General features: G+C 42.8%; 1 protein-coding gene across 1 annotated transcript; it reads right to left on the reverse strand.

The window, feature by feature from the left end:
• Positions 1 to 326: 326 nt before the first annotated feature.
• On the reverse strand, positions 327 to 42149 carry CASR (calcium sensing receptor; the record flags this gene model as incomplete). The annotated part of the gene is made up of 6 exons (XM_082498407.1): positions 327 to 1777; positions 4676 to 4799; positions 8688 to 8918; positions 28929 to 29810; positions 33199 to 33505; positions 41965 to 42149. The coding sequence occupies 6 exons, from the start codon at positions 42147 to 42149 to the stop codon at positions 327 to 329; spliced, it is 3180 nt and encodes a 1059-aa protein (XP_082354533.1).
• Between the last annotated feature and the right edge of the window lie 29940 nt (positions 42150 to 72089).

Genomic DNA, 72089 nt, shown 5'->3' on the forward strand with positions numbered 1-72089 from the left:
TCCCATAGTCAGCTGAATTGCAGTCTGTCAGGAAAAGCTTATAGAGGCAAGGTGGCATGCAGACTTCTGCTTAAGCCCCACCAGAGGCGATCTTCACTTGTCATTCTGAGATGTCCTGGTTTCAATAAAGCTAACGCAAATTCAGTCCAAGGCTCCCCAGACACAGTCCTTCCTCTGGAGGCACGTGTGTTACCCTGCCAATGCTAACAGTAAGGTGTGGTGGGGCTGTGTCACAGGGGTGTGTCTTTGTTGTCTTTCCCATTCAGAAGTAAGAGGTGAGCAAGTTCCTCTTGGGGGGCTGGTGTGCTTTCCATGATCTTCTTTTGTTAGGAATGTACCGTGTTCTCTGTGACAGAGCCACCTCCAGTGCCTATAAAATTTCGGGAGTTAGCCGATGGCAGGGAAGGCTCTGCCTCAGGGCTTGGTATCTCTTCTTTGGTGTCTCCCACCACTGACTCCTGTGAACTGGTCTCCGGGCTGGACGCTGCCTGGAAGCTGGGCTCAATGCTGAGGGGCTCACTGTTCTGCAGGGGAAGCAGGGCCCGGTGCCGCATCAGGCTGTCATCGCTGTTCTGGGCTTCCAGGGAGTTCCTGCGCTTGGCGTTCCTGTTGGCCATAGCGTTCTTCTGCGGCTCCTCAAAGCTCAGCGACAGAGTGACCGTGCCACTCCCAAAGCTGACTTTTTGCTTGCACCCACGCTGCTGCTGGCGCTGCCGCTCTGCGGAGGCCGGTAGAGGAAAAGGGTCTTCATGATTGCTCTTGCTACTGATGGAGGACGAAGGGGTGGAGCCGGTGGAGCCCCCCAGGCTGTTGGAGCGCTTTCGTGACACGTTGCTCCGTCTCAGCGTGGCCCGGGCGGCCACCTTGAAAGCATGGGCAGCAGTGCTGCAGCGCACCTCCTCGATTGTGTTGCGGGAGGGCTTGAAGAGGATGATGTAGACTTTGTTGAAGAAGATGCAGGCCAGGAGCCCAAAGCTGGCAGCCAGTATCGCAATCACCTCCACGGCAGAGACGAACTTACCGTATGTGCTAGCATAAGCAGGGATGAAGGAGATCCAGACGATGAAGAAGATCAGCATGCTGAAGGTGATGAACTTGGCCTCGTTAAAGTTCTCAGGCAGCTTTCGAGACTTGAAGGCAAAGAAGAAGCAGATGGCTGCCAGGAGGCAGGTGTAGCCAATGAGGAATCCAAGGGCCATCAGGGAGCCTTCATGGCAGGTGATGAAGATAATCTCATCCTCCAGTTCATGGTTTCGGTAACTGGATGGTGGGGCTGTGTAAAGCCAAATCACACAGATGACAATCTGCACGAACGTACACAAGAAGACCAGGAGGAACTGGAGGTTGAGGCCCCACCACTTTCGGTGGAGGCTTGTGGGGATCTTTGCCTCGAAGACGAGCAGGACACGGTTGGTTTTCACCAGGATGCAGGAGATGCAGAGGACAAAGCTGATGCCAAAAGCTGGCTGCCGCAGACGGCAAGTCCAGTTCTGGGGCTCGCCAATGAAGAACAACGAGCTGGAGAAGCAACAGAGCAAGGAGAAGAGGAGGAGGTAGGACAGCTCCCGGTTTGTGGCCTTGACGATAGGTGTGTTGCGAAACTTGGTGAAGACTCCCAGGACAAAAGAAGTCAAGAAAATTCCCAGCACAGCAAAGAGAGTCAGAGCGATCCCAAAGGGCTCGGTCCAGGACAGAAACTCTATCTGCTTGGGGATGCAGGACGTGTGGTTCTCATTGGACCAGTAATCCTCAGGGCATTTGTCACAGGCACTTGCATCTGAAAAGGAAGTGACAAGGAGAGGGAAGGTTTGTCAGAATGAGAGGCTGAAATGTGGGATGACATATATGGCAGCTACGCACCGGCCTTCATCTTCTATACATGGGGTGTTCCCTTCAGGTGTCTGCGCGTTCCTAGAATCATATGTTGGTGTCTCAGAGTGTTTTACACTGAAACAACCAGCTTCCCATGGGCTATATAGCAAAACTCAAAGCATGCTGAGTTCCAGCTTAAAAAATGTCCTGCCCCTGCACTCGTATTTTTGGAATCCATTTATTGGCAAAACTTTGAAAACTTTGATTGCTATTGGCTGTTACACAGGCTCTGTTCCTCTCTCTTTCCTGTTCCTTCATTTTTATCATTTACTGTCTGTCTTCCTACCACTCACGCTTCTACCATCATTTGAAACATCCTGCCTGCTTCTATTACAGGGAAAATTAAAAACGTGCTTGCCTCCTTAAGTGCTTTGAGAGCCTATTTCATATTCCACGGAGGCGAGTCTTACAAGTGTTTAAATTGCTCTTCCCTGAAGGCAGGCAATGCCCTTGACTCCCATCACACTCTCATTTCATGTTGGAACATCAGGGGAAGATGTGTCTTAACGATATCACTATCCCCACACCCAGCAAGTCATCCCACTGATACTTGCAAAGGAAAAATTGATGCCTCCATCTCTTTCCTCTACATGAAACTAATTGTGCCTACTGGGATGGCGATGTATGTCTCCAATGGCTGCCAGGATCAAAAGGCAAGGACCTGCTGCTTCTGCTCCTCTTCTTCAACCCAAATGGGTCTTGTGCGCCAAGTGGGGAGGGTCATGACTCTCTTGATGGCAGTGAGTTGGAAGTCACAACCTACCTCAGCCTTTGGGATCCCAGGGGGGCAGCAATGGGCTGCAGTGGGTTCTGGGAACAAACATTCAGAAACCTCCTTTAGTAGCAGCCTCCCTCTGAGCTTTGCATCTGAGCATGGACAGAGACTCAAAGCATAGCTCCCAGAGCACAGCTTGATGCTAAAGAGAAAGACAGAAGTGCCCACTAACAAGGGCAGAGGATTTCAAGCTCTCTCATTCTGGAGGGGTTGTTGGAGGGAGCATCCGTGACCCAATATGATACTCCTTTCCTAATGACTGGTTGCCTCACCTAAGCTGTTCATGTGAAAAACTTGCACTCAATGCAAAAGCTGTCAGAAGCTCCCATCACCACATGTCATTTCGTTTACGTCCATTCACCTGATTAATTTTATTTTTCTTGTGCCTTTTACCTGGAAGCCTATTGCAAACTGCAGGCGAGGCAGAGCCAACTTCACGTAGCAAGGAACTAAACCACTTCTGCCAGAGACAGGGGCAGCTATTGAGCACTGCATCCTAAAGACACGCTTTCACTGTTGTCTTGAGCTGACTTAGAGACCCTGCTGCCACTGAAGGGAGTAAACCAGATCTCCCTCCTCCCCCATGGCTCCTCATTCCTGCCCCCTCCTTTGTGTTAGCGCTACAGGTCGTGCAGCCTCTCCTTCTAGCTGGAAATTCAACCTGCCAAGAGTTTGTTTTCAGGAAGACCAGAGACCTGATCCAACTCACTCTGGTTGCATGAGTACCAGCGCTGCTCCCAGACAAAGGGTAGGAGCAAAGAGCCAGGAGAGGACACAACAGATTGTCTCATTCTGTAGCATCGCTGTCTCAGCTGGATGAGACTGGTTGTAAAAGTACTCTCTATGCCTATAAAACTGGCAAGCATAGGAAATAAAGAGCATTACTGTCAGCTGAAATAGCAGCAGGAAACTGTGGAGTCAGAAGGCAGTTGCCCCCTCAGCCCCACAAATTTCACCAGCTCACCGGTGCTAGCTCCCAAAATAATGTGAAAAATGCCAAAAGATCCCTATTACACATGACCAGAATTGCTTCTATTTAATTTGAAGATGCTACTCCTAAGCATCCAAGCATGTAGTACTATATGTTCATGCTAAAAAATTATCATTCCTGTCTGATAGGACACAAATTAGATTCTCCCAAAGGAGAACACTTGTTCAGTTTTGCAAGCAGCTTACTGACATTTGCATCTCAGCCACGGTCTGCAGCGTGCACTGGGACCAGTGCTGCTGGAGAGGGTGTGAGGAGATCCCGAGCGCTCTGCAGTGTGGAGGGAACTGCTGTTCTGAAAGGATTTCCTTGCATTCATTACCCTGGGGATGCCCAACACTAATGGTGTTGGAAATTGAGAATTGTTCAACCAGTTCTAAAACTGAGGTTACCTTTTCCCTCCACTGCGGAACCTGAGTGGCCTGATCCATGCTCCCACTGAAATCAACAAAAAAGATGTCCATGGGTGTTGGATAGGACCCAGAGATTCTGGTCCCTTGCAGTGCCAGTGCTCAACATAAGCTGTGGTTGGTGACCCCATAAAGGGAGATACTCCTCTCTGCTTGTGAAATCAGGGATGGAATGGACTTTATTTCTTCGTAAAGCATGAGATAATACCCTGACAACATGAGGAAAAGATGGAGTAAGACAGACAGCTACAGAATTTAGGATTAGGGTAGGGAGTGTCTCCTTCCTTCAGGTTTTGGAGGAACAAAAGCTACAGCTACACTGCAATGGAGTTTGCTTGTGGCTGCCTGAGAGGCTTCCTATATGCAAGTCCTTTTTCAAGTTCTCTGCCTTAATTTTCCTAGCTCAGAGCAGAAGGGACAAGCAGGTTTAGCAGAAGACACCACCTGAGGACCACCGAACTCAACTCCTGTAAGCTTTTCAGAAGCCCCTCCAAACTTTCTGTGAAGCCCGCCGGCAAGGCAGCCTCCGGGTCAGCACTGCAGGGAAGCGACTTCAGCACAACTGCAGGTGATGCCCAGAGGGCTCACACAGCCGACTGCGAACCCCAAAAGCAGCTCTGTGGGTATTACCTGTTTCATCACTGTACTCCCCGTCGGGGCAGTCCACACACTCGAAGCAGCAGGTGGGCTCTCCCTCAATAATGCCCTTCCTGGTACCCGGGAGGCAGTCCCTGCTGCAGTTAGAGAAAGGCACCTGCAAGAAAAGAGCCCGAGAAGGGTTAATGGTGGCAATGTCCCACATACATACAGCCTTCCTACAGCACGACCTCAGGCATACGCCAAGGGTGTTATTGCTTGATTAGCGCGCTGGATGGAGAGCCTCAGAGGCTCACCTCTTTGTTCCACAGAACAGACACATTTTGCACAATAGTTGTTCCCCAACCCACTGCAGTGATAATTTGTTTGAAAGAACACATCAAGGGATGTTGGGAAGATCAGCAGATGTTTGTAAACCCTACTGTGTTGTGGGCACTGCAAACTGGTATGTGACCCATGATACACATAGCAGAAAATGGTTATTAGATGATTAAAAGAAAATACAATTAATCTCTCTTGTTCCAGTATTTAAAGGATGGCTACAAAGAAGATGGGGACTCCCTTTTTACAAGGAGTCACAGGGAAAAGACAAGGGGTAATGTGTACAAGTTACTCCTGTGGAGATTCCGATTGGACACAAGAGGAAAAATTTTCACATTGAGAACAATCAGCTATTGGAATAATCTCCTAGTGAAGTGGTGGATTGCCCAACATTGGACACTTTTAAGATTCAGCTGGACAGGGTGCTGGGCCATCTCGTCTAGACTGTGCTTTTGCCAAGAAAGGTTGAACCAGATGATCCTTGAGGTCTCTTCCAACCTAGCATTCTATGCTTCTATGATTCTAGTGGCAGGAATTTGAGTCAGCCTTGGAGATGATGGGGTCTGACTGCTGATCCCCTGCCCCATATATTGCATATTGACTGCTAATGATTTATGGGAATTAGAATAGTTTATTGAAACCTAGTTCTTCCTGTTCTCCTGAAGACCTTCTCCAACCCAGAAACAAAAAAGGTAAATTAACTAAACAAGAGGAGTTTTCATATGAAAGAAAGTCCCTGTTTTTAGAACACTGAGCATCTAAAGATGCAAATCAGCAGCTATATGCAGATCCAAAGGCTTCCAGACTTCTGCTGCTGCAAAAGATTGGCTGAGCATTTATGCTGGGCATAGTCATATCCTGGCAGTAAGTGCTCGCACGGACATGCTCACCGCATGCCTAACTCACACCGACAACAAGGAGTTCAGCATGAAAAGTGGAAGCCTGGGCTTTTTTTTTTACACAGAAGCACAACCTGAGGTTGAGCTTACCTTTTCCCAACTAAATTGGGGAAAGAGAGCTGACACAGAACATGGCTTTCTCAGTCTCAGGGGAGTTAAACCCACAATTTCCACTGCTGGCAAAGTACCATGATCTGCACATACTTAAGGGCTGCTCTGGCTGGAAGCCTCCAATTACCTCTTTGGAAGTTTGCTGCTAGTTTGCCCAGCTGCTGCTAACCTGCTGATGTCCAGGAAGCTCCTTTGTGGATGCACTTAGGCAGTGAGTCCAGGGTATGGTTTGGAAATTGCCTGTGTGCAGGCACTGACCTCAGCCACAGGGTGAGCAAGCCCTTGGTAGTGGCAACTCCAAGTGGAGATGCTCATTTTGTAACTCCGCTATTCATCTGCAGCTGAGAGCAGTCACCATTGCCTGTCACTCTGAAGTCTAGTTGCAGCGTAGTTTGGAAACACTGTTTCTAAACTGTTAATCAGGATTGCATAATTAATTGGACAGATACAGGGCAAATCCCTGCAGCTCCCCATTTGAAGCATTCTTTGCTGTTAATACCTATTGCTATTAATACAGTGTGCTGTTAGTACCTATTCCTTGGGACAGTCTTTCAGCAGGTTGTGCATCCACCAAGAGGACTTCATCAGTCTAGACGGTCTTTCCCTTGGCTGTCACTGATGATTTTGAACAGGGCTGAATCAAAGGCCCAACTGCTGAAGTCATGCACTGCTTCCCCATTACCTACTGAACTGATTGAGTTTCCAAGGAGGAAAATTAAATTGGTTTGGCATGATTTCCTCTTGACAAATCCATGTTGGCTTTTTCTTATCAGTTTATTATCCTCTAAGTGTTTATGAACTGTTTAATAATTTTATCAAGTCTTTTAGATTACTGAAGCTCAGCTCAATTGTGTGTAATTCCCTTGCCTCTCCTACATCTGCTTTTAAAAATAGGCATTACGATTATCCTCCTCTAGTCCTTTGAGTCATCACCTATCCTCTACATTTCTCGAAGATGAATTGCTAGTACTTTAGAGATTGCTTTGGCTGCCTTCTTAAGTTTTCTGTGGGGAATTTCATCAAGTTCTGCCAAAACAAATCTATCTATCTTACCTACTTTTTAACTTGTTCTTTTGCAAGTCTGGCCAATGCTGAAGTTCCTGTGTTAAAATTAACTACATTTAATCTTTTTTGAGGATGATGGAGGCATAGAAGGCTTCAATGAGTGAAGAACTCGCTACATCTTTGAGCAGAGCCTTTTCTCTGTAAGAAATTCAAACTCTATAAACTGGAAAAAAGCAGCAAGAGACAGAGAGATTACAAACCCCTTCCTTCACTGACACACAATTTACATGCCCTGCCATGACACTCAGTCATGAGTGTCAGTCACATTTTTAACAGTTTAGGCTAGAGAATGAAGGTGAATCTTGCACCGTTGAAGGAATTTAGACCAAAAGAACACAATTACTCAGCTTAAGTTAAAAAAATAATAAATCCTGCTTGTTGGAAGAGGTGTCAGTAGCATTTGCAATGATCAGGAGAAGGGCTTAGAATATCAGGGATTTTTAATTCCACTTGCAGTTTGGGCTCAGAGTCTCCAGCTGGGCTTAGAAAAGCTCGAGCTCAGTATTTCTGCTGCAGCGTGCTCTGCCTGACTCACACCTCCTTCAGAGAGTTCTGGATTTAAGCCATAAGTGAATCTGGGGTATCTGGAGTAATGGTAAGGTTTAACTCAGGGTGTCAGTGTATTAGGCAAGTGTAGCTACTGCAGAAGCAGTTACCTGATCTTGTCAGCCAACGTGAATAATCACCTGGAAGTGAATTGCCTTGTTCATTAATCAGGTGCTGATTTAACACGTCTAAACATCGCAGCAGGGCCTGGCAACGACATTTCTAAGCTAATGCTCCTTGTGTTACCTCCCAAGCCACAAGCCAGACGCCCCCTCAGTATCCCCTCTGGGAGCTGAGGTTTCTGTCTAGGCTGGAGTGGGCTCACCTGGCTCTTGTCCGGAGATCTCTGCACCGCATCCCTGTCACACGGGGGAGACACAGCCCTGGCTGCTAGTGGCAGTACAATTATGCTGAAAAGATCTAACACCTGCAAGAAACTGGAGAAGGACTTAGGCCTGACTAAAGTCAATGGCTACATCACGTACTTTTGAGACTGCACAGGCACCTTCTGGTAGATGAAAAAAAGGTAGCAGGTACTGGCATCTCCCACTATTTGGGCACCATGTCCAAGTTAACCTGGGAAGATTGACAGGGCTTGTTCTGTTTGGTTTGCAAGGCCAAGGGTGTGTGGAAGGCTCTGGGACATGGAGAGCAAAGCCAGCAGAAACAGCAGCAAATTTAACTAGGAGCAGGAAGAACTTCTTGATACAGAGATACTGGGAGTGGAAGAGATGGCTGTTTTCAGCACTGAAAGTACTGCACTCAGAAAATCTTGACTTAGTCAACAATCAGACTTGGGCAATGAATTTCTCATCCTTGTGGAAATGGCATTACAAAGTTCCAAGCTAACTACTTGGGCAAGAAAAAAGCATTATTTAAAGCACTAATACCGAGGCTCATGAAATGTGTAGGAGGGGAGAAGCTCGATATTTCCAGAAGCATATAATGAAGGTGTGAAAGACTAGGGCAAAGGCCACGTATACAGTAAGATGAATGGGTCTTTTAATGAGGCATGGAGCCATAATACAGGAGTGTGCAGGGTTAGTTCAAATTTCAGCTTGTGGAAACTTGGGAAATGTTGCTGTGAGGATTTAAGCACTTACTTCCTTAGAGAATCCACTCCACAGGATCTTGTTTTCATTGATAAAGAGCCTCTCCCCTTTCTTGGCATAAACGTTGTAGTGCCCAACCTCCTCAAAAACGACTGAGCCATCCTCCGGAGAGAGATGCCAATTGATTATTGAGTAATTCCCTACCAGGTCCCCAAACTCATCAAAATCCACTTGCTCTCCCATGTTATTGGTGAAATTTAAGTGGCGCAGGTGCTTGAGAACCTAGAGTGAGAGAGAGAGAAAGACCATGAATGCCTGCATGTCAGAGCCCTACCGCAGCATACATCTGCCATGGGGACAAAACTGGAAATAATCACTTTACAACAGTCTTTAATCTTTTAAAAATCACTTAATCACAGCAGTAGCAGGCTTTCTTTCACAGACATTGCATGCACATGCAGAACCTATACAAACCTTGTGGGCAGCACATGGTATCATTGCCCTCAGGGTGGACAGCACCCATCTGTAACACTTTGCTTACCGGTTTCTACCCCATCAGCCTTTTTGCATTCCTTTTTAGTCCCTTCCAGCCACCTCTGCAAGCCCGCAGCTCTCCTTCAGGGGCAGAGAACTGGCAGCAGCCACTGAAGTGTTTTGGTCCCCCACACATCCCTCTTACCCTGCTCTTGCAACCACTCTGCATAAATGCTCTCAGATGGCATCACTCATCTCTGAATGACCAATCACTCAGAAACGGTAATGGTTGAGAAACAATTCAAAATTGACTTTTGATTGAAAAACCCCAAGCCCAATGCACTTCAGTGAAAAACAACAAATCAAGCTCGTTTACCACATGGCAGGGCTGGAGAATTCATACCACTTTTTTTTTTTTGGCTCCTGTGTCCTGGTTGCATAGTTTCAAGTAATCACATTCTGCCTGTCCCCATGTGTTAACTCCTGTAATTTTCACCTCATGCCTTAAACTGTCATGTGCTGCCGACAAGAGCAATTAATCTCAGGGACAACTGCAGTTGCAAAATTCATGATCGAGATAGCCTGACAGGTAGACAAAAGAAACTGCATCATGAAGGAAAGACGATACTGGCAACTGTGATACAATTCATCCACATCGTATTTTTCTTCAAAAGTTAGTTGCTGGTTTATGCACTTAGCAGATTTTTTTTTCTCCCTCATTTAATGGATGTTTTTAGTTTCTCTGTGGAGCTCATCTACAGAAAGCTGAGGTGACTCTGAGGGCACCTGGTTGTCAGCTGTCCCTAGACCACTGTTGTTGCTGCTGTGGTTCTAGTGCCTGTGACACAGCTTGTACTCCCAGTTCTCTCTCTCTCACCTGCGGGTGCCCAAACATACATCCTGGATGGCAAAATGTAACAAGAAGCAACATGAAATCAATTTGTCTGGGCAGGCAGAGCCCTCCTCACCCCATAGACATAGAACAGACAATATTGTTTTGATGAAGTCTTTTCACCTGGAAACATAGGTACAGGGGAACAGAATCATTTCATTAATTCCTGTCAGTTTTGCTAAATTGTCTCATTTTTCTCTGTTTCCTTTTGGGATCCTCCTATCTCAAGCTAAAATCCCCAGAGCTACAGAGATACCCTCCTCTCACTGCCTATACCAATGCCAGCCTGAAAGAGTCTGGAAGAATCATAGTACTACTACGCAGGACATGGCTGGCGATACCTTGTCAGCTTTGTGTGATGCTGATGGAAGTACATCAAAATATTGCCACAGTATTCAGTCTTTGAATAATGGGTGAGATGGCGGAAGCAGGATTTTTTTCTGTCTTTCTCATCCCTGCTGGCCCTCCTCTGCAGACCAGCTTCTCCACAAGGTGTGCAGCTGCGATGATCTCACTGACGAGCTAGCAGTTGTCCCTAGAAAACCTCACCTTCTGATGGACACGGCAAAGGAAGGTGCTCTGCTCTGGCACTTTGCTGTGGAGAGCTGGGGCATTACCTGCTGTGGGGAAGAAAAGAGGAGACTGCTCCCCTCTCCTTCCTCTCGTCCCTGAGGGGCACACAGGAAGATGCTACTTGGCCAGCTCCAGCAGGGAGCAAAGCGAGAAAAGGGCAGAGGCAGCTCTGAGGTCAAAACGGGTGACACAAGATCTGCAGATCCAGAGTAGTGTCTGTACTGCGTCAACTCACTCTGGCCTCATCTGCAGTGGGATCGCAATCCTGGATATGTTAGCAGGAACTTTGTCCACCAGCAGTGGTCCCAAGCAGGGAACCTCGTTCCTCTGCAGACTCTAGCACCTACCACAGGGTGACACCTGTAGCTTTGATGTCCAGATCAGATTTGAGTTGAATGTCGAATTGCTGAGTGGAATGTCATGTTTCTCCTCACTCAAACTCAGTATCGCGCTCTCGTGCAGTACTGCAGCACTCCGCTGAATAACACTAAGGTTATCCTGACTGGGTATCACTGCTGGGTTGACTGTTATCTCTATAGACAGGAGCTGTAGACCTTGCACTTCTTTTGATTACAGTTACTATGCACATGAGGAGACAATCTTGCAAAAGCCATATTGAGGATCCTTCAGTTCAAGCCCTGCCTCTCTTGGCCAGCTGCAGCAGCAGGAGGCTGGCTGGTCTTATGGTCAGCTAGGTGAATGGTGGAGAAATTTCTGGATTCCCAGGATGCATTTTTTGGGGGGGTTTAATTTCATAACATTCATCTCAGTTAGTCTATTCCTTTGCTTTAGCTCCTGACATTAGCCTTCTTAGAAAGTAATACATACCGCTGGCTACTGGTGGGTTTTTGTAGGATTAGTTTAGCAGCATGTTTCCCTTGGTCACATGCACACTACACCTGAGGATTCAGGTTATAAAGCATTTCATGTATGAGCTGATATCTCTATCTGGTGGGTAAATATTCATGTAAAAGCACTGATCTGCACTTAATGTTGTCTTTCCCCAGGCACAGAATAGCAGCTTCAGCTATGCAGCCATAGCTGCAGAGCAGGAAAGCCCCGGTGTATCAGTTCATGCTGGAAAGATATGTGCCCTATTTAAAATCTCAAATGGAGGGGCAACGGGAACAAGAGGGGTAGCAAACCCCATTTTCTCTTTCCAGCAAACACCAAAGTTTGCCTTCAAGTCTAAATTTCTGAGGGGCAGCTTGTGAAATGGTAACTGTAGGACATGTTCCTGTTTTAGATGGTAAGAAAATCCCAGGATATCTGTGTATCATACAAGTTGTGCTCTCTACAGGATGAAAATATGGTTTAAACAGCCAAGGAATATATAAGCACCAAACTTTAAAAGAGGAAGTTGTAGACTCTGAATAACTACAGCACTCTTTTATAAGCACCAGTCTATCAATGATTAGCTAAAGGCTTTACAGTTAAAAATGTGTCACTGTGTTTTGTAACTAAAGATAGAAACATAAATACCCAGGACTCAGTCCACAAAGACTTAAAAGACCCTGCTTCAGCGAGGGCACAGCACGTGTCAGGGGTGCGTGTATTGTATCCTGGAACCAAGAGTTTACGAAAGAAGTGTTGACCTCGTGGCTTGAATACTGTCAGCAGCTGGTGGAAGCCTGCGGGGGAGAGCATTGTGCAAGCTGCTCTCTTCAGATATTTCTTTCTGTAGTTTTTCCACCCCACCCCGTCACAGGCTCCACATTGAATTACAATGTCTTTTAATTAAAACACCTATTATCAGAAAGGACTTCACTCTCCCATTATTCCTGGTAAGGCCATTCCCAGCCACATAGCATCCCATGCTTTATCCAGGCTAGATATTCTGGGTAATGCTGTTTCCACTCTTGAGGAAAGATCATAAAACCATAACATAGAGTTGTACTAGGTCAGATCAGCAGCCCATCTCCCCAGGACCTGTTTCTGACTGTGGCCAGGAGAAAATACCTACACAAGAGTAGAAGGGGACGTGATACTTTCCCAGAATACTCTCACACATTTTGCAGCTCAGTGACTTCCTGGGCCAAAGGTCTTTGTACTTGATAACCTGCAGTGGATTTTTCTTCCGTGACGTTGTGCATTTGTGTTCTGCACCTGTGCAGACTTTTCACATACACAGCCTCCTAGAGCAAGGAGATCTACCTTTTATGAGAAAAGCACTTTTTCTTGCCTGTTGGGACAGAGGAGCTACTAACCTCTTTTGATGCCCTTTGTGCTTATGTTGGAAGAGGCAAAGAACTGTTATTTGCTAGTCACCTTTTCCATATGTTTCAGGATTTTAAAAATCTTTGTCAGATCTCTCTTCAGCCACCTCTTCCCCAGGCTGATGAGCCCTATCTGACTTTGCTGCTTCTTGTAAAGAAGCTGTTCCATTGACCTTCCCCAAACTTTCCCAGTCCCCTTCATCAATTCTGACACTAGCACATGACATTGAAGCAAGAAGCACCAAGGGTTGCACCACGGGTTAATGAAGTACGCCCAGGGCACTTCAGGGCACTCTGTTTACCTCTTTGTCCCTTTTTGCAGTGTGACTGTTCCTAACAGTGCATTTGCCTCTTTTACTACTACTCAGCCAGAGCTCAGGACTCCACCTAAGGACCTGTTCAAGCTTGAAGATTTCATTTGTGATTAGTCTGAACTGACCATTTATTTTTATCCTCTGTTGACTGTCTTTCAACCCACTGTTCACCCATGTGAGGACTGAATTTGGTGACAGACTACCACAAGCTTTTTAGCAGCCTGAACATACTCCATGAAGAGGAGCTCCCTTATCCACGTACATCCCAATGCCTTTAAAGAACTTCAGAGGGTTTGTGAGGTAGGGCCTCTCTTTACAAAAGTCATGGTGTCTCCTCCTCAGTATATTCTATTTTTCCTTCCTTTTTTTTCCTTGTGGTTTTTGTTTGTTCGTTTGTTTTGTTTTGTTTTCTGGTGTGTTTTTTTTTTGTTTTTTTTTTTTTTTTTACTACAGTTTCTGATACTGTCCTCAGTCAGGTTTTGTTAGTTCCTTGGATCTCCTCTAGAACCCTTTTAGAAACTTGATGTCACATCTGTCAACTTTCTAGGCCTCAGGGCCCAAGACTGTTCTAAGTGAGGGGTTGGTAACTGCAGCCAGCACCTCAGCTACTTCATCTGTGAGTTCTGTCAGAGCTCTTGGATGGACATCATTCACTAGCACCAAAGTATGAAGGTTCATTTTGCTCTTGTGTCCCATAGCTTCTTCTACAGTCACTTCAATATCAGACAGATCCTCTACAAGTCCCCCATAAATAAACAAACTCAAGAACCTTCTCAAGTTTGTCCATAAAGAGCACATTTTTCTTCTGCTATGGCCTTTTGAAGTGATAATCTATGGCTGAACAGACACTTCTACTGATGAAGTGTTTAAAAAAGGATTTACGAGGTTTTTCTCCATTTACAGACTGTTCCTCATTCTGGGTTCTGGCCTGCCTTATTTTATCTTTACATTTACCCTGCCAGAGATTAGATCCTTCCAGTTTTACTCACTGGACATAATTCAGCTGTTTGAAGGATGCTGTCTGACTTTTAATAAACACCACTTAATACCTTTGTTTTGCCTTGCCATCTTCCTTACCTTTTCTCCACCTTTTCTTGATCTGCAGTAGACACTTACTTTGTGTCACTAGTAGAGCCAGTGGCAGGCAAAAAACCCCACTTAAATTGTAAACACTGCCAGATAATTGTGTGCGTTCATTAATGTCCAAAACGGAACTTTTCTAGTCTGGAACACAAGCCTGCTACTTGCTTGCTGCAAGCAGTGTGTACTGCCTGTACATTTTAATAGCAGCAGGACTAAACAAAAGTGGGGAAAGTCAGTGAGATACTAGGCAGGGTAAGAGCTCTTGTCTTCTTAAGTCTTAAATAAACATTGGTATCCGTATCTCCTATGGGTTGTCCTTTACTCTCTCTCAACTGTGACAGGTCCTTAAATGGTTTCCTTGCTAGGCTTCATTTTGCAGTTTCTTTCTAACATGTTTCCTCACCAGGTCAAATGGTCCTGCAAGGGGCTGAGCCTGGGCACATTACAAGTGTCTGTCCCCACAAAAGACAAGTGGTTCTCACTCCTAACATGCAGCTGCAAGGAATCCTGTCTTGACAGTTAACATACATTTTCCCACACTGAGTTTTAATTTGTGTCGACCTAACTATATCCAGGCCTGTAAAACAGTTCTGGACTGATGGGTATCAACTGTTTTTTCCCTTTGCTTTGGTAAGGTGCCCAACCTGAGAGCAGCGAACAATTACGCTTCATGGCTCAATGTGAAGATGAAAAGCTGGCAACTGTACTGAAGATAGCAAGTGCTCCCTTTCATTCTGAATTGCTGAGGCTCCATTCTCCCCTCTTGTTTTGGCTTCCTTGTCAAGCACCTGGAGAAAATATTTTTATAATTCACTTGCTAGCAAAGCTCTGATTTTTACTGTCTATACCAATGTTTAATTCCTGCTGCATTCTCTACTTTGGATTATCTTGTTCTGCCTGTTTTTTATGTAAGGGCAACTTGTAGGCTTTCCCAAAGGCAGTGCTGTCATCACAGTATCCATCAGTTCTGACACAGAGGACCTAGCAGGCAGGGAGGCACTGACCATAGCCCCCTGGGTCAGTAATACCTGTTTCCAGAAGCTTGAGATGGGGGAAGATGAAATGCACCCAGCTCTTATGCCCAAAGCTTTCTTCTTGCCTTCAGGAGCTGAACTGTCCTTCCCCTCCTATAATCTCTTCTCCTCCCCTGCTGCTCATTGTGCACTGACGGGGACAAGATGTAGTGCTGATGTTTTTTTTAAAACCAAGATGCCAGGATATGCCAACACCGTTAATCTCGCCTTTTACTGAAGGCCATTCAGAAGATAACAGAGCTCTTCAGCCAGCGGAAGATATGATTCATTACCGTGCACCACTTGCAACATTCCACCTAAGCTGGCTGGTTTCTATTGGTTTTCTGCTCTGAAGAAGTGACTGCTAATACTGTTTATCCACCGTAACCCAGGTGGAGGAGTTGAAAAGGACCCAGGAACAGAGCTGGGATTCTCACTGTAAATGCCTCACAACAAAATGGGATGTCTTTTCGTTACACGTGTCCAGCCCCATGCACAAGAAGTGCCTGCTCTGTGGTTGGGATACTGGGCACTTCATGCCAAAGTAATGAAGACCACTCATCACCTACTGTACAAGGACTGTACTGTCCTCCAGGATTGAAACTGTCAGCTTGGTAACAGTGCAGATCAACGAAGGGAGATAAACTCTGGAAGAAGGGCTGATGTCAAAGAGTTGAAGAGAGAGAACACTGATAGTCAGCCAGAGATTCATTTTCAATACTGCAAAGGAATTCTGGCAGGATGGGGTCAACATCCCAGCTCTGGTGAAATGCTAGATCTGCCGGTGACTTGAAAAACAGGGTGAAAGAAAGAGTTCAGTTCAAGACTCAAGAATAGCTGTACAAAGGCTGAGAATAACTCGAGAATGTTCAAAGTTGTTATGCTTTGGTAAGAACTGGTTGACATCCTTGTAAAGCTAGGCAGGTCAATGGAGAGCACAACTGAAGGCTAAATGTGTATGACAAGTACAATGTGCCATCTGTTGTGACTAATAATTATGCTATTCATAATATTTATTGGAAACGAAATTAACTAAACACTCAAGACAAAGCCCAGTTCATTATTGTAGGCAGCTCAGTAAAACCACGGTGCACTATGCAGTTGAAAGAGCCAACAAAATATTAGAGTATGAAAGTAAGAAAGAAAATTACACTGAAAATATGATGCCAATATGGACAACAATAATACAGTTTCCCCTGGAAAATGCAGTTAGTTCTAGTCACTTGATCAGAAAAGAAGAATTAGATTAAAGTAAGATTAGAGAGGTCCAGAGGTGGTGATGATAGCTCTTAGACAGCTGGTCTGACTTCCATTTGAAAAGAAATGAAAGTGCAGGATTATTTATCTGTTTATGACACACACAGTGATTTGTGTGGAGAGTTGACATATTCTTACAGAGACCCCTGCAAAGCCAACTGACTTTATTCAGGTCTCTAGAGAAGTACAGGACATCAGGCTACCATGACAAGATGTGCTGATTGGCATATTTTAACTGATCATTGGTTTGGTTTCGTTCTGCTTCCATCATGAATATGATGACATCCTCAGGCAGTGGAGATATGGCTCTCTCCCCCTCTTATTGACCAGTGCCCTCTGCTCAAGGAGGGGCAGCAGCGGTGCTGACGTGGACACCCATGCATACATTTTGCTTTTTCTTTGTGAGAGAGAAGCAGGGCCTCCGACAGAAACTTGCAGAAATTGGGAGAGGGAAGAATTCAGATGGACTGTGTTGGGAATACCTCACTTGCTGCTAAGTGGAAGGTGCTTGGTGCTTCCTTTGGTGAGCGCTCAGTCTGCTTGGGAACCGATGAAGCCTAGAGTCTCCTACGACAAGGAGTGCTGGGACTGCCTGTAACTGGGCTAGATAGGTTAGCTTACGTAGTTTTCTAGCCAGCAACCAAGGGACACTGCTTTACTGATTCAAAATTGCAGCAGCTTTGACGCTTTCTTGACAGTGAAAGGTGACAGAAGTAACAAATTAATAGCTGCTACAACAGTAGGAGCAAGTCACTTACTTAAACCAAAAATGTCAAAGGCATGCATTTCAAAATGGGACTTGATATAAAACGGGACTAATCTGATTTAGAGTCAGATTTACTACAGTACTATATTTACAAGGATGTCCAGAAAGAACTCAAAACCACAAGCATAGTGTATTGCACAACAGAGGCTGCACAAGTCAGGTCTAACTGAGATACTTTAGAAAATCCCATTCGGTATTTACTGGTGTTTGCAGATGCCCGAATGCCATTACAGAACTGGGTCTAAAATGCTTCAGAAAGACCTGTCTGCTGAGTCACAGAGGTTCCTAAAGGAATCAAGAAATGATCTTACAGTATTTTGCCATTGCATGGCTGGTTTTCCAGACTGATTTAATTATCAATTAGGAGGTCACAGGACACAGTAAGGATGCAACCAGAATATTTTGTTTCCTGAAGGTCCTCCAGAGCTCATTCTGGCCGTGTGCACACCTGCTGTTCTAAGTGCACTTCTCTATAGAATGCAAGCGCTGAGCTTGTATTGCTTAATGCAAAGCCTGATAGCTAACACCACATCGCTTAAGCATGCTATGATAAAGGATAATGATATTGCTAAGTGTGGCATGAGTGAAAAACATAGCAAGAAAGTTTTCATGTGCTTGGTCTTGACTGGATCCACGTGATACATGAGGAAGTAAACAGAGTGGGAATATCCTCTGCATATATCTCAACTACAGGATTTTTTGAAACCAAAGACTTACATAGGAAAACATCATATGAAATCCAGTGAACTGAAATTCAGTGCAAATATGTTTCTTAAAGTCAAAGTAAAAAGCGTGACCTTCAAGTCACAGTTCCATTTTAATTGTAGTTACTTTTTAAATGGGAAAACGAAGAAACGCTTAATTTTGAGTCTGTCAAAATGCTTGTTTGGACAGTGTTGTTTCAATTAACTGCAATTAGTGAGTTTGACTAACTCCAGGGAGAAGAGAAGTGACAAAAGAGCTTTTTCCGCTAACGTTTTCTCCTTTCTCTGTTTTAAATTAAGATCCAGCTGTATGACGGTATGCCTATATATTTGTATGGCCCAATGCCTGATATTGTACTGTCAGTTCCTTAGACCTGAAAATCCTTCCTACAAGTAACTTCAGGAGATAAGGTGTCTGGAGTAGCCTTGGTCCCAGTTCAGTTCCATCCCAAAGAGACTTCATCTGATCTACTGACTGCAGTAGACTTCTTCTGGACAAAAATGGCTGGAGTGACAGCATCTGTCCCCTCCTTACAAATACTGTGAGCATTAATGCAGTTCCTAGACAAAAATCATGGTTGTGAAATGAAAAATAATGTCTGTGGAGAATCCCTAGATGTGGAATATAATGCTATACAAAATCAAGCACGCTTCTGACTAGTCTCGGCCCCAGTGACGTAGAAACGTAGGCCAGTGATGACAGAGTTCTCTGCACCCAGCAGAATGGAGAAAATCCATCAACAAGCTAGAGGAAAGGACTGAATGACTGTACCCCATGCATGATAAAGCCATTATCAGTTCAGAAATTTTGGCTGTGTTCATTAAAATAAAAGCTCGTTAATTAAGGGGTAATGATGTGTTGCTATCCTCATTATACAAGTAAAGGTCAAACAGCAATATTTATTATGGCGTGCTCTAAAAGCACTAATCCAACACAGACCATTCAAACAAGGCTTCAAAATACAAGTATTATAGTAACACAAGGTAGAACATAGAAAAACCTGGAGAACAAAGTGGAAAAAATCACCAGGCAACATATTAAGAAATTTCTTGAACATATTAAAATTGAAAGGTGTCGTGTATGCCAGATCATCATGACGTAAGGCTGTAAGAGACAGCTAAAGAGGATGGAAAGCTAAAGAGACAGGTAAGGAGGAGCAGGAAAGCTAAATGAATGGTATGTTATTGTCCTTGCTATCAGAAAAAAAACCCTGGACATTCTTATCCCAAGGGCACTTGTTTTGGAGCCATAATGTGACATTAATGGAGGTAGAAGGTCCTTAAAAAGAGATTAGAGAAGAGCCTGAGCAATTTAAAGTGGATCTAAAAGGCTGACAGAACCAGACAGTTCATCACAGCGCTCCACAAGCAATAAAAAGAGCGCTAATACAGTAGGTTTATGATATATGCATAAAAATGCCACTGGCTTTGAATGACAAAGTCAATATGCTGTCTAATATTATTCCACAGCAATCCCAATCCATCTTTCTCGTACACGTGCCCGTGTAACGCAGTCCCAACAGTGTGCCTGAAGTTTCCCCTCGTGTCAGTCCGTGCAGGGCATGAATCCGAGCTAACCCCTCTCTTCCAGAGGCTTGTATTTTTGCTCTGTGGGCTGCAACAGCTGCCGAGCAACAACCGTATCGTAAAAGGCAGAGGGATGTCCTCTGTAACCAAAGGCTGGTTAGCCTGACATCAATCCCAGGTAAAAGAACGGGAAAACAAGAGGCTTGGGTTGAGGATCAATTAATACAAAATTGTAGGACAGAAACATGATTGCTGCCAGTCAATAAGGCTTTCAGGAATAAGAGATCTTGTTAAATCCAAGTTCGGTTGGCAAACACACCCTTTTAGAAGTGAAATATCTGACCTCTACATTTAATGTAAAGCATCCATTGATGGATCAAGAATTGCCCAACTGATTTGTAAAAACAGGTATCTGTTAACAGAGACAGATCATCAGTTCATGGGGAATTCCTCCAGCCATGGTAAACAACTCACTGTTATCCAATCTGTTCATCAGTACTCTGGCAGCAAGTACAAAAGCGCTGTTGGGAAAATTTGCAGAAAATGCATGGATTAACATAATTGTAAATAATAATAAAGACAAAATATTTCCCCCGGATTGCTCTCAAACATCTGTGTTTAATACAGTGAAATTCAGACTTATGCATCAAGGCATAAGAAATTCAAGCCACGGGCACAGAAAGGGACCGCATCCTGCAAAGTACTACTGGCAACTTAATGCGACCTTTCCATTGCATGCTGTGGCAAGGAAGGCTAATGTGACTTGTGCGCGTATAAATGAGGAAGTAATAAGTGTATGTAAATGTGGGGGATTTTTTCACTGTCTAGCTGTGCTGAGGCTGTTAAAGCAATACTGAATATACGCCAAAAAGAAGGACAAGATACAAGATGAGGGATCTGGGGTTGTTTAGCCTGGAGAAGAGGAGGCTGAGGGGAGACCTTATCACCCTCTACAACTACCTGAAAGGAGGTTTTAGAGAGATGGGAGCTGACCTCTTCTCCCTGGTGACAAGTGATAGGACAAGAGGAAATGGGTTCAAGTTATGTCAGGGCAGGTTTAGATTAGATGTTAGGAAGCATTTTTTCACTGAAAGGGTTATTAAACATTGGAATAAGCTGCCCAGAGAGGTGGTGGATTCACCATCCCTGGAGGTGTTTAAGAAAAGGGTAGATGAGGTGCTTAGGGACATGGTTTAGGAGTGGTGGTGTTTTTATCAGGGTAGGTTAATGGTTGGACTTGATGATCTTAAAGGTCCCTTCCAACCTCACTGATTCTATGATTCTATGATACAGAAATAAAGCAGAAAACATAACTTATGACTAAAACCCCACTCTGTTTAAATTATCACGATAAGACTGAAGAATAATTTGATCAATGTGCATATATACCATATGGAGAAAAATTATGAGTACTTCATCTGGACTTTTAAATGTAATAGAGCAAGGCCAAGCAAGGACCAATGAAACTAAAGGTCAGTTAAATCCCAACTAGAAATAAGACACGGTCTGTGACAAGAGATGTGACCTGCCATGGATTATACTAATAAAAAAAGGTCTTCTAGTCAGCATGTCGTTGGAGAAAATAAATCTTGCTAAACCCAAGTTTGACTGGCAAACACAGCCCTTCAGAAGTGAAATTCCTAGACTTTACATCCAATGTGAAGCATCCCTTAGCTTCATCAAGATTACTTTCCCGAACGTGGCATAAATTTACATAGTTTATTACACAAAGGATTTCAAACTGTGGGATCATTTGGAAAGTGACTCCATTTGAACATTTTTTAGGTTCCTATTAAGGTTTTGTGGAGACAGATGGCCTCTGGACAGACAAAGGCAATGGTATAGGTACGGTGAGAGCTGTCAGTGCCATTAGATGGTATTTTGTATTGTACTTTGTATGCTGCTGTCTTTACCTACAGCTATGATATGAAAGAACCATCATGGCCACCTAGTCTAGACTTAATATCATAATTGCTTTGTTTTTCATTTGGAACAAGTATAACATGGAGAAATCCATTGGGTACAATGACCCAGGGTGCTGTGTGTACTAACGGTGAAGGATCCATTGGCAGAAATCCTGACTGAGTAAACAATATTTTAATGCTCTTGGGAGCTCATCGTACAGCACAATAACTGTTATGGTGAAGTATCTAAAAGTTTAAGATAGGTCTCTTTTTATTAATTTAAGTCTAAATTTAATATTAAATAATACATAATTAATTGTCCAATTAGAAAAGCTAATAATAGAGCCAATGGTTATCCTACAAGCTCAGTGTTTTCAAGTATCGTAATTCACATATAATGTCTTGCATAATCAAAATCCGACTGAAATGTCTTTTCTGGAAGGTGTTTAATGCCATCTCTACCCAGCTCTATAGAGAACGAATCCGTGTATGGGTCTCTCTGCACCCATTTGCTGTCACTTTTGTCTAAGAGCCCTTCATGGATCAGTCTCTTCAAATTCCCAAAAAGGTCTGAAACTGCATCCTGCACAGAACACTGCTGATATTGATTTGAAGAACTGTGCCTTTCTCTAGGCTGGGATGAAGTCATAGCTTTTGACTGTAAATTCTTTCCTATTTGGAACTATAGGATGAATTACTTCAATGCTTAGGTAAGCTGCCTCTCTCTGTTAGAATGAGAACCAGCTGATACTGCATACCTGGCATCGTTTCTTTTAACAAAACAATGGTCATTCATCAAACCTGAGTTCAAACAATCTATTTGAGAACTACTTTCCATTTAGGAAAGAGTCTTAAAGCTTCCTATAGTCATACTGAATTGACTGAACTCATGCAACCGTTTCAGACATTTAGAATGGGCATCTGTGGCAAGCACAGTCATAGGCCCCATCAACGGTCAACTAATGTCCCAGTGGATTCACTGTTACCCTGTTTGGGCACAGGCTCCACTTGGCTATTAGCTTAAAACTGTTTTTTCCATTTCCTTTATCAATGTAAGTCTTGGCCAACAAAGAAATGTCATATCAAGGCTTTGATTTCTACAGTTTCTAAATAACCCTCATGTAATTCCTCCTAGAGACACAAGTCCTTTCTGAGCAAAGTATTGCTTATGCTCCAGGGGGGAGATCAGTCTTTTAATTCTACAAGGCAAAAAGGTCCTTTATATGCCATAAAAGGTAATTTGTTCTCCTTTCTCCAAACTTCACCGACTGTATGGAGCAACACCAGTCCTTCATAGCGCATGAAAGTTCACTTTGGGGATAAGACTATGTGGCTGGTTAGTAAAGCGTCTGTGAAGATGGCTGACCACCCAGAAAGAAAAGGAAAAACAAACTGTGCTATGATTACCATGCCTTTGAAGTTAGCTTCAACCCTACCTTGGGATAAATGGAAATCAGCCAAGTCAGAGGAATGATTGTAACGTGAAACTGAATTTTTGATAAGTCCATTTGTTTCCTCACCTCACTTTCTGAGTGCCTTTAGGGGGCTCTAAAGGTGCCCTTTGTCACCAGCTCCATTTGTGAACAGCATCAGGAAAGGTCAGTCCTAGGTGAAATTTTACATCCTTTTGTGCAACAAAGACATACTGTGTCTTAGTAAAAGATACTGATGTCTTGGTAATTCAAGTGATAATTATTGTCTTAAGTTGCTACAGACAGAGATGTTATATGAGCATCTCATGGAGCCTTCCCTAAAATTCCCAGGTCCAATGTAGGCTGAAAAACTGACTTCTTTTCCCCAAGTGACAAAGGTACAAATAAGCTTCATAAATATTAGGAAACACTTCTTTTCAAATACAGCTTTTGTTGTAATGCAGCATATAAGTGACTACATTAAAAATTACTTTTATGAAAAATTCAACGTGTTTGGGGGGTGAGCAGGACTACTGCACTTTTTTTTCATCAGGCAGTGTGTACTACCCTGATTCAGAAGAATCTCAGCCATTTTCTACCAAGTAATTAATAACCACAACTCCTTACTTCACGACATAGAGGTTGTGTATTTGCTGCGTGCAGTTTGTTCACCCTTCTTCTAGCAACCCTGTTTGGGTGTTGGTTTTCTGGTGCATTTTCTACTGGTGACGTTACAGGCCTGACCCCCCCTTTAGTAAGGTTCAGTTAAGTATTTCGTCTTTTAGTTGCAGAGACATCTAAATAATACTCCATTTATTGTCTGATTAGTTGCGGACCTCACAAATGATGTTCTCAGCTGACAGCAAGTTGTTATCTCCAAACTAATGAATAAGTGATCATCTGTTATTGCCCTTGCAGCAAAATAGCTGTGTTTGCTCTATTGACCCACACATTTCTGTGTGTGGCTCAAATTGTCAGCCTCTCAATTTGGTCTCCCACAACAAAGGCTCACTGGTGAAATGCTTGCTTTCTGTTCATAATAAATACATCTCCGGTGCATTTGTGATGCAGACTAGGTGAGGTTTTGCAGTTGCCTGATATTCATCACCTTACCCTGTCTTCATTGCAGTTCTTCCCAAATGACTAATTTTCACACCAGCCTCAGTTAATACCTGTTCTGATACTGTTTCCTTCTCTATGCCACAAAGCAGCTGTTTTCCATACACCACTTTAATTGTTCAGACAAGCCTATATAGTTCAACAGACACAAATTTGATAAGATAAGCCCTTAGGCTCAAAGGTCGGAGAGACACATGTCATCTAAGGCATCATTCACTTCTTTAAAGCCTTGCAGAATCAATTTCCAGCCAGCCAGACATACCTAAATGTAAAGTTGGAGAAGGCACCAATCCATTTTTACCTCTTCATAATGCATATCACCAGCACAGAGGAAGGAACTGTTGGCTGGTAGGTGTGCAGGTGTAATAAAAGACTTTAGGTGTTGCTAGGTGAAACCAATTTGTATTTCCTTTTATTTTGTGGAACAGCATATGGCGGCTTTTCACTGAGTCTGAGGTCAATCAGATTTCTAGGCATAGAATAATTTACACAAGCCTGTCTTTAACCTGCTAATCATGAGGACAGCACATTTTTCTGCCTATGCAGCATGCTTTGCCTTGGTGCCTAGAAGAGCTATCTCAGTTTTCATTCATGAACCTGCCAAAGTTCACAGCATCCAGTGTAACCACAACCTGCAAATAGTCTGGGAGTCCACCTAAGGATGCTGTGCTCCATGACCCTGTGACTGCACATCTTTGCCTTCTCGAATCCACGGGAGATTATCTTCCCCATTGCCCCCAGCGCTGTCTCCTGCTGCTCCTGACTGGACCTTCCTTGTCTAGGGCTGTGACTGCAATCTGTCCCCATTACCACCTTGGCAGTGTTGATTGCCTGTGGGACTGCGTTGGGGTTGTGCTTGGCCCTGGGCCTGTCCCCTATGTTGGGCAGCCCCACTCCTGCTGCTTGCTGGACATGAGGTGAGGTATCTACAGTCCTGAGCTGTGCATGATGGAGCCTGGCCCCATGCCTCCTCCCCGGGTGAGGGCCATGGATTTTGCACCCCACTACTTCCCCAGTGACCCTGGAGCACTATTGCGTCCCTTTCCCCATTTAATCGCAAAGCTTTTATTGTGAGACAGCCCATCAGCTGCTTGTTGTCAATCATCAAGAAGCCAAATGAATGGGCAGAAACACGGAGTCAACTATGTCTGACGTAAAGACAGGTTTTTCCTTTTCTCACAGAGAAAGAATATGAAGTAATAAATATTTGCTCTGAAGGACAGATTAGGATCCCTTGCTGGTTTTCCTCTTATTTGCAGGACCACCCAGTGTTTGAAATGAGAGAGACACCAGCAAGGCTCCTGTAAATGCCCCAAAGGGTGATAAATCTTTGCCCAGAGGGGAATAGAAAAAAGGACAGATGGACTTGCTACTAGAAGTGACCATGGGAATAGCCACATGAGCAGAGACAAAGAAAATGAAAGAACTTGAGGGATGTGAAAAATCTTTATCAAGGAAGATACTAAGAAAAAAGGGCTTCACAAGCAGACTGTTTGAGCTCTTACGGAGAAACAGACCAAAGATGCAGGGAATTTTGACAAAGAGGCAGCATCAGTACAGGAGTCCTGAGCCCATGTCCCACCTCTTGCCATACCTTCCTACTGCTATTCTATAGCTTATGGGAGAGCCTGTACTTGGGGGACGCCAGCCCATGAGCCAGAGCAACACATAGAATTAGCCCTACCCGATACAGTCTTGTAAAAAAAAATCACAGCTCACCAGCAAAAGAAAACGGGCATCTGATAATCAGAGGTGATGGAACCCTTTAAGAGGTTTCTTTCTGTTGTACTATTTGCAGTCACACACTTTAATCCTTAGTGCTTTGTGTAAAATTTTGCCATTTCCAAATGCGACAGAAATTGCTTAGACATTTTGTTCTGGATTGCCCTGCACCTTTTTGTTACCTGAACAAAACTCTGCAAAAAGAGAAGTAATTACTCTGATCTTGACCAATATCGTGCAGGACACAACAATGGCACGTGCAGAGAGTACTCTCCACTCTTTGCAGGTGTCTTGCAAAGGTGTACGACTGGATTATCTTCTGCCTTTCAGCAGGGTAGGTTCTCAAAACGTGACAGCTGCAGGCATATACATTGCTCACAATAAGGGCAGCACAGACATCCTATCAAAGCGTGTAATTTTCTGTAGAGCACGGAAAAGCCAGTCTTCCCATTTTCAGACAGAGGACTCTGAAGCCCACAGGCAGCTCTGCACATGAAGTGAGTGGCACAGCTCCTGCCAGGAAGCTGCGTTGCCTGCTCACCAGCTCTGCCTGTGCCCGCAATCTCCGCCCCCGCTGCGGCAGCCTGAGAGCTTGGGCTGACCAGTCCCATCCCTGGTGGAAGTGCCCACGGCCAGCATCAGAGGTGCTGGGAAAACAAAAGGAAGCAAGACGGGGTTTATGGACAGGGTCTGTCGCAGACCACTGGCTCGAGTGGAGAAAATGAGTAAGCTGCTTCTTAAACAAGTAGCTAGAAATAAGCAGAGAAGAAAGTTGTTAGTATTTGACATTTCAGCTTGTGAGACACAGAAAAATCACATGCCCCCCATGCTGAAACATACTTAGAGCTTTCTTAAATAATAGATGGTAAATTCTTATAGAAGAATTGAACCCAATTTAACCAAGGTAGAGTAATTCTGTGCTAGGCTTCCTGCTGTCCAGTTCAAATTAACTGCTCACTGAGGTAAAAATGTTATTTTTATATACAGACCCACACAAGCACCCCCAGCAAAGGTTTATATTCTGAATACATAAAATTAACAATTAGCAGAGAACGAATAAATAATACGTGTTAATGGGTAACGCCATTGAAAGGCAACAAAATTACATGGTACACAATTAAATTGTGGAACACACTATTTATCCTCTGCAGCCACTAACCCCGCTGGCAAGGGCTGCTCTGGACAGGAGGTCAGGCTAATGGAGCCATGAGTTCACCGGGTTCATCTTATCTGTCCCGCACACCACCTGGTCAGTGATTGCAGACACTATTAGTGGCTGCTGCCTCCAGTCTCAGGCGTGGAGGCTTCCTAAGACCATCCTCACTCTCTTGGGTTGCTTCCTATCAAGAAATCCTTGAGCCAATTTTGAGAAGAGGGAGCAGGCACTGACCACTGGCAGAAACACCACTGCAAATGAGATTGACTTTAATAGAAAGGTTTTCTTCTGTCTGGTTGTCAGAAAACCGCTCTCTGGAGATGCTGGAGGATGCACGTTTGTGAGGTGAACCCATTATCCCCAGGGCAGAGGAAAACTTCCCGGGAGTAATGAGCCGCAATGCCTGATATGAAGTGGGTATGCACACATACTCGGCATTTACCTGCTATTCATGTGTTTGATTTTGAAATGAAGTGAAAAAATGCACAAATATCAAATACGCTTGACAGCCAACACCACATAATGGTGGTCAGTTCAAATACAGCCTGTTCCTTTGTAGCGCACCTGCTATTCCTACCCAGTCGTGTTAGCCCCCACATACTCTTTCTTGATGCTGATTCCCTCCTTTAAGGCAAGTAGGCATACCCCAAAGCCTAGATCAACAGATGCTTTACACTTTGATACAGCCACCCTTCAGCACCAAACAGAAATGAGAGGACATTCTTCCTGATTGTGGAATCCTCAGCAAACACCACATTACTTCAGTTAGCTCTGATATGAATATCCTGCTTTACTTTCCAAGTTGACAAGGCATAAGGAATTAAAAATATATTTATTCTGGATCATTTTTACCAACAGAGGGAAAGCTAAATCTGTTTGTGACTTGCCTGCTTCTGCCAGTATGCCCCTGAAAAGCAGACTAGCTTTGAAAGACAGAAACCACAGAGAGCACCAGCAATCACAGGATTCCCCCGAATCAGGGTCAAGGCCTACACTCATCAACCTCGAGTAAAGTGGTTTTGGTAAACCCAAGTCAGGTACCTAAAGCAATACAGGCTTCCCATAAATGCCGAGACAAAGCCTTTTACTTTGATCTGACTGATGTTTTTGAGTTGACTGAGACTAGACAGGAACCAAACTGCAGTTCCCACATGCAAATGCTGATCCAACATCTGCAATGTTTGTGGGACAGATAGCTTTCATCTTGGTTAGACTGTCCTGAATAGAGGAAATTACACATGCAAACAGGGATGTGCTCTTCCTTATATTCATCTGTGTTCTTCTGATTTCAGATATGTTTGGGTCCAAGTTCTCTGTGATGACCAGAATGGGGCAAACAGAATTTGATACATATTTGGTATATCTTCATTTGATAGCCTTACAAGCTAATTCTATTATTTAAGAATGCAGTAGATGATATTAAAAACACATACTGAATATCACATCGGATAGCACAATCAAACATATCGTAAGGTATAGAGTATTCATAAAGGATCAGAAGACAAAATGCCAGAATACCATCCATATGCCAGTGAACAGAATGCATCGAATGAATGGGTAAATGTGACTAAATCGCTAGTATCATTTTATCAGTTCACAATTATCACTGCCAAATCAAAGCAGCTGTCTGTTATTTGCCCAATAGCCACACGTTATTTTCCTTCATTACTCAACCTGCTTTAGTTTGATCCTATATAAGCTTAAAACTTTGGAATAAAAATACGGCCTGTATGGAAATTTGCTGTGGGATTGCAAAAGACATAGAGCTTGCCAAAGAAAATGAACTCTAAAAACTGTTTTCCTTGTTTATGTGCTCTCTCCAGGCCCTCTTGTTTATGTAAGGGTTCAATATATGATCAAGTTACCTTGCGTCAGCCAGGCTGTGGTAATTGTTTGTGTGTGCATTTTTGGCCCATAGTGAATGCAAGAAAATTTAACTCAGTTTAAGCCTCTTTCACTGCAGGCAAACCTAACACAACTTACGTTACATTCCCTGTGGGGTAGGAGCGTGCACCAAACTTGCACACTGTGATATGCTACGTCCCAGGAGCTTGACGCTGTGTCTGAGGCCCAGGGTTGTGAAAGGTACCCTAAGAGCTGCAGGACAGCTTGTCTTTCTTCTGCAAGTATATTGCACAGGCACACAAATGAAGGACTTACCTGCCATGCCTCAACCTTCTTAATGTCTGCACAGGATCCATTAGTGAAGAGTCCTTTCCCAGGGGTACAGGTATATATATCCTGCAAGGCATGGGCAATAGAATATACTGCCAAATACACATTATAGGATATCCGCAAGTGCGTGTAGTCCATGTATGGTGTCTCCACACTAGTGATGTTCTCATCCCCTGTGCATGGAGGTCGGAAGGCAGCCGTTCCATTTCCAGCTCCCAGTCCTTCTTCATGGCCCTTGTGGAAGGATGTTGAAGCTGGAGAATTTTTGGACCCATCGGGGAGATAGCAGTTGAACGTCTCCTCCCAAAACTCCTTGGCAAAGCCATTGTTGGTGGACTTCTTGGGATGCACCTTCTGCAGGAACTCACGAAAGCCTGGGATCTGTCCTGCCTTCAGTGCAAATCCAATGGTGCTGCCGATGACGCGGAAGAACTCTGGCATGGCTATCAGGGAAGAGCTGGCCCAGGCCTCACTCGCCAGCCAGATCTTGCCGGTGATGTTTCGCCTGACAATCTCTTTGATGAGGGGCTCCAGGTCTGGGCCGCTGGAGAAAACAACGATCACCCTTGCTGTGGAGTTCTGGATGACCTCCACCACCTGCTGGATCTCCTCTTCGTCCGAGTACTGGGAGATGAGCTCACTAAAATCAATGCAGATGTCTCTCTCCTCTGCCTCCTCCCGAAATTTTTCAATCCCTGGCCGGCCATAGTCATCGTCGGCTGCAATTGTTCCCACCCAGTTCCAGCGAAAGTACTCGATGATGTCTGCCATTGCCGTGGCCTGATGCTCGTCATTGGGGATTGTACGGAGGAAGGACTTGAACTGGTTTTTATTGCTCAAGAGACGACTGGATGAGGCATAGCTGACCTGTGAGAACACAGTGAACAAGCAAAACACACCGTGAAGCGAACTGCCTGGGAATAAATTGCCTACATTTATCTAGCATCACTGTCAACCTGTGTAACCTCGGATGGGATGAAGCTGAGCACCACACTGTCAGGCACAAACTCTCAGTTTGTGGCTGCACATGATCCTTTCTGAGAGTCTGTATGTTCTTGTAGCTGTGACTGTCTTACAGAGGCACACGTACAGGACCAGCTGCTTGGACCCAAGAGACTGGAGCAAGCTCATGTCCACCTGTAAGGTCAAGGATCTGAGGGAGAGAGATGCTGACACTAGCTTGGAGGAATGGCAAAGAGGTGAGCCTGCACGGGTGGCCTACATGCACCTCACTGCACTCCCTGCCAAATCCAGAAACAAGAAGAATGTGTCTTTTAGATAAATGAGGGCAATGCACGTAATTCAGACAAAATGCAGACTTCCTCTGTCCTGAACCAGCCATGAGAGAGCAGGCTGGTATTGCCATCCTGGACCTACTCTGAAGAGCAATGTCTGTCTCTCCTTGCCTCTCACCTCTGTCCCCATCCTTAGGCTCCATCAGGCACCATATGCGTGTTATATACAATCCTGCCAGCTGAAGTAAGAAGAATGTGATGTATATCAGTTGCCTTGACCTTGTGGAGTGTTAAGGCAATGCCGGTCAATACTACCTTAGCAGTATTTCCTCATTGCTGGCCAGAATCAGCAAAGAAGCCAGTAGACAGTCCACGCTCCATGAGCCACCATGTTTTACAGTTAAAATGGGATTTTATTTCCTTTTCTAAAACCATCAAGAAATATTTTTTTTTCTTAATCAGAACAAGTGCCATATGCTCTTAAGATATAATTTGGATTTTCTACAAGTAGGAAGAAAGCCATAAAACCTAGAAGAGAATACTTTAAAGATCTGGAGAAGTTTTAAAACTCACTTATCTTTGCATTCTGAGATTCGTATTTGAACTCTTTAGGAGTCACTCTCACTTTGAAAAAGTCTTCTATAAACAGTTCATTTTGTACAAAGTGGAAATTTACAGAAAACCTTATCTCATCCTTAAACTCTGGCATTTAATTTTTCTGCAAGAAGAAAGAAAAGGAGGTCTCCTAGTGCAGTTTCAGGGGCCACAGGAGCAAGTCCTCCTTTCACAGAGCTATACTTTCCCCTGGACAGGCTCCTGCCCAGTGCTACTTTCATCTCTTAAAACCTAGTGCGAGGGGGTACAGGCAAAGTACCCCACTCCTGCATGTGCTGTAAGGGTACACTGAGGTGAGATACTGAGAAACAGAACTGGAGTCATAACATTTTCAGTTCCTACGTCAACGGAATGAGTAATGAGCCTTAAATTAATTGTAAAATATACCTCCGACTTGTACTGAAAGGCAGGGTCTATTAAGCATGGATTTGGTAATGGCCTTGTTATAAATGGCAGTGATAATGCATATTCTAATACCGCCCAACAACTCCCAGTTTAAAAGCTTGTTTTCAGTGGTCATACTTCAGCCACCTGGCTGAGATTTCGTTCCAGAACTGAACCTTCTGACATCTACCCCTTTCAGTGACCTCTAGATAAGGCTACTGCCTCGTAGCAGAAACACCATTCCCTGTGCAAAGGGAAAGTCTGAGTACTGCAAACATCTCTTATGTTCAGTCCAACTCACCGACCATTCTCAGCTGCCCTTGTTCACCTGGTAATGCGATGTGTAAATTAACAGTAAAAAATGTTATATATCTATATATGCTTTATATATATATATATATAAACAATATAAAAAGCCATCATGGTGTTTATTACACACTACCTTCCAATGCTACTCTGGGCAATGCCTAAATAGGATGTATTGGTCTTAGCTTAAACCATTCTTGCCCTGCTCAGAGACCAAACGTCCATTTTTTTTAAGACTCCTGTGAGAGAGTTAGGCTGATGACAGTAAATGGGCAAGATATATTACTGTGCACCAGGCAGACAAGAATCCTTCCCTCTTCATTTGTGGTGCAGGTGGGAATTGGAACCCTGGCTGAAATAAAGATATATCCTCTCAGGGCAGACTGAGAGTGTGGTGTGACACAATCTTGTTACAGGGGCTGCTGTGAGCTCTGGCACCTGTATTCATTTTAGAGGAGGAATTTGAAACGTTAGGCTATATAAGGCAATACGTAAATGAATAAGACCAAGCGCTTTTTCCAAGGTTGTCTTCAGTGTGGAAATCTAAAATCAAGAGCAACAACATTAAGCTATAATATGCCAGCCTCATAGTCTGCTTAGGGTCTTTGCAGAGCAACAAGTTCATTAAACAAAAGGATGGGACCATGGATACTGGCACTGGCACCTGTAGAGTCAGCAGACAGCAAGAAGGATGCTGCGACACAGGAGCTGGCACAACTACACCACCACACAGATGACCCCAAGACAAGGAGGGGGCATATCCACACACTCTCACAAGCCCTGTTTTGGAGGCTTTAGGGCAAAAGAAAGGCCGGTCAGCCCAGAAGAAACCTGCACAGCACCTGATCAGCAGAAGCAACAACTTTACTGATCCCCTACATTAATGATCAGAGATACTGAGAGACCTAAGAGTAGCTGGCAATGACTGAGGTCCGCCTTAAGTGGGCTCTGTGGGAGTTGGGCATGACTAGACAGTGACCATGGTGAAGTAACATCACAACTAAACTGTCAAGGCTGGCAACTGCCAATGACTGACATAAATTACTCATGTTCACAGACTAAACCACTCTAGAGGACTCTAGTCCTCCTAGACTAAGTTGCTGTTGGCTGAATCTTGTTATTGGCTGCTTGGTAAGCTTTGTGTTTGGGGATTGCAAATTGCTAGCAAGACATATTTCTACCATCAGAAAACCTCTACGTTTTGTATTGTTTCTCTCCTTGCGGTTCTACTGGAAATGGCAAAGATTAAACAAGCCACGGAGACTGAGCTCCTCTTGAGATCTTCCCATGTGCAGTTAGGACACATTGGCAGAGAGTGGGACAGAGAAGCTGCCACAGCCACTGCACATACCTGTACTGGCCCAAATACATTTCTGGCAAATGTGATCCTGAAGACTTGTATCTCTGACTAAAAAAAATATTTGGTTTGATTTGACGTAATAAGTTTGGAGGGAAGTAGACTGCTTTCTTTCATCTAAACTGTTGTCCCACTTTAAAAGCCAGTGCTCCTCATCGTCCTGTTGCCCCTCAGCCTTCCAAGGATGTATTCGTACAGCTAAAGCCATTGCCTTTCTAAACCTTCCTTTATTTGAAACAGAGATGGAGCGCATAAGGCAGCAGTGCAGTTCCCTGTCCTAGTTCTACAACATACTTAAAGATCCCCTCCAAACAGCAATACCCCCAGCTGTACCTAAATAAGAGAAGTGAAAGCATACCTGAGGTATGTAAAAGAGTCCCAGCAGATTGGCCACAGCGGTAGAGATGCCAGAGCCGGTTGCTCCCACAACTGCAATGGTGGAAGGGATATGTTCTGAGCAGTTGCAGAATTCATCCAGGTTCAAGGAGTCGATCTTGTTCTGGGCCACAAAACTCAGTGTGGCCTCGAGGGCTTTAGAGACTGTATTGCACGTGTCAAATATCCTGTATCCTAGCGTCATGTTGGGAAGGAGTGTTGGGCTACTGTTTATTTCTTCTATGGCAAAGATCATAGCCTGGAGCCAGCGGAAGCCTCGGAAATTATACCTGGGGGAGCAAAAATAAAAGTAAAATAGAGTGAGAAGGAGGGAAACAGAGGAGAGGAGACCAGGACTGAGAGGAGAATTCCAGATACAAAAGACAAAAGCAACTTATGCAATTTCTTGCGTCCTACTAAATTTGGAAAGTTTTGCTTTTGTGTTCAGTGGTTACAGGAAAGGCATGTATATGCTACAAGATTTTATGCTGGTTTTCAGCTCTTCAGTGTGGGAGCTCACTTCAGAGGATATGAGGATGAGATGAACTTTTCTACGTCCTCTAAAGTCTGGGAAGGTGTTGGGTCTGGCCTGTGCCTTCTGCTCAGTACCCTAAACCTGGATCTTGTCATTCCTGAGCAAATGCTCTGACACAAAGCTACACCTACTCGGTTTCCTTCCCAGCTCCTCTGACATGTTTCTGAATGCAGATGGCAGTGTCTGCTAAGCCTCTGCTGAGCGCGATGCTGCCAGGGACTTGGGCTCAGGGATACTCAGTGTGTCAGCTCCTCCTGGCTTTAGATGTCTCGATGCAAACGTGCCTGGTAGCTCTGCTCAGGGAAATTTGGCCTCACATCACACACCTCACACTGTGAGAGAGGGCACAGTCAACCCGTTTATACCAAAGAACAGAGGCATGCTGTAATTGTAAATCCCTGCTTCCTAACTTGTTAATTAGATACTTCAGTGTTTTCATTAAAGGAATAACTTTTCTCTTTATTATAGTGCTGTCGTACATTTGCTTTAGACACAAGATCAGAAGATGCCGTGAGACCTGGCCGGTGAAATTGAAACAGCATTTTTTGAAGCCTCCTCTGTTCTCTAAAATGGAACAGCTGAGTTTTCTGACTCTCTCACAGTTGTGCATAGAGCTAACCCAGAGCTGGGGAGTGGTGGCAAGTGTGCGCTGCAGGACCTGGGAGTCCCTGTTTAGAGCATCGCCTGGGCTGGCAGTGAAAGAAGCTGGTGTGGGATGAGTGACTACTTATCCAAAAAAGAGAGAAGCCTTTTTTTTGTGGAAAGCAGCAGGAAGAAAGTTGCTTTGGTATGTTTTATTCTCAAGTTTTACCTAATGTGTTTTCTCCTATAAAGCTGCAAATGCAACCAGTTGTGTGCCTGAGAAGCTGCCATGTTTTAGAGTAATTCAGCTGGAATGACAGAATCTTTCATGAACTGAAACGTGCTTTTCCTTGTAATGCACTATACGGGTCAGGATAGCGGTTAGTTTGCAGTTTTGTGTTGAGTTGCGGCTAGAAATGGGAAAGTGTCAAAGCTGTTGTGCTCGAGATCCATTGAAAAAACTGACTGACCCCAGAACTGGAAGAGCCTGGGAAAATAGCCTGCCCAAGAACAGATTCTATATGAAATGGTAAGCTTTAGATTTCATGAGTGCCATTGTGAAACATTTTGAGAGATGTTTCCATTACAAAGGTGAAGATTTCGAAAGATAAGCTTCATGAAATCATGAGCTTCCAATCCCTGAGATATGTGACCTGAACATTTTTTAATTGCTGGATTAAATGAGCTGCTTCCAAAGTTGATGTTAGCTGTGTCTGACTTCTTTAAAGCTGAATGAACATAGCCACATTACTTCCGTTCCAGGAGTTTTATCTGATTTATCTGGGAACTATAGATACCACATCTAAGGTTTCTCTTTAAGTCTTAAAAACATCATTTATTCAACTTCGTTTCACCTGCTGCAGACATCTTTGGCCAATTTCCAAATAAGGTTCTGCTCTGAGGTTGTACCTCAAAGACCCGACAGCACGGTTTCATTACAAATGTCTTCAAGTCAAAAAGTTTGAGGCCAATAAAAATCCTTGGTTATCATTTACGACCAAAGGGACAGCTAGCTATTTTAAGATCACCCGTAAGAAAATGGACACCCTTTAGAACACATGACATGTGGGTTACAGTTAGAAGTAATTTGGTCATTTAGATTATTTTTTGCTCTAGTTCCAAACCATTAAAGAGTGAGATGAAACGGAAAAAATAAAAGGAGAAGTCTCAGAGTGAACACGGCAGTGAGTGTTGTGCACAGAAAAAGATGTGCTGGGCACACTGCACCGCTTCATGTGGTCAGTAATGCTCGCTGGGATGATTGGCAGCAAAGAGAGGTTTTGTGACACTTCTTTTTAAAAAGCTAAAGGTGTTTACAGATACTTTGAATTAAAATGAAAATAGGATTTGAAGCAAGAAACTATATTCAGGCTCCTCATGTAAAAGAGAAAAATCTGAAAGCATTTTCTATATTTAAAGCGATGACTGCTGAGAAGCTGGGAAGTTCAAAGGTACCACTATACCACTGTGAAAAGCTACACGCATTTGAGTATGTGTAAAAGTAAATTTAAGCCTGCTCACATTAAATTATGCAGGCGGAGTATGATGCGGAATTATTTTGCCTGCTTGACAGCAATTCAGTTTAATTTTTTTTTTTTTAAATGCAGCAAGGTGGTGTCTTCAAAAGCTGTGAGAACTGGGCTGTCTTCTCCTTGACTTCAGAAGACGTGTTTGCTGTTTAATTCGCTAAACGCAGACTAAGGCCCATGATGCACAATTTCTTTTATTTTTCTTTCTGACATATGTTCCTGATGAATGCTTATTTACAGCACAAGGACTGTATTTCAGGTACTTGAGTTTGGATTGGTTTTATTTTGGAGAGGAAAGGAGGGCAGGGGATGTTTTCTGGGAGCTAGACTCCAAAATGTCTTTGAAAGGCTTTTGATAATTTACCTCAAACTAGCCTGGACAGGAGACCTGCAGTTCTCTTCAGTTGTACCTCTGCTGATAGCAGCATCAGCAGATCGGAAGAAAAGGATCAGATGGGATGGAGACAAACACACCTCGCTCTGTCTTCTCTAATACCTGATAGAGCTTCAGACAAGGTCTCATTTTGTTAACTGATACAGTGTCGTATCAGTACAGTACCAGAGCTAACACGGTTAGATGGTTCTGGTCAGATGAAGGCAGTGCCACTAAACTGGACTAAATGAAGCAAGATTTCATGATTCCTTCCATCCCTGTGAATGGAAATGATGTGGATAAATTCTCTCCCGCTATACCGTAAGGCCCCAGCAAGGGGCTGCAGATAGGCTCCTCTTGGGTTGCTGTGTACATGAGTGATGGGTAAGAGCAGCCTTTGGATCCAGCTGACCTCCTGTGCAATGCTGCTGCTGTGGCTAATATGACTAGTCACTGGAATGCTCTGTCAACCATGCAGAAATTTGACCAGTAACTTCCATGAAGAAATTGCAAAGGATTTGCTAGCAGAAGAAACCTTCTCGTTAGATTTCCAGAAGCTTTAAACAGCCACTGGCATTTTCGTGGTGGGAAATAAGTAGCCCCCCAAAACTTGTTTTTTCTGCCATATTACTTAACAGGTACGTTGGCGTAGTCTTGTATTTTAACATTTCTGAGATGTGGGGCTATGAAAAGTGGTCATTAAGCTCTAAAAGAGAGTTTAATATAAACAATTCAGTGCCCAATCAGTGTAGATAGAAATTTTTATTTACACTCAGTTCTTTAAATGTTTCCCCTCTCATGCCCGTTCCCCCACCTGTCAGAGTATGCAACCCACTGAGTTTCTATTCCCAGGTAGGAGCACAAACAGGGAAAGAGAAATCAGAAATAATTCCTCCACAAATCCTCATCTTAATCTTCACATCTCCAGGGGACAGATTATCTTTGCAGTGGCCCCGTTTGCTAGACAGTAAACTCACAAGATCTCACTGATTCCTGTAGGTTTCTTTCTAGTTGATATAAAGGTGTCTATCCATGGGTGCTCAGGATGGCTTAAATGTCTCAGCCAATGTTACAAAGTAAGGGTATATAATTTAAGGGACATAAGCTCACTGCAAGGTTTGAGCTCCTGTAGCCCCATCCTCTGTCTCTGTTTCTTTGTCTGGTTTGGTTTGAACAGCTCACGCTGTCTGGATCCAGCAGGGAAGATAGTGCTGATTCTTTTTAGTCTCCATAAAGGACCGATTCACAGCCTCCTGTGAATTCATGACCTTCATTTATCAAAACTAAGCTAAAAGCAATAAAATATGAAAATGATATGAAAATATGAAGGAAAAGAAGTAATGCAAAAAAGAAGTGGAATGTAAAAAAGACGTACAGTAAAAGCTGTAAATACAGCTTTCACTTACCCTCCCATATCCGACAGGTACTTTTATTCAGGAATGGTGGCACAGCCTGCATATGCCTCTCAGCTCACCCCAGTACTCCTCTTTCTCTAGTGGTTGTATGCACATACTAATTTCTCTGTCCTCTCTAGATTTCCAGTACATTAATTACATGTTATTGCTGCTACTACCACTGCTATTACTAAGCTATGCAGAGGGGAGACCTTCAGTTGTTTGTTGGATTCCTGCAGTCAGTAGGTATAATGAGTTGCTTACCACTCTTACAAGCTAGAGCTATGGGTAAGGGTAATTGTGCAGACCAAAGAAAAGTAAAAATTAAAAAATTGAAATTAAGAAGGTGGGTGGAAGAGAAAGCAGAAAAGGAAATAATTTCATCTTAGGGAGGAGGTTCTAAATATCATGTTATGCATTCAGTTCTCCAGCAGGATTAGCAAATACATCCACAAGGAGCAGAATTAAAATTCTCTTTTCTCTCAGATGGACAGACAGACTGGGTGAGCTAGTGTCCCGGAGCCATGCTGTGTGAAGTCCTGCACTACGACATGGGGATGATGTCTCACCACAGTTTCACAGCCTGAAAGCTGTGCGTCACAATGTGGGACCTTGGCTAGATTGCTGATCAGAATATGGGGAATATGCATTAAAAATGATGGCCCTGTGACACCATATTGGCAGCACTGTATCTCAGCTCAGTAAAGATACATCCTCATTATAAAGAGTTTGTTACAGTAGGAGGAATCTATGGGTACCGCCCATCTGTGCAATATTGCTAACAATAATACTAATGATACTACCACCACCACTACTGCTAATCTACCTGAAATCAAGAAAGAACAGAAAAATCAGGTTATGAATAAGCCTCTGTGGGTGCTGACAGGGTATGGGGGTCAGGGACTGCTTGTGCTGTGCTCAGCCTCTGCCTCCACAGCACGTCAGATATGCATCAGCAAATGTTATAAGGAAAGTTGCTGTAACAGCACACACAAAGGTACACAAAGGAAGGTGTATTTATATCAAATGCGGGATACTTGATTGCTTAAACAACAAGCCATGTAAGTATTGCTGAAGCATTGGAAACAAAATTGCTGTCACTTTCCATACTCCTATCTGACATTTGGTGTGGCAAAATCATGAGTTAAGTTTTCACTTTGGTCTCTAGAACTCAGTGCCTAAAGTGTGAAGACGCATTTTCAAGAGAGTCAGTCCCAAAAGAATGGAGAACAGATCGTTACTGTTCCCTTTTCCTTTCACTGCTGAGTTATGTGTATAGTTTTCCAAATAATCATGTACAAGGTATGCACAGTAGGTTCAGGCCAGTACTTATGTTGAGCTGGGGAGAAAGGTTCCATGCCACAAGAGTATGAAGGGTGTGAAAACTGAAAGAGTGGAGAGAAAACTGTCCTACCTGTTTTGAGAAGCCCTGTTTGGGAGCATAGATATGGCACTGAACACAACCAAATGTGTGGGAAGACATCCAAACAGCACAGATCAGACTGAACAGTCCTCAAAAGAAAGGAAAGCCACGTTATCTTAAACTTTGATACTGAACTCCAGAAGAGACAGGGGCATACCACCTGCAGGGTTTCAGTGGAACCCTTAGGTCTTTTCTTTGTCCCAAAGCAAGGAGCTTGTCATATGGTGTGATGACTTGTTGCTGTTGCTGCCTAATGGAGGAGTATGAGGAAAGAGAGAGGATGCCCACATACTCATAGAGTGACCCGGGTCTAATTTTCTTATGTGACACGAGACACATCTTCCTATGTAATAAAGAGATTAAAAGCTGTACACAGCCATCTAAAAAGGGTATAAAGTTGATTTGCCTCAGCTTTGAAAAGATACAGCAGTGTTGGAGAAGACTCAGAGAAAGGCAACAAGGGCAGTCAATGGTACGGAACAGATTTAGCACCTTTGGTTTGACCAGGTACGGCCATTCTTATGGTGCTTTAGTGGATTTCCCACCCTATAAAAGTTTTTGACACTACAAGACTGGAGAGATTTTACTTTGGAAAGAAACTAGAGTCTATCCTTTTTTTTTTTTTCCTTCTCCCCAGAAAATATGAGTTCACTCGTTCCAGACTAGCCACCTGCACAGAACTGAGGAAACTCAAATGTGATATGAAAGACTATCTCAGGACTTGAAGAATGTATTGAGGTCTTAAGAGTCAGCATGCACAACCCTGCCCCAAGCTACTACCTAATGATGGAGTCCAAAGCAAAAAGGACCGCTATGATTGTGTTGAGAGATCTCTGTGCAAGTCCAGTCAGAGGAATTTTCTGACTTAAATTCTAATAGAATAATCGTTTCAGGAAAAATACCTGCTCTCAATTGAACATGTACCAATAACAACGAAAACATCATAGCACATAAGCTGTCCCTTGGATTAATTACCTTCATCAAGAAAATCTGATGACCAGTCTCAAAAAAAAGTCTTCCCAACCCAATCTCTTTTGAATTAAATCTTTCCTAGAAGTGGACGTTTTCTGGTAAAGACATGTGCAATGAAGGAACTTCCAGTCATCTCTGGTCCAATCAATGCCTTCTTCCTATTTAGTTGGTACCACCTTTGCAGATAGATCCCTGCCTGTCATTAAATATTCTCTCTGTTTGCATTATTCACAATTTATCCAGCTGCTTGAAGGAGCGTGGCAAAGTGGCGCAAATGCGTCTTCAGTGAACTCCTCTCTTTTGCACCTGCAACTTCTTGGTGCAGGGGTAAGAGGGACACAGATTCTACCCAGGCAAATTTCACGTGAAGGATGTCTTTTAGCAGACCAGGTGCCTTCTGCCACCCCAAAGGATCTCCCATTGTGCCCCTAAAATGGCTGGTCCAGCTTTTCAGGATTTGCCTGTTGTTGGCAGTGCTACCTCATTAACAAATCTTTTGGCAACCACACACTTGTAGTACTCCTGTGATCTGTTCCAATAATGTGACCATGTCCAGGGAGCCACCGAGGCTAACCCAGCACTGACAGAAATTAAAGCTATGTTCAGTTTGCAAGTATCTGTACTGTCCTGTCTGCCACCTGGAGCAGGTGAAGAACACAACAGAGATGAAAACATCCATCGCTTTTCAGAATTCCACTTTTAAAATGTTGCATCTGGGAGAGAAAGAAACGCTGAAAATCTGGCAGAGCTTATATGTCCATGAAGCAGACATTTCACATACTTTTATTTAGTTCATGACTTCCTTGTGCATGCACAGAAGAAGCCAAAAGAAACCCTGCTTAATTACACTTCTTTCTGCGTGCTCACTATGAGACCATCTGGGGATGATCTCATAACCTAGATGGATGTGTCCTGCTCAGTGTCTCAGCAGGAAACCACACCTGGAATCTGTAAGCACAGCAGGAAAGCTGTCAGCTATTCTTCATTACTGTCTGCAACAAAAGTGTGCTCGATCCCCAGTCTAGGATGAGCGATCCAAATAATTCCAGGTATACAATTTTTCACATATGATTACAGAAGAGGTCCCGTAACACTGAATTGTTTTCCCATGCATGGTCATGACAAAATTCCACATCAATTTTTTATATTTTGTTTATAGGACATTTCACATGCAATCAGTTTCTGTCACGCTTTATGTGTATTATGTGCAGGGTTGTAAGGTTAAAAATTCCTCATGTTTCATCATAAAAATGGCTAACTTTAATAAGAAGATACTTTGTTTTCATGTGCATTTCCCCCTCCAGTGTTAACTGCCAAAGACCTAAGACAGAACCTATATGCACTCTTTACACAGAAGAAAGGGACTTTGGATGACAAAAGCCTGGGTAAGGAGTTCAAGTCTGGGACTTGTCCTAAATAGACATCTATGTGTTCAGTGGGATTTTTCAAAAGCAGTGACCTATCTCACTTTCACCTCTTTACTTGTTTAGGCAACTAAACAGTTTGTAAAATCTTAGAAGATGAGAGGCAGAACTGGAAAAACAACCCCAAAATTTGATTTCTAACCTATTTTTCTCTGCATGACTGTAATCAAATGAACTTAAGGGCATTATGGATTATTTTCCATCCTTCTGCTAGGAAAGCAGATACTATTCAAATGTCCACTGTGAATGGCCAGATAGATTCATATTTTGGCAGCTTTGGGTAATACAAGGACTGCCCACTTTCATTGTCCAAATATTATTTATGTTACTATTTAATGTATGCACTTCCTGTATTTACATTCCTGTTTTATTCTATTATTTACACCATACTTTCCCATTGCCTCTACAAGCATCAGGTTACAGACGGTATTTACACAGTGTATAGCATGTCACCATAGCGAACAAAGGGCAAGACTCCCCCAACAAAACTTTTTATTTTTTTCTTTTTGCAGCTTACCTTATGCACTCCACTGATTCTGGTCTTGATTTTAGATCCTGGTCTTTAGCAGCCACTCCGAAATGAATAGGGAACAGTCCTCCAAGAATAATGTCTCCCTTCTTCTGTGCCCGCTGGTTTGGCCCATAGGCAGCTGTGTTCCAGGTAAATAGCAAAAGAATCAAGCAGCAGCTATATAAAGTCATTGTTCCTCTTTTCACCAGGGGGTTATAGGATGCAAAATTGGAAAAGGTGATGTAAGAAAGCAGATGTCGTAATGTCTAAACTTTTTCTTTCCTTAATACAGCACAGAGAGGATTTGGGACACATGTCTGCAGGGAGATACGCAACAGGGTGGGAGCCACAGTGCTGGTGTTTCTCCCTCTGTCTTCTCCATTGCAAAACAACAGTTCAGCAGTCCTTCCTTCTTCATAACCAAAGCATTATGGAGACCCCATCTCTGAAAACTGCAAAAGAAAGACATGAAAAGTGATCCCAGCTACACACCAGGACCCCACGCTGCCAGGGCAGTTCTGCATTGTCCTATCAACTCCTTAGTATGCCTCCATGGCCACCCCCACTCAACAACCCGTGCAGGATACATACTGACTTTGATGGAGTAAGTCAGACACCCCAGTGATGCCAGCCACACCTCCTCAAACAAGTGTCGTGGATTCCCTTGGATGCCTAATCCTCTATCACACACGTGAGGTGGGTGTCTTCCCACCGTCTTCCTATGGTTCTGCATGACTCTGGTCATGGAAGACCCTGTAAAAGCTGTGATCAGACCTCCATGAACAGAGCACACTATGGGAGACTTGGATGGGAAAGTGGGGAATAAGGAAGCATCAAATGCAGTAAGAATCCAACCTTCCTCTTAAGAAAAGAACTGTGATAATCTTTTGGTGTCGGTCCTTCCCCTCCTCACCAATGATCATTCTTAACTCTCTGGTTTGAATTTATCCTGGCTAAAACTGAAACAAGGTCACAAGAAAGACTTCTTTCGCATTCAAAGTGAGGATGACTTCCAGGGAAGCATTTGAAATCAAGATTATTCTCCATAATGAATCATGAAGGCTTGAAAGGTTCAGTGATCATGTCATTGCAAGCTTAGCTGTTGAGCTTTGAAGCCCACATCCTGGGGATGAGAAATATTGCAGCTTCTCTGTGCTTAATACATTTTCCCTCCAGCACGTTTACAGGCCTGCCAAATGAAGAACTAACTTAATTAAGGCATATGAAAATAGCTACGGCTGTGGGGGAGGAGGTAGCACACAAAAAAAATAATCATAATAAACATCTCTTCAGCCTATTTGGATTACATCTAAAAGCTAGTAGTAAAAATCTGAAGTTGGTCAAATTCAGAACAGAAGCTAGGCATACATTGCTAATCCTGAGGAAAGTTAATTTCTGAAGTAAGCCATCAAGAATTTTCAAGTTCAAGAGAACCTGTTTATGGGGATGATTTATTATGCACTAAATGTACCTAGACAGATTTGACCTCTACCTAGGTCAAAGAAGGAGCTACTGCAGGGAAACACTGTGATCATGGGGGTTCTTCTAGTAGCCAGCCCTAATGATTATGGATACTGCATGACCACCAAGCATTTGGAAATATTTCACACATTTTTGTTAAAATCATGGTCCAAACGCAGCAGTCAATGGGAGAAGAGAGACAAAGCTCACATCATTCTCATGCCTCTGCAGCCAACACACTTAAGACAGCTGGGCATACACTGCACTTCTCTGTGGTGGGTCCACTCTAAACGATTCTTTGGTCCTGGCTTTAACCAGCACATTTTTATTGGCAAGGGCAATCAAATCTTTGGCTAGAGGTCAAAATATGACTAGGCAAACAATTTTGTACCAGGAAATGTGGAGTCATGCTGAAAGATTTTATAGGAGTATACTGGTTTTCATATGAAAAAGCAGGTATTTCATGTTTGCAGCCTCCAAGTGACTCAATCCAAAGGCAGAAACTCCCATTTTGACAAACTTGACTGCTAGATCCCTACTGGTGAGTGGGGATTTCAACACTACCCTCAAAATCTGAAACACGGACATGAAATATCCAGCTGCTGCTGACACCGGCAGTCAGAAAACACTGGGACATTCCTCTGGCAAGCAGTTGGAGTTATGTCACACTGCTCTAGCCAGGATGCAATATCATCTATCGCTTGTGAGCACTTTGTCTTAACGTCCGACTGGTACCTTTTACTGACAAGCCTCCGATATTGGCCTGTGGCCCTTTGACACCAGGATGGCAGAACTTTAACAAGAGCCAGGACTAGCAGGTGACAAAGCAGTGCAACAAGTGAGTGTGTGGAAAACTGTCCCTGAGGTTTTGGGTTCTCATTTCCCCTGGCAGATGGATGTGGCTGTTGCTTCTTTAGTGCCCAACAGAAAACGGAAGGAAATATTTTGCCACGTTTCAGGTAGGGAAAGCTCATCTTCCTCCCACCACTTATGGATTCAAAAAAGATATGAAAAAGAATATCAGATGTTTTCTAGGCTGATGTTCCCCTCTCTTCTTGGCTGAGGCTAAGTTTGCCAGCTCCTATGGGATGAACTACTGAAAGGCAAACTATCATTGCAGTCAGCTGCAGACTCTTTCCAAAGCCCTCCTGCTATCTGATGCCCCATGGGAATATCTACAATCATCTACAGAACGGGTGTCAGGTCTTTTGGCAGGAAGAAAGACATGTGGTCTGCCTGCTGCAGAAGAGGGCTTTACACCATGATACACAGGCTTGATGCACAGCTAGCCTTCCTGTGCATGCAGCCAGGCAGCTGGTGAATGTGCAGCAAGCTCAGTGCTTCAGGAGTGCATCATGTTTACTGCAGGTGGGGAGGTCAAGCATACCATGCATGCTCTCTCCGCTTGCTCACAGTCCACTCCCTGCCCAAGTGAGAGGACCACTTAGGAAAGTTTCCACCTACATGGAGAACCATGGCCAGAGCATCCTTGCTGCTACTCTGCCTGCCCTTTTTCCCAAGCACTGTTCAGATCAGGCAGCAAAGAAACATGTAGTCAAACTGTTCTACTATTATTAGTCTGTTCCTTGCTGCCGTCTTTCCAAGGACACCCTCCCAACACTGGATGAACTGATAGCATGGGATCCCTGAGAAAAAGAGTGGTCTGCTCCCCAGCTGTTTTGCCATCTACTCTTCAACAACATCCAAGAGTGGGTATGGCCCTCCTGAATTGCTCTGGAGCCTGCAAATGGTCTGTGAGAGGCTGAGGCTGACAAGCGAGGTCCACCAGCTCTGGTCCAGCTGGTCCCAGTGTGAGTGACACATCCCAGTGGAGCAGGGTGCCTTTGGTGCAGCTGATTGCACTTCCCTCCCTGCTTGCTTCATTTTTCTATCTGGGTATACACATCTCCTGCTTAACCACTATCTCTGTCTGGCACAGGCGTGAAGAGCTATGCTGGGAGCCTCTGTTCTTAGAAGCAACTATGATTTAAAGAAAAATATTTTTATACTCATTTTGATTAGCATGTTCCAGAATGAGCAGTCACAAGAAAAATCATTAACAGGCCCAAACTGTGTCTTCTTCTGGACAGTTCAATAGGGACCCTTGTTCTACAAGAAATAGCAGCCAAAAAAGTAAGTAAAATGCTCTCCTGGGTTGCAAACTGAGATTAAAACCAGGGAAGTAATGCAGCAGTATTGTTAAAGTCAATTTAAATGTTTGCAGATAGTGTTGGCTCAGATACGTCTGTCCCAGTGTAGCATACAGCACATATGAAAGCACCTCAGAAAGCCAGTGAAAAATTTGTGTATCCGGGAGAGATTTCATGGTTAGAAAGGTTGGCACCGTTTAATTTAAGAAAGGATATGAAGGAAAGGAAAAGGAAGAGAAGAAAATATCTGAAATTATAAACAGTACACAGAGCCTGATGTGACAGGCAAGAGGTCATGGCTGACACTTGTGGGCAAAGGGAAAGAAGAGCAACATGGAACTTTGGCCAGTGGCCATGTTCTGTGGGGAGGCTCCTGCCCGCATCTGCTAGAGAGCAAGGGGTTCCAGGGGAGCTGGCATCGCTGGCACAGCAGTGGCGTTAGAGCAGAGCATTCTCGTTCAGACACCTCCAGGTTTGAGGATAGTATGAATATAAAGGCTGCTAATCACATCTGGTAAGGCATGGACAAACCATGCTGTGCCCAGACCTAGAGTAGGCTGGGGGTCACTCCTGGGGTGAGGAGGCATCCCAACCAGCAATGCAGCCTTCCAGGAGAATGAAGAAGAGCCCTAGAAAAGGGAAACAAGAGGAAGAAGGGTCCGAATTTTCATTTCTTCAGTAGTAAAAAAAAAAAAAAAAAAAGGAAAAAAAGGAAAGAAAAGCTGATACGGTGTACTGAGGTGAGGGCCAGCACAGGTGGTGCCTTGCAGACCCAGTACTTAGAGGCAAGACATTTGAAGCATGGAGCAGTAATTTGTGAAGAGTGGCTGCAAAGAGGTGGGTGGTCTAACCCCTGCTGTTTAGCCTAGGGCTTCTCCTCCCCTGCCTCCCTCCCCACTGGTGAAGAGACCTGGGAGGCTGCATGCTCCTTCAGGGGCAAAGATGGAAGCAGCCAGTAATGGGGTCCCCAGAGCCTTGGCGGGGAGCTGTGCATAGGACTTAGCCGAGCTGGGATAGGATCGGTGACTTCCCCATCTGCTGTGGGAAGAGGGTGAGCTCGAGACTACAGCCTGCTGATTTATTACTCTGTTTTTCTGCTTTTGCTTTAATAAGGCTTTCTTTTACCTTTGGGGTTCTTTGCTTATGAAAAAGGAAATAATTTTCGTCATGAACAGATAGACAATGTAATTTAGTTTGCTGGGATGCTATGGAGGGGTTTGAGCTGATGCTACTGAATATTTAGGAACCACTCTTTGCCACCAGACAGTACGTGGCTGAAGTATTAAATGTAGAAAAAAATAAATTCACATTCTTATTTCTTTTTTCTCCCAGTAGGCAAAGTTGAAAGATCTAAACTGGTAAAATAGGGTTCATTTTAAAACAGCATTTATAGCACTCACTACTCCAAGACGTAGTTCAAGAGCATGACAAGGGATTAGACAATGAAAAAAGTTAATCATTCATGGCATAGGGTAATACTTGGTATCCCCCTGAATAATTTGGAACTAGCTATTCTCAGGGACAGGACACACCATTGAAATGATAATCAGAGGTGCTGTCTGTGAACTAGATGGCTTGTGTATATATAAGACACATCCCTGAGACAGCAAACTGAGGGATAAATGTCCAAAGATGCACTGCCAAAAAATGATATCAAGAAAAAGCAAAACTAAGTGTATGTCCAGCTCCTTGTAAATCTCGGTGTCAAAATTTACAACTCTCCATACTTAAATACCAACTATAGCTTGGAGACCAAATATCTCAGACTCATTTAATAGGAGACACAAGTCTCCCAGCTGCTTTCAAGTGTTCTCCAGGCTTGAGGTTGAAAATATTTGAAGATACTGATTTCCTGATGAACAGTTATTAGCTTGCTGCCAGTACCCCAAGTTAATATCCTCTAGTATCATCTCTTGTTGTGGCAAGTCTTTCAGCTCTCTTTTCTTTAATTGGATTAAGATTATAAGACTCTTCCTTATTAAAGGAAAGCATATGCAGCCAAAGATTGAATTATCTGCAAACGCATGCCTGAAGACATAAAACTTAGCAAAATATAGGTGGAAATTGTGCTACTAATAGAACAAATTACTGTTTTCAGCTAATACATAAAAAAGATTAAATTAACAAGCAACTCAGTTAAGAAGGAAGCTTGGAATCCATTGCTACTTTTTTTTCCTTTGTAATATTTTTACATTTAAAAGAGTACTGAGTATTAGCACATAAATTACAGAATCACAGAACGGTCGAAGATCCCCTAGTCCAACCCCCCTGCCAGAGCAGGGTCACCTACAGCAGGTTGCACAGGACGGCATCCAGGCGGGTTTCGAATATCTCCAGGGTGGGAGACTCCGCAACCTCTCTGGGCACCCTGTTCCACTGCTCTGCCACCGCCAAAGTAAAGAAGTTTTTCCTCATGTTGAGATGGAATTTCCTGTGTTCAGCTTGTGCCCGTTGCCCCTTCTCCTGTTGCTGGGCACCACTGAAAAGAGTCTGGCTCCATTCTCTTGACATCCGCCCTTTAGATATTTATAAGCACTGATGAAATCAAATTCTTTGATTATAAGCTCTGCAATGCAGAACACTATTCCCTGTACATATATTCCGCAAATACAATTCCGTAACATTTCTTTTGCAGGGAAAAAAAAAAGTATTGTCATTTCCATTTTATTTTGAAACAGACTATTTTTAACCTCCCTCCCCTTTTTTTGAAATATTCTTTAATTTTTTTTTCCACTCTGTTTTGTAACTATCAGACATTTTGATTTTGAGCTCTCTTGGAAGTGGAAGTAAAGCAGCAGCTATCTCACCTGGACTTCAGTGGAGGATCTTAAGGTGGTTCCAGGAACAGGGGGAGATACCAGGACCTATTGTCATGGCAGAAACAGTACCTGAGGGGGGACAGAAGGTACCTAGGGTACAGTCATGTGTATTTGAAAGGCTTGCAGCAATTGGTACCATTTTGCTAGTTGAATGAATGTTTTAGTTGTCAGACTATATCATGCAGAAAAGCCAGAAATGTTCAATAAATCTTTGTTCTTTGGGTGAAAAGAAGCTGAATGGCACACTCATGGCATATATTACTTATGAAGCACTTCTTAATCAAACAGTAACTAACTATAACTTCAAACAGCAGCTGCTCAAGTTCATGCAATAGATGGCTTGGAAAGGATCTCAAGGGGTGATGCAGCCTGTCCCTTAGCCCAAGAAGGGCTCAGCAATAGTACTGCTGTTCCTGGCATGTTTTCTCTAAAACCTTTTGAGGAAGAAGACCTGTCAGACGCCCAGGGCAGCCTACTCCAATGCTTCTCTGCTCTTACTGAGCCAAATGTTTTCTCACATCTAACTTGAATGGTTTTTGTTACAACTTAGCCTGTCGTCTTCTCCCATCTATCACATGCAGTCCAGTTCCTCCCTCCTCATAGTTGCCTTATTTGGAATTTGAATTCACCTCCCCTTTTTTTTGTTTTTTTGTTTTTTTGTTTTTTTTTATATCAAGCAAACTAAATTAATTTCTTTTTTTTTTTTTTTCCATAAAGATGCTTTCCTGAGCTCAGATTATTCCTGTTTCATTCCTCTGGCCTCTCTCCAGCGTGTCTCCACATTTAGTGCAGACTGGTGCCCAGAAATGGACACAGCATCCTTGTTGGGCACTTACCAACACTAAGCAGAGTGGCAGGATTACTTCGTGTGTCTTGCAGGCTACAGCCCTGTTTATACACCTCAGCGTGGCACTTGTCTTTTTTGGAACAGCGTGACATTGTTAACTTACGGTAGATCATCAGCTGAACACAAGGCAAAGTTGTGCATGTTTATATCCACAAGGCCATGAAACCTCACAAGAAATTCTCAGCTTCCAAACCCTTTTCCCTCCCATTCAGGCCAAAGGGAGAACCTGCTAAACTTCATGCAATCCACTTGGATATCAACAAGCAACCAGCATGCCCAAGCTCAGTTGAGTCTCCCAGGCTTTCAGGACCTTTTTACAGCAGAGAGCTGGGGAAGATTCCTGATCCTGGCCATGGCAACTGGGCTGTCCTAGACCCCAAGAGACCCTAAACTCCCACACAGCCTATTCAGCAGGGTTGCTCTGCCTCTGGGAGGCCTGGATGTCCCGTGGCCAGCACAGCCTGCAGGTGAGGTTGCCCAGGTAATGGGATGTTGGTTGGTTTGGAGGAGCCAAGCTGCTCATCCACCCCTTGGGACCTGTTGGGCATGAAGCAAAAGCTTGTGGGAACTCCAGCTGCATTTCAGCAAATCACTGCCCCACCAGGAGACTTCCACAGAGCTTCTTGCTTTTGACAAATTACTGTTTTCTGATTAAATGCTGCTTTGTCAGAAACTGCTCGAGCACTCCCTCTTCAGCTTTTGCATGTTGAAGTTTCAAGGTTTCTATACGTTTCTAGAAGGTCCAGCATAGCTCAGTCAGGAGCTGTGAATCTGACAAAATAATTACTGGCTGGAGAGCTATACCTTGTGTAATGAAGGTGGCAGAATAATTCATTAGGGTTTTTTGTGGCTTTTAAATCTGGGATTCATTAAGCCTTGCTGTAACAGATAGCTGTGATTTGCTAAAGTGACAGAAACTCCTCAGCAGATATCCTGCTGTACTTTGAAATGCTCTTGTTAATGCTAGGCATATGGTTAGACCATGGTAAGGTTGAAGCCATGAGCAACACACCTGCCCTCCACAGACAAGGAAGAGGTTCAGGTAGAACAGAAGTCAGAGATGATATATGTGGTGAACTTTGTGCCCAACTTCATTGCTCAAAACAGCTAAAGGAGAACACTTCTGTGAAGGGGACAGTGGAAACAGGTACACAAGTCTTCATAGTTCTGACAGCAGACAAGACTTCTGGTACTGAGGTACCATGACAATATGTGAAAAAGTAAATTGTTGATGTGCGTCACCAGAGCATGCATTAGCTTAACCTTCTTGTACCTCTTTGGTTAAAATGAGGAACGAGCACATCAAAGATGCAATCAAAACCAGACAGCTAGTGTGATCAAATGGAGGAGCTGTGTTTGAACTTTGTGGAATTAAACTGTTCTGTCTTTAAAGAAGGCAATTGTTAACTGAAAATTACTATAAAGCACTTATTGCCAATGCTGAAAGAGACAATTCTTACATGCCACGCTCCCCAAAATAGGGAGATTTTTGTCTGGACAAACAGCATGATTAGGAAATGGGATCTCAGCCTCAGAAAAGTTTGGAGAGTTCAGAGACAAGAAGAGCATAGAGCAGAATTCAGATCTCAGATAATGACTCTGTTTTAAAAGCACTACCCATACACTTGGTTTTGAACTAAATATGAAACATGAATGCTAGAGCTTTTACTGAGAATGAAACTTCACAAAATCATCAAGACCATCAGCCCAGGATCTCCAGGACAGTATTTCCAAGCTCTGCTATTAGCTTAAGGGGGTGTTATCTGTTATAGATGGAATTTTGCTGGCAGGAATCAGGATGCTAATATCCTATTACGCTACAGAAAATGTATGTTAAAAAAAGATACATTACAGTCATACTTGGCATTGGAAAAGCTAAGAGGAGGCCAAAAATGCTGCATACAAATCAGTCATGGTACTGAAGAAGCTGCTGAAGCTTATAAATAACAAGACCTGGACAGTTCAAATGAAGAAAGCCATATTCTTAGCACTGGGAGGAATAGCCCACAGAAGGAAAAGTAGGCCTAAGAACATGTTTAAGTTGGCCATGAAAAACCTAAGCACTTGTCCTAAAGTAACATTCTCAATTCTCCAAGATAAACTAAACATTAAAAAAAAAAAAGACAGTAAACCAGGCAATTGTATCCCATTTAATTCTGCTACATCTGATATGCCCAACATTGTTAAGTTCATCAGTGAGTTACCATTTAACTTTCTAGAATTTTTGTACCTATAACATTATTTTCATGTAGCTGTCATGTCGTTAGTTTTTCTTTACTCCTAAGATCATGTACTGATGACCAAATAATGGTCAACAAGGCCAAGTGCAAGGTCCTACATCTGGGTCGGGGCAATCCCAAGCACAAATACAGGCTCGATGGGGAATGGCTGGAGAGCAGCCCTGAGGAGAAGGACCTGGGGGTGCTGATTGACGAGAAGCTCAACATGAGCCAGCAGTGTGCGATCACAGCCCAGAAGGCCAACCGTATGCTGGGCTGCATCAAAAGAAGTGTGGCCAGCAGGTCAAAGGAGGTGATTCTGCCCCTCTACTCCACTCTCGTGAGACCCCACCTGCAGTACTGCATCCAGCTCTGGAGTCCCCAACATAAGAAGGACATGGACCTGCTGGAGTGTGTCCAGAGGAGAGCCACGAGGATGATCCGCGGGCTGGAGCACCTCTCCTATGAGGAGAGGCTGAAAGAGTTGGGGCTGTTCAGCCTGGAGAAGAGAAGGCTCCGGGGAGATCTTATTGCGGCCTTCCAGTACCTAAAGGGGGCCTACAGGAGAGCTGGGAAAGGATTTTTTACTCGGGCATGTAGCAATAGGACGAGGGGGAATGGCTTTAAACTGGAAGAGGGCAGGTTCAGATTGAACATTAGAAAGAAGTTTTTCACTTTGAGGGTGGTAAGGCACTGGAACAGGTTACCCAGAGAGGTTGTTGAGGCCCCATCCCTGGAGGTGTTCAAGGCCAGGCTGGATGTGGCCTTGGGCAACCTGGTCTAGTGGGAGGTGTCCCTGCCCATGGCAGGAGGGGTGGAACTTGATGATCTTCAAGGTCCTTTCCAACCTAAACCATTCTATGATTCTATGACTAACCAGAATACTTTGTTTCAAGGAATCTCAAACAAATTTTGTGGTAGCCACAGCAGTCGAAAGAGCAACAGCTCCTGGTTCTTGTGCAACCAGATAAAAATCCAAACCTGCCCACAGGCAGCATTTACCATGTGTGGATTTTATGTGGGATTATGAGGTCTCTGATCTCCCTCCCACTGCAGCACTGGCTCATAAAGTGCACACAACCATATGCCAAGCAATGTAACTGGGATTGCATGGCTTCATAGCAACCACCTTTCAGTCAGGACTGTACCTGACTTTGGGATTCCCATAACACTTTTCAAGTAACTTGTATCAAAATCCCTGGTCAGCTAGGAACTGACGTCCATCTGTGGGAATAATTCTGTGTTTGCTGGGGAAGCAAAAAACAGAAACAGAAGTGGTAGTAATAGAAAATACCTTAGAGACACATTGAATGCTCTCAGCGAACCCATTAGCAGACACAGGGATGTGTCAGCAGACACAGAGCTGTAAGTGGTTTCTGAGTACTGAGTGCTTGGTGGAAATCTATGTGGAGGGTGACCTATGTCTTTGGAGCCACTTGTACACAGGCGCGGCTGTAAGCTAGCCTGAGAAGCAGCTCTAGGGGACTTATAGGCATGACTGGTTTTACTCCTCTGAAGGGTAAGTGTTTTCTGCAATAAGAGCTAAAGCTCATTTCTACAAGACATATCACAAAGCTCTGAAACAAAAGCAGAAGGGAATAAGACAATTCTTCAGCTTCTCATCTTTCCTCTCACATGCCTTCTTCAGTACAAGGGCAGCAAAAGTTCATGTGTGTATACATAAAAAGGAGTACTGAAATGTATGAGGTTATCAAGGCATCCTACCAAGCAAAGCATTCTGCTGTGCCCCCAGCGCTCACTGGGAAATGACTAGACAAGAAACAACATGTGACAAATTTGTTAAGATTGCTTAATGAACTGCTAAGAAATGCTAAGGAGCTACAGCACCGCACAGAAGCCTTGGCAGAACAGCAGGACTTGGAGGGATTTCCAACTCCTAGGGAGTTCCAGAGGCACAGCAACCCATCTGCAGCCTTTTGGGAAGTTGCTGTAAACCAACCAGCTATTGACTACCCTAATTTATGGAGCTGCATTGGACCCTCGAACAATCTCAGATTTTGAGAATATAGGTACCATGGAATCCATCTGGCCTACACTTTAAAACTGTCCTGTTTTGCCTCTCCACATTCTAGAATCTGACCTTCTCTTGCTGTGTCATGGTTTGCTACCTTGGTTGTTTCCTACCCCTCCTGTTAAAAGCCTATCATCTTATAAGTTGTTTAAAGTGGGTGAAAAGCCTTAGATATAATACCAGTCTAAGACTCCTCGGTAGTTTTAATTATTTTTGTCTTCATGTACAGGGGAGATTAGGACCACTAGGAGTTGCAATAAAATAGGAGGTGATTTTTATGAAATTGGTTTCCCTAACTTTCCTTGTTTCTAAAGAATGTCCAATCAACCATGCTAACAAGCATGCATTCCAGTGACAGCTATTTTACTCTACCCCATATTTTTGGGAAGTGACTAGACCTTCCTGGACAGATGGAGAAAGAAAGCCCGTGGGATGCTCTGTAGAATGAAGACACTACATCTTTGTGGGATGGTGCATATGGCACTGGGATGTTGTTTGCAAAATTTGATTAGTTGAGACTTTCACCCACGGGTGAAACAGCCAGGTATTCAACCTGTGTGCCTTTCAGGGTACCTTACATTCCTGCATACTATATATACATTCCTGCATCTCAAGCAAGCCCTTCCTCTTACATCAAACGCAGAAGCTTTGCCAGTAAATGTCACCCAACTGAATTGCTCTTAATTCCAAATTTACAGGATTAATAGCTTTTCTGGGAGCTGGCCTTAGAAGATACAGAAGTCTTAATGAGTGCTGTGTTCACAGCCCACAGAAGTAAAGCCCACCACTGCTCTGCCGAACAACTCTGCACAGGTGACTGGGAAGTTTCTCTGTCGTTCCCAGCTCCTAGTCTATCTTCTTCCTGTTTCACAAGAAGGCTCAATCCCCCTACCACAGTCCTTCTTCCTTGCTAGGCATGCCCATAAAACAATACAGTTGTGTTATGCCCTTTGCATCAGGGCATTATTTTAAGATGCACTTCTCTACAAGCAAATGACAAAAGGCTTCAGCTCAGTTCTTGAACACCAATAAATGCCAATCCAAGAACATGATTTATGAAACTGTGCTGCTGTCTGTGTTGGAAAGAATAAGAAGGAACTATCCTTGTTATCAACTCCTGGATTCTCTATACCCTGCATTTGTCTTTAATTTTTGTCTCTTTCTTCTGTTTAGAAAATAATAGCCTAGAAGGACTGGTGACCAGAATCAGGCCATTTTAAACTGTTTTATTTCTGTGCTACATTGTGAGGCAGGAAAGAACAGGGGAGTGGCGGGGGACATGCCAAAGCAGTCGGTCATTTGTATGTAGTTAAAAACACAACTTAGTACAGTGTTATTCAAAAGAGATGTCCCACTTTCTGATTGGTCAGTGTAAGATCTGCTGGTTAGTAAGCTGAAGGGTCAGGGAACACGAAATGACAGAACAGGAACACTAGAATAAGGAAAAGAATAATTTTCTTTCTGTATTTCTCTGAGTTAATCAACCAGCTATTGATCATTCTTTTACAAAATAGCACGACCAAATAAGCTTGGATCATGTAAATAAACATGAGAAGAAGGATCTGGGTTGTATCAGCAAAATTCTTCTTTCCAAAACCTGTGATGCATCGGTATTAGGTGTAAACCACTAGAAATGTCAATCTGTCTGTGAAGTGCAGCTTTTAAATAAACTAGGATAACAGATTTCTGATAACAACTTGGTATGGTTTTGTTGAAAGTGATGTTCTCCCAGAGCTGGTATAGGGAAGGATACTTGACATGATACCTGCTTCTTTCTCCTGTCTGGCCGGGCAGCCTTATGCCAATCACTTTCTTTGTCTGGGACTTGGCTTCCCAATTTGTAACAGTGGCCAGAAATAATTTCAGAAATCTATTGCAACTATGCTTCATTCGTGTCGACAGATGTCAAACTAAGTATCGGCTGAATTGAGGTTGATTTAGGCTTTTCTCTAGCAAAATAATAAAATGAAATACAGATTTGAGAGGTGAACATTTTTTCCAATTCAACTTTGTCAAATTGCTTACAAGGGAAAAACATATTTTGCTTAGTAATTTCCTTTAATTCTACTTGATTTTTCTAAAAATCTCTGTGTCTGAAGCAAAACACTTTATTTGATCCTATTTTTTCCCTGCAGAATCCTCAGTGAACCAAACAATAAGGACAACTGTAATTCTGAGCCAATTTCAACACAAATCAAATTCAGAAAAAACACTTAAGTACGTGCTCAACTTTAGTGAGACTTGACTTTAATGAAATTTAGTAGATTTGAAAAGCTTAGCATGTACTTTAGTGGTTTGCTGAATCAGAGACTAAAGTAGCCCCTGGCTGGCTGTTCCATTATCATTTATACTATTATTAAAAACAAATAAACACTTTCATTCTGTTGGATGGTTTATTTTTACAGTAAGTCCAACATGATTTATTAATAAATCCTTATGGATTTTTGTGGTCTTTTTTTCTACCCTTTCTCTTACATTTCTAGTCCTCTACTGTCCCAGGATGTCTTTTTTTTCCCCCTGTTTTTCCATTGCTTATTTTCTCTTCTTTGTGATTTTCTGAACAGAATAATTATTGTTCCTTCTCCAGCTTTCTTCTCTCTCCTCCTTTCATTCTAATACCAAAACATTCTTCCCTATTTTTGTATTTCTTTTGCCTGTATACTTTGTATACTACGTGTAACCTCTTCCTGTTAAAGAAGGCTGGGGTGAACAGGGTCCCCAGAAGAGGAAAATAAATTCAGTGTAAAGGGAGTCATGGTAAGCTTGTCAGAAACATTGAACTCTAGCAAGGACAGAAGTTCTGCTGAACCTATAAAATCACTAAACATAGACCAGTGGAAGGCAAAGAAGAAAATAAAGAGTAGAAATGCAAGCATGAGGGTAGGTGAGTAACTGGCATGGACAGGCACATGTTCCACTCTAGTCCTATGGGGAGAGAAGGCAGGTTTTACTGACTCTTCCTTGCAGAGCTGTCTTGTGCTAGTATGTCCCACGGTGGAATACAACACTGTACGTTATACACTGACCCCTGAACAGGAGCAGTGACCCTTATCTGCCTATGCAATGCACTGGAAGATCAATGTGATATACAAGGACTTGTTCATCAGTTATGATTATTTATGTTATTCACCTAAGAAATGCTGGCTGGGTTTGCAGGGCTGCACTTCCCTGCTAAACGTGTCAGTAAGATGATACCACAGACCCATGACCTACAACCAGTACTGGCAAGTAGTAATATGAAAGTAGCAACATGCAAGCACCCAGCACAGCTCTCCCCTATTGCTCCACCTGCCCTCTTCAGGGATGCACCATATAATTTACAAGTTTGTATGATGCAAACTTTCCATGATTATTTGTCAAAGGTGGGGAGGACAAGCGTAAATGTTTCTCCAATAATCCTGCTTAGATTCTTTACAGGATTCATTTTGAACCCTACAGATGCATGTTTTCTGCCCTGTAATGTATGAGGATGATGGAAATTGCCATCCAGATTCAAATCAGCAGTCCATTTGGTTATAGCAGTACCCAGTGATATCTGTGTCAAAAATGTTAGTGTCTTGCAAGGAACATTTCCAGATCCACTAGTTAGCAGTTGGTTAATGTTCTAAGCAAACGGTTTTGTGAAAAGCAGCCCTAATTTTGTAAAAATCAGCCCTAGAGTAAAATCATCTACACCTTAACTTTTTTCAAGCTCACTTCTCTCCACAACTGAGACACACACATCACTGTGAACAAAATATATATCCCTGAGTGATATTCCCCTATTGGAAATTCCCTGTCACTCTTCCCAGTTGATACAACCACCTAAGAGATTCCAATCTCACCTGTGATTTTTTATTGCACCACTATTGAAGGTCATCAGGAGCTCCAAAGAGTCATCAGAATAGACCTTGAGCCTTCACCTTAGCTTTTTCCTGCAAATTCTGGCAGTTTAGCTCAAACTGCTGTGAAAATGACCCTAACCAAATCAGTTAGATTTGGCACTGAAGCAGATCAGGAGCATGGTGCTTGCTGAGGAGACTGCCCAGGTAAAGAGTATGCTGACGTACAAATAACACCTCAAACTGCTACAGCTAGATCCGGAAGATGATGTCCAATAATGCTCAAGCGTGGGCTCCTTTTGACTACATCTGTCTCAACAGATACATTATAACGCTTTTAAAACAGAAAAAGGTTAGGAATTGTATCTTTCACACTTCCGGATTTATTTAGCTGGTGAATTCAGTATTGCACCTGATTTTACTACCACATTCTGCAAGAAATTTCATATGATTTAGCTGGTAACTAAGGTATTGCTCAGCATGAGTAAAGGCAGCAGGACTGAGGTGAAGGAAAGGACAAGGAAAGATATTCAGCTTCTGTATCCAGAGCAAAGGACTTTATCCATTCTTTTAATTGTACAAAAATAAAAGTCATAAAAGTGAACGTGTTAATTTTCTTTCAGCACACAAAAACGTATGTGCTTAAAACAGTACGTGACGGAAAATTATCGTCCTTTCTGTCAAAGCTCCTCTCTGAAATAAAGCAGGAGATCCCGGGCTTGTCTTTGATGAGCCTAGTCGCTAGGCTTTGCATTCTTTGTCATTCTAAAAAGACTGGTTTCCCCCCCTTGTTTTAGATACTTATGACATAATATTTTCCAGTTCATAATTTAAGAACCATTACTGAGAGCTACCAGAGCTTTGGGGTAGGACAGACGACCCTGTCCTCTGCATCCTTTCTATGTCCAGCACAGAGAGTTCCCAGCAGCTTGGGAATAGAAGCAAATCTGGGGTTTGTGTCATGGAAAGAGTTGAAGAGTGCCTTGCTTTGTTGCACAAGCTGGCACAGCACAAATGACTTCAAGGCCCTCAGCCGGAAAGGGAGCCCAGTCGCTGGAGTACCAGTTGTCTCCCAGCGGAGCGGGATAGCCCAGGAGCACTACAGACGTGGGGGCAAGCTGCAGCAGGCAGGGAGCCCTTCACCAGCGAGGAAAAAACTAATTATCAGAACCACTGGAATATACACGGAGGCTTTCATGGTCTTCACAGCCCTTCACATGGCATGCTGTCCAGAAATCAGAGGAGCCTGTGGCCACCCACTTCTTCTGTGCATCCCTAAGAAACACAGCTGCCTTATTTGACCACAACGTGGCAACCCCTCGTTAACACAGCGCTTTTTAAAATAGTATTTTTTAATTGACTTTTCCCCCCTTCCTTTCTGAAGGTGATCTTTCTGGAACAGAAAAACACCCGGGGTCACACTCCGGTGAGCCCCAGCCACCTTGCCTGCCTGCCAACTCTGCAGCTATACGCGCTTCATCTCCGGGACGACGGTGTGACTTTTGGAGGCTCTATGCCTCATTTAGCCCTGGTAATGGCCTAATTGGGCTGGAAAAATGCAGGAGCAGGAGCGTGATAAAAAAACAGCTCTGCTGTGCTTATTTAAGCAAGTGGAAAAAGAAAAGAAAAGAAAAAAAAACACAACACATTTTCTACCTTGACTAGATATTTACATGTGTATCTTTGTTTATAATAGGGCCTTACGCTGACTGGTTGTGCTGCTGTCAGGATTAACGTGGCAAATGAACGAACATCAGGAGAGGGCCAGACTTGGATGCACCTTTCACCTCCAGTAACGTTTTCCATGGGAGTCAGCCCTCCATCCGTAGGGCTTCATTCCATCCCCACATGGCTCTCAGTAGGGGCAGAATTTAATGGGTGCTTTCATGAGCTCCGTGGGAGGGGAAACAAGGAAAGGCAAGTGACGAGAGTCACTATTTCAGGCACAGGAATGGAAGGAGTCCTTCAACAGCTCGTGCCATTAACGTGAATGTTCGTTCACCATTTCTTAGCCATACTTTCCCCTCTGTTGGGAGGAATTTTGCTCCCTACGAAAGCGAAACCATCTGCCCTCTCTTGAGCTACTCCTGTAATTTTTCCTGGCAGCCCATAAACCCCCAAAGAACAAAATGCTACCTCTGCCCTTGGCACATCTCAGAAAAAGAACTGGAGGGAGTCAAGACAGACCAGACCATTTTTATGTTTCAAAAGGTGAGGAGCCCTTTCATTTCGGGATCTGTTCTCCAGCAGCGACACGAGTGCAAGACCAGGGGATGAACCAGATTCCCCTTCACCAAAAGACAAACCCAAACTGTACTTTATAGAGAAAAGGACAGCCTTCCCTTCTGGTGGTCCTTTTTTCATGAACTTTCATCATCCCCCAACAAGTTCCCAGGTGTTGAACTGGCTTACTTTTCTCCCAGGGAGCCCTATAACATCTCAGAGTGGAGCCTCCTTAAGCTGGAGCCAAGACTGCTCATACAGCAGTGAAGTAACAAAAGTGAACATGAAATTTATACTTGCCAGTGTGTAAAGGACCACCTATATCCATTTTACCTCTCTGCCTTGGGGACTGGTACGAAATATAGCAGCCTGTGCTTTATTTAGTCTGGTATTACAACTTCCAAGAATAGATTTGGCTGATACACCTTCCAGAAGACCCTGCTGTAAATCAGAACACATCTTCATTGGTGACATTTAAAAAAAAACAATCGATTTTTGGTGCTTTTATTTACACCACAGACCTATAAACATTTCCACTAGGACAACAGCAGGGGTGGCAAACAGCATGGAGCAAGAATGAGCACTTGTGGGAGGGGAAAAAACCTCTGGGGATTTTCAGGCAACCCCTCATGCTTCCTTTGGGAATCTCACTGAAATTGTTCCTAATGACTTTTTACTCACATTTCCTGCCCGCTTCTTGTTACAATTTCCTTCCTAACTTGAAATAAACTGTTTCATCGGGGATGTGCTCTTGCTAAGAGTGTCTGCTGTACCTGTCAAGTGGACAGCAACAAAACGATGATTAAGTTTCCCGGGGCTCTAGTGGTAACATAAAAGTTTCCCCGTGGAAGCTCGAACAGCACAGCCACAGACTTGTTTCTGGTGGACTAGAAATTTTAAGTGCTTGCCTCGAACTGGCAATCACCTAGGTACCAATACTGGTGATGTGGTTACAATCATGATATGCAAGCAGAATGTGGCATAGATCAGTAATAACGAACTGGTTCCAAAATGCAGGCTTGGAGCTTTAAACAGGACAAATTTTGAAAGTTTAGAACAACTGTCAGTCCAATTGCCTGGTAGTGTAAAATCAATTGGGAAATGTAAAGTGTTAAGCCTATCCAATCACGGGCCAAAAATGCACTTCAAAGCACAAAAATATTTATACTAAACCAGAAACGGTCTGGGATAAAAGATGGCAATAAAACATACTAAAAATCACCTATTTGCAGCATAGAAGAAAGGGGAAAGTAAAAGTTATTAACACTTTCTAAGATACAATATGCAGGGAACATATGAGGGAAGTTAATAAAATCAAGGAAGTACAAATAGTTAACAGAGGTAAAGAGGCAAAAAAGATATTTTTATAAATATTAGGAAAAGCTTGAGACTGGCCATGAGCCCATTTCTAGATGCGGGTGATAAAACTGTAAATGACAATCCAAAAAAGGCGGAAATATCCAATCAACATTTTGTCCTTCGCACATTGTTTTGTCCTTGGAATGAAGCTGGCAAATGTATCATCCCATATTACGTCAGCACAACAAAATTCACTGTAGGTAATAAAAGGAGATGTGAGATGAGATCTGCTAAAATTAAATGTTTTCAAATCAACAGGCCTGGAGTCTTACATAAACTCAATGAGGAGTTCTCCGAACCACTAGTGTTGATACTGAACAACTCATGGAAAACTGGGAAAATTCCAAAGGGCCAGAGAATTGCAAGTTATCTAGGTATTAAATAACTACTAAAGAAGTAAGGCCCAGGAAATTATAGGCACTGTAACCCAGTATCAATTTGGTTACAATAATGAAATGAGTGAAGTCAATATTCTTTCTAAAAATCAACAAGGATAAAATATAATTAATGTGAACCATCTCATAAGAAAAAACCCCACCGCTCTTTGTATGAGATGCTGACTTGATAAAGGCAACTGTATAGAGTACAACATGGACTTCTCCAAGGCATATGATCATACGAATTTAAAAATTGCAATTAATAGAGAGATTCAAAACTAGTTTATGGAGAGATCTCAAAGGTTTTGTTAAAGGGATGATATCAATGAGTGGACTAATTTCTAAAGACATAGCTCATAGATTAATCTCATTGTGAACCTGTTAAATATTTTTTAATGAGTCCTCTAGATAATAAAATGAAACTGTTTGTTAAAAACTGGGAAGAACACAAATGGTAGCAGTGAAAAAGACAGTTTTAATGTATAAATGATCCCTAATGTCGGAATAGACAAACCTACAACCCTCCCCTGGGGACCAGTGGTTTTCTGTATTGTGCTCAACATAGTCATCTTTCTGGTAGCTCTGCATTGAGATGAACTCTATAACCAAATCTCATATTTCCAGGCTTCTGTTGACAGCCTGCAGAAGGGAGAGGACAGTTCTTTTTTCTGCATGCTGTAGGATGCTTGAGGGAAGACAAAGCTTCACTGATTGGCGGCAGCTAGAATGGGACCCTGGAAAAGTTGCACCATTGTCCTGCTAGGACACAAAGGATCTTTTTTTTTCTGAAGTGCGAGTGTTGGTCTATCTTGCTCACACGCTGAGGGTCAAATTTAAAGTCAGATATGGAATTAGGAAGGAATTTTCCATCCCACGAAGACTGGCGAGAATCCCAAGTGCAGCTAACTCTCTGTTTTCTCTTCTTATCTCCCTAGACATGCACAGGGAGATGCAAATAACAAACTCAAACTCAGAGATTTGATAGATTTACAAGAACTTAAAAAAATAAGACATATTTCTTCTGCAATCACTACATGACTAAAAGAGGCTTGTTTCTTCTGAGTAAGTGTGGGGCAAAAGACATGCATAGTATTTGGGTAAAGGAATGATATATGTGACGTTGTATGCCTTGTGACAGTTTTACTGCAAGCTCCTCAGGGCATAACACAAGCTTCATGCTTCATTTCTGAAAGCCAACATGTGTATAGAGTGTGCTACAGACGTGTCACTGTCACAAAATGAGAACAATGTGACAGTGAATTCTGCTGCAGATTTTTGCAGAACAAAAAATTCCTCAACTTTGGCTGTTGAGGAATTAACTCACTTCTCAGCAGAGCTGTCATACTTCAGCCGTTTAGGCAGCCCTCTTAGAGTAGCTAAAAAAATGACCAGAAAACCAGCTGAAAAAGTAGCCACTAGTTATAATTGCTGTAACTACTTCTGGTGTTGACATATCAACTTACTGACAAGGGAAGTGTTTCCTATAGTGTCAGCACAGTAAAAGTTGAAGTCTAGGTCACATGTATGCTTGTCTCAAGCATAAACAAAAAACCCTGATAAGTTCCAGATCCAGCGTCCTTTTCCTGTGGGTGCTACTGTAGTGAAGCAGAACAAGCCTGGCTTGATGTTCAGATAGCAGGCTAAACCTGCAGTGTTAGCAACGGTGTGATACTTTGTTTTGACTTACAAACGGAACAGAGCAAAGACAGAGCCTCAAAAGGGAAATAAATATAGATGAGCAAGAGGTCATTTCATTGATAGCTCACTTTTGTGAGAGCTACCCACACTTACAAGGGGAAGCGCAAATGCTGCACCTAAAAACTCGTTCTTGAAACCTCCTGAGGCTTCTCACTGAAGGGATGTCCGATTTTCCCCTCTTTTTGACTGTGCAGATTCAATGCACAAAATGCACCCTTGCTAAGCCCAAGTCTACTAGATTTGTAGCCAGCTAAAAGACTTAATATGATACAAAGTGAAAGTGAGCAATCTTAAAATTAACCTCTCTATGGAAAAAACAGTCATATTGTCTCCCTTCCCACTATTAAAAAGACAGACCTAAGGCGTACCACAGAAATGCATGTGAGACAATCTGGATTTCCGTAACCTAGAAAACCCTATGAAAATACCAGACAGGCAATGAAAAAGTAGTATCACAGCAGTCAAGGCAACGAACATTTAGAAAGTGACTGGTAGCAGCACATCTTAATCAAATTGTTCAGCCTGGGTTTTTTTTTGTTTTAATTGATTATGTCTTTAACATTGTTAAAGAGCCTTGCTAAAGAGTCAGCTCAATCACCTTTTCAAATTACAAAAAGTCAAGGCAGACTGCTCCTAAATCTTCAGAAGACAGAATATTCATCTCTCTTGCTATTTGCAAAGCTGAAGGAAACAATTTCAAACAAAACAAAGCACTCCCCTATTGGTCCTTCTGCAAGGAATCAAGGAGAGCACAAAACTAACATTAGCATTTGTAACCTCTTTCTGAGCTCAACCCATTAGCAATAAAAACATCACTAAGAAAACAGTAGTAGGAGGTACTCCAGTAAACATCTGTAAGATTTCCAGTGCTCGCTGTATATGCCTTATTTCTTGCCAGCTTAATTTCTTGCTCAGTCATTTACTTCTTGTGCAGTGTTGAATGCAGCAAAAGAAATCTCTGCTTCCCTAGCCAATAAATAGAGAGATAACAATTAGTTTTGACCTCTTCTGTGGAGGATGGAGGATGCTGAGACTAAATAATTGTTCTCCAGTAAAATAAAAGAACAGAATATTATTATGTATAAAATTATGATAACGATACTGCCTCCTCCTCTCATAGCTTCTCTCCAAGGATCTAAGACTTCCTAACAAACATCAAATTAAGCCTTGCCCCTACACTCGGAAGACAAATGGTTCTTCACTAGAATTTGAAAGTGGGAGAATATAATGAACAGCTAATGCTTATACACCTAATTTAGAAAAAAAAAAAAAAGTTTTCATGATTTTATTTGTAAATGTTTATTTAATTTCCCAAAAGCGAAATTGGGAAAAGTATACTATTTTATGCCAGCCTCTCCACCCCTTCAGCTCTTGGAAGCCTTAAAACATCGAGCCTGTAAATTAAATTTCTGTGTCTGGAGGCCCAGCACTAATAGCTCTGTCTGGAACATCAGTATCAAGGGATAGCAAGTGTCTTCAGAGTTTAGAGGAAGCCAGCAAAGGGCTTTTTAGAGAGACAGAAAATATTTCTATTACTTATTTTAGTGAGAGGTTATTCAGAGGGGAATATTATAAGGGAATGTTATTTTGAGTATCAGTATCCCAGTAAGAGCACTAAAATTTATGTACAGACACAGAAAAAGAATGGATCCACACCTCTACATAACCTGTCTGGGTTCTCTCTCCAGCAGAAATCATCATTGGTCATTTCAGAACAAGAAACACTGAGCTGAGATAATTAACCTCCCACCTCAGGTCCAGCCTTCATCTCCAATGGTTATAAGCTGTTCAAGCAGTGAGGCCAAAAGGACTTCACTTTTCTACCAATAAATGTCATCGATAGCAATTAATATTCTTACTGTATTATGAGTATTCATCATTCATTTTTAAAAAAATCATTTTTGCAAGCCTGCTATATTCTTGGGCTGGCGAATTTTCTCAGGTGCTTAAATTTTCCACTGACTGACATACACCTCCAGGGTGTTTTTAAAAACCCATACTGATTTTCTGTCTGTCCTAACTGAAGGATGGAGCTGGGTAAGTGTCCCCAAACATATTATTGTGCACACATTAAGACCATTAGGAAGAGACAATGCTCAAACTGTATTTATGGCACAAAAAATGAGGAACACTGCTGAAATCCAGAAAGCCAAGTTCAACTGTTCCTTTTCCTTTTTCAAAGGTGAGCCATTTTTAACTCAATTGTCCTTACCATGTGTGTTTGTCATCGTATCTTCTATCGTGAACTATAAGACACTATAATTGCTCTAAGTTATATATTTGTGTGATTAATATTTCTGAATTTATAAACTTATGTTTATATTCAGGTATTTAATATATTTATGTATTTAGAATCACATAATCCCAGCAGTGTGTCTTTGTCTGTCTGCCAGTCTGCTATTCCTGGCTTTGGCCTTGCTAGTAAAACTGTCAGCTATGCTGTGTCTTCTGGGATCTAGCCATGTTGAATAAAGCTTGCATCATGTCAGACCACTAAAAATAAACAAAGTAGTCTTTACCTGCAGCTTTAAAACAGCACAGTCTTTAGGGAAAAAACTGATGCCTCATTTGCAAGGACATGGGTTCCAAACCAGTTTAGTTACACAGGTCCATCACCTTTTCAGGCCTTGAGACAGGCATCTGTTTAAGCATCATTTAGTGTTAATGCATTTGACACACATTGAAATGGATCAGTCATTGTAGTTAGTTCGGCTTTCCCTAAGCCAGAGCATCTTATATAGACCTATAAATATATAGAGAGACCTATAAATACAGACCTATTTCTGATATACCTCCAGCAAAAAACATTGCTGAATAAAGACAGTTACAATGATTGGTAACAGTAGGAAATGATGAAATTAACAACTGAAACTAAGAATTGGAGATTCAGTGAGAGAAAACATACCGGACTACAGTTTAATCAAAGAAATACTAATAGTTTATGACACACCACAGTCACTTGCCATTTCAATGGACACTCCAGACTGGCGTCCTCAAACTTGGGAACTAAAGCCAGTAAGAGCTAGGTGATTAGGGACATTGGAAAAGCCCAGCAGGCTCCTAATCAGGTGTTTAGGTATTGATTATGTCTAAAAATCTGACTCTTGAGAACACAAGTCTTGCCAAAAATTGACTTACACCCGTACAAGAAGTATTTCTTTACCATGTAGGTGTCATTCAGAGTTTCAAAGCCACACATCAGCCACCCCTATAATGAAGCTATGTCAAAAAGAGTTTTACCATGTAGTGAATGATGTCAGAACCTAAGATATATTTTCCATTCCACATCAGAAGAACTACAAGACCTTTCCCAATTTTAAGCCAAAAATGTCAGAAACATTGCTCAGGACCGCCAGTGCCATTGGCAGCATGGGCGCTTGCACACAACTTCTGGAGTCCAACCAGATCTATTTGGCTCTCATCTGCTTGAGAGACAAGAACTGGGCCATCCTACATACCAAGTAAGACACCTACACATTAGGTTACGGTCATTCAATTATGAAATGGGTCTTCCTCTTTTTGATGCAAAAATATACTGTGTATTTGAAAAAAAAAGTTCCCAATACAACTTTTATACGCTTCCATGGTTTGATTTTAATAATCTCACTTTCTCTGCCACATCCTACCCTCCTTTCTCCTTCAGAGCAGGATCATCCGACACATCACCAGTCTCCCTCTTCCCTGTTCACACAGAACCACAAGAACCTGCCATTTTGTTTGTGAATGCACCCGCACCAGCTGGCAGACTGCTCAGGCCCCTGGCTCAGGTCTCAGAAGCAGGCCTTTTGACTTAGACTGAAGAACACATCTCTCACCTGCAGAGCTCAAACATGCTCTGCCACTGGTCAGACTACACAGCAAGAGGACTGAATCAAACTTACCAATGTGGGAAAGGTGTGGCAATAGGAAATTTAGGGGCAGTGTGAGAAAAATGCACAGTATCAGAAGCCAGGAGGTGGATTAAAAGAGGGCACAGATTGAATTTCAGGGGAGAGGAGGAGTGTCCCAGACCCATTTCTTACCATCTTACTCCATGGTAATCTACATGGCTTCCCATTTATCTGTTTTCTGCAAATCTTTTGCCAGGTCTTTAATTTCTTTAATTTCTGTAGGAAATCTATAATTCAGGACTGAGAATCTGTCAGGCAGTTAGGCAGCCAAAATTAAGTGTAGCTTTGCTCACCAAAGAGCGTAAGTTCACCAATGACTTGAAAAGCTTGACCTGAAGTCACTTTTGAAAACTGGACTCAAACCCTGTTATGGGGTGAAGTTTTGCAGAGCAAATAAACATAATCTCTAAATTATGAGACAAGCTCAAATTAATACGTTCATTTGATGAGTATACGTACAAATATTTTAAATGCTCTTCTTTTTTAATATCGGGTAACTACAGCATTCATAATACCTGAAATGCTCAAAAGGGATGGACAGAGTTTCAACCTTTATTTAAACAAACTCTGTTCTAATTTGTGATGCAGAAGACTTGTTCAGACAAATAACATTTGACAAAGTTTCTTTCTCTTGATATCATGCAGCCTCAAAACAATCCAATAGTTGCATACGTGCTTTCTAATTTCTAAACTAATAATAATTTAAGACCATGGAATAGTGAACAATACATGAAGAACTGTAAAGGAAATTCATTCCTGATACAAATTTCTGAACAAATATTAAAATCTGTGTAAAGTTAACTAAAATTTCAGAACTTGCTATCAATTTTACCTATATTCAGTTGGTAATTATCTGATTACTAATGCATGATGAAATCATTCTGTAACCAGGGAGCAGGAGCTTTTTCTCAAATCACAGCTGAACCTGAATGTTTATTTTGCTATTTTGTTTAAATGAGCTGAAACAACTTCAGTCACAGCGGCACGTGAACTAGAACTAAGATGAAGAATTAACTAGCTCAACATGAACTCAAATTTGTCCCGCTCTATTCATCCATTTTTTCATTTTTCGTCTCAGTATAAAATGAATGAGAATGACCTTTTGATTTTTCAACGAGCTGAGATTTGCATTATCATGCAATCTTTATTTACACAGTCACGCAGTATTCCTAGAATAATAGCATGTCAGGCAGCTGTTATTGTAATTTTATATCTATCTATTGAGTCTTGGAGCATGCAGAATATTTCTGAAGAAACAGCCCAAGAAGATAGCGTACATAGGATAGTTCATTTAACAATCAGCAGAGGAACCACAAGATCTTTCTGTTTCTTCAGGCATTTAGGAAAAATAGAGGTATAGTGACTAGGAGTTGCGATAAGGTTTGCCATTTAATATACTTATGGATTTTGTTCAGAGTGAGGACATCTGTATATTTTTATGTGTAATTATTACTCTAAACCATTTAAGTTGCATTGTAAACACGCACTGTGTTTAACATGTCAGGATTGCAGTGGGCTTTACAAATTAAATAAGCAGTGGAAGAGGGATTTATTTTTTGCCTCTTTTAGATTTACACAATCCATGCAGATAAGGATTTTATTACTTTATTAATAAATAAATAAATAAAAAAGATAGCAGAAAACAATGAACCTAGGCATCCTGGGCTGCATCAAAAGAAGTGTGGCCAGCAGGCCAAAGGAGGTGATTCTGCCCCTCTATGCCACTCTTGTGAGACCCCACCTGGAGTACTGCATCCCGCTCTGGAGTCCCCAACATAAGAAGGACATGCACCTGCTGGAGTGTGTCCAGAGGAGAGCCACGAGGATGATCCGCGGGCTGGAGCACCTCTCCTATGAGGAGAGGCTGAAAGAGTTGGGGCTGTTCAGCCTGGAGAAGAGAAGGCTCCGGGGAGATCTTGTTGCGGCCTTCCAGTACCTAAAGGGGGCCTACAGGAGAGCTGGGAAAGGATTTTTTACTCGGGCATGTAGCGATAGGACGAGGGGGAATGGCTTTAAACTGGAAGAGGGCAGGTTCAGATTGAACATTAGGAAGAAGTTTTTCACTTTGAGAGTGGTGAGGCACTGGAACAGGTTACCCAGAGAGGTTGTTGAGGCCCCATCCCTTGAAGTGCTCAAGGCCAGGCTGGACGTGGCCTTGGGCAACCTGGTCTAGTGGGAGGTGTCCCTGCCCATGGCAGGGGGCTTGGAACTCGATGATCTTCAAGGTCCTTTCCAACCTAAACCATTTTATGATTCTATGATTCTGTTACAACCCGTAGCTTAAACATTTAACTGAGAAGGAACTATGTGCTGCAATGAACAATTACACATAAGTAAATGTTGCTGTACAAGTCATGCTCAGATTCTCCAAGCTGTTCTTGGCATAAGACCAGAGAAGGTGAAACAGAAATAGCTTTATGTCATCTTTGCAGTTACCCAAACCCAGTAACAAACATGGAAGCCAGCCCCAGCCCTGCATGCCAGCATATAGCTACAGGATCGCTCTGTGTATCACCCACTTGCCTGTGGTTCTAAACAGGGTTTTCGATAACTGAGGACAGTAACTTTAATTCCCATAGGTATTTTCCCCAGATACAGGAAACATTGTGGGAGCTGGCAGGTACTGAGGAAATAGGTCTCTCAATTTTAGAAACATCTCCATTAAAAAACTGCACTCCACGGCATTTTGAATGAAAGAATGCCATAAAATTAACATGAGAGCACTTAAGATTTAAACTGGACAAAGCATAGAGGCAAAGCAGAGAGATCCCGTAGGTCACTGTGTTCATTTTAAATTTCTATCTGTCCACAGTATTGAAAGGAAAAGATTAGAGCCACGAGTTATCTAACGCCACTGCCAGCTGTATTAATGAAACTGTGTTCCCTTAATTAAGAGGTATATATCTCATAATCCCTTTCCCCAACAGGATGTGAACTCTTGCTCACCTAAAATACTTCATTTAGGAGGAAATGTGCATTGTTAGGTACCAACACTGCTGCGTTACATGCTTAACAAAGAATTATGACTTCTTTTTCCTTCCTAGTTACTGCTCCTGTAAAGTTCCCTGAATAATTTTTGTAGTTGCTTTGCTTCTGAAGAAGGCTGCATAATATTAGTGTAAGCATCACAGAGATATGTTAGCTGGCAACTACAGGCTGAAGTCAGAGACAAATTATCAAAAGCAAAAAAGAAATTTAAAAGTACAAATCCCAGCGAGAAACAAAATAATTTAGGCTTTTAAAGGTTTTTTATGGTGATCAAAAATTCCACCTTTTTATCTTTGGGCCTGGAAATCAGATCATTTTCAAACCTGAATGCAAGCTGCCATCTAAACATGTATTTAGATCAATAACATGCAGTATAATATGAATTTAAGTATCCAACAATAGAAATCCGAACCTGAACATTATACTTGTGTATTTTTTCTACTTCGATAATCCTTGATGCAAAATGGGAACCCATTATGTTGTAATTAGACATTTTTAAAAGCTCTTTTAGACCTTTAGATGAAAGACAGTATCTGGATGCCAAGCCGTTGTCAATTGTTTTTACTGTCTGGAATTGTATGTTCAAATCCTGGCTAAATCAAGCCAACCTTTCTCATTTCTGAGACAGCTATTTCAATGTGCTATGATTTACTACAAGCAGAGCTTTCAAACAAGGCCATATAATGTAGGGCTGTTTCAAAAAGTGCCTATAAAAACAAAATCTTAATACTCCACATGTGTTGTGTGCAACTATATTCTTTATAATTTACAAGATGTTATTGTTTTTAATGGCCATCCCTCCAAACTTACCTGCCAGTTTGCAAATTGCTAACAGCAACAGAAAGTCGTCAGAACAAACTGCACCCTCAGTGTCACCTACACTCTTCTGTATCCCCCAGTTGGTTGGCACAACTGTCAACAATTCTCAATTACAAGTCAGTAATTCTCTAGGTAATGTGCATGAAGAAAGAGGATACAAATCGTTTGTCAGCTCTGCTGTTTTTGCAATGTTAATAGAAACCACGGTGCCCAAGATTTGTTTTAGTCTTTAGTAACTGCAACTATCACCTTGATAAATATGGCAACAGGCTTATTGAATAAGAAAATGGGACTACTACAAATCACCTCCCAGAATAAGATTTCACCTTAAAAACTGCAAACACTAACAATGTCATGGCATTACTTATTTGAAAGATATTTTGGCAAGACTATAAAACTTTCAGGGAAATAAGTAATTCAGAATAAGTTATTTAAATTATTTTTATATAGTGGCATTAAAATAATCTGTTCCTCAATAATAATCTTTGTCGATAGTCTCTTCTCACAGGACGTTGTTCAGAGGACAGTATGTATGTTAACACCCAAACTATGACTGTATATTCTGTCTTGGGATCTTTAGTGTTGTTTGCCAGGCACTGTCACCAACCTAAAAGTTCTTAAAAAGTATCATCAAATGCAGCTATCAGCAGCACTAGTCCCCACCTAGAATAATGGAAATTAAGTGCTATGCCTCAGTGTCCTTAGCAGGCAGTAAGTATATTTCTACAAATATCGTGTTGATGTACAAAGCAAGGAATAACTAGTTTATTAGGGGAGAAAGAAAGCAAGCATTATGTAGAAAATGCACGTCATACTCATACAATTAACAATTCGGGAGCACTCAGCCTCACAGCCCTTTGTTTCACGTTGTTGACCGTGTTCACTCCCACAGCCACACAAGGGATGAAGTTCTTCCCACATTTCACTTAGGCAGGTCTGTAAGAGAGCAGACAGTGCCAGCACTATGCCTGCCTCAACCTCCAACCCACCAGTGCCTCTTGTCAGGTCTCCACATCTGCTCCAGACCCTCTGCCTTCTGCTGGTTTCAGTGCTACCACTGCAGCATCTCTCATGGCACTGCGCTGCCAGCTACCTCGTCCGGTGCTGATGGTATAATGTCAGACGTGTCCTACGTCAGCTAGACCAATTCCAGTTTGACAAATACTGAAAAACGGCGAGATCCAGGCCCCTACCTGAGTACCTTCAGCTCTATCATTGCACAGAAGGCATTCCAACAACAAGGACAACCACTGCACTTCTCTCCATATTGTTCATCTATGATACTGAGCAGTATGTACGTATATTTCTGATTGCAGTGAACTCTTTCCCCCTCAGAGTGCCTTGTGGCCAATTTTTGTTGCTCTTCCTTCATAAAATACTTCATAGCCCCAACTGAATACTGAAACACACTCTATGAAAGCATCGAAG

The sequence above is a fragment of the Vanellus vanellus genome (genome assembly GCF_965231255.1).
Source record: "Vanellus vanellus genome assembly, chromosome: 1".
In the NCBI taxonomy this organism is placed as follows: Eukaryota; Metazoa; Chordata; class Aves; order Charadriiformes; family Charadriidae; genus Vanellus; species Vanellus vanellus.